The sequence below is a fragment of the Lycium barbarum genome, chromosome 3 (assembly GCF_019175385.1).
Source record: "Lycium barbarum isolate Lr01 chromosome 3, ASM1917538v2, whole genome shotgun sequence".
In the NCBI taxonomy this organism is placed as follows: Eukaryota; Viridiplantae; Streptophyta; class Magnoliopsida; order Solanales; family Solanaceae; genus Lycium; species Lycium barbarum.
The window spans coordinates 147,541,283-147,613,371 of NC_083339.1; the positions used below are offsets into that span (position 1 = coordinate 147,541,283).

At 34.9% G+C, this 72,089-nt stretch overlaps 3 protein-coding genes across 4 annotated transcripts; 1 reads left to right on the forward strand and 2 right to left on the reverse strand.

The window, feature by feature from the left end:
* Positions 1 to 1,459: 1,459 nt before the first annotated feature.
* Positions 1,460 to 14,379, reverse strand: LOC132633500 (polyadenylate-binding protein-interacting protein 4-like). 2 transcript variants are annotated; one of them, XM_060349967.1, is made up of 15 exons: positions 14,125 to 14,379; positions 11,029 to 11,206; positions 10,813 to 10,959; positions 10,551 to 10,684; positions 10,116 to 10,306; positions 8,884 to 9,061; positions 6,379 to 6,615; positions 5,269 to 5,381; positions 5,030 to 5,099; positions 4,877 to 4,910; positions 3,807 to 4,123; positions 3,533 to 3,679; positions 2,631 to 2,723; positions 2,424 to 2,486; positions 1,460 to 1,860 (listed from the first exon to the last, which is right to left on the reverse strand). In XM_060349967.1, exons 2-15 carry the CDS (start codon positions 11,159 to 11,161, stop codon positions 1,825 to 1,827), a joined length of 1,893 nt encoding a protein of 630 aa, XP_060205950.1. In that variant the 5' UTR covers positions 11,162 to 11,206; positions 14,125 to 14,379; the 3' UTR covers positions 1,460 to 1,824. The 2 variants fall into 2 exon arrangements, with proteins under 2 accessions (XP_060205950.1, XP_060205951.1); XM_060349968.1 differs by having other exon boundaries at positions 1,460 to 1,857; positions 14,125 to 14,378.
* A 3,722-nt stretch (positions 14,380 to 18,101) lies between these two features.
* On the reverse strand, positions 18,102 to 25,330 carry LOC132633501 (phospholipid:diacylglycerol acyltransferase 1-like). The gene is made up of 6 exons (XM_060349969.1): positions 24,713 to 25,330; positions 22,176 to 22,398; positions 21,774 to 22,057; positions 20,912 to 21,236; positions 19,214 to 19,473; positions 18,102 to 18,950 (listed from the first exon to the last, which is right to left on the reverse strand). Exons 1-6 carry the CDS (start codon positions 25,132 to 25,134, stop codon positions 18,467 to 18,469), a joined length of 1,998 nt encoding a protein of 665 aa, XP_060205952.1. The 5' UTR covers positions 25,135 to 25,330; the 3' UTR covers positions 18,102 to 18,466.
* Positions 25,331 to 61,830: 36,500 nt separating this feature from the next.
* LOC132633502 (protein BIG GRAIN 1-like A) lies at positions 61,831 to 63,484 on the forward strand. Its single transcript, XM_060349970.1, has one exon. The coding sequence runs from the start codon at positions 62,188 to 62,190 to the stop codon at positions 63,310 to 63,312; it is 1,125 nt and encodes a 374-aa protein (XP_060205953.1). The 5' UTR covers positions 61,831 to 62,187; the 3' UTR covers positions 63,313 to 63,484.
* The last annotated feature ends 8,605 nt before the right edge of the window (positions 63,485 to 72,089 follow it).

The following is a 72,089-nucleotide window of genomic DNA, read 5'->3' on the forward strand; positions in this document are numbered from 1 at the left end:
AAAAGAGTCAGATTTGCCCTTGTACTCTAAAAAATAAGCTATATTTGCCCTTGTCATCCAAATTTAGGGCTATATTTGCCCCTGTACTATATTTTTGGATCATATTTATCCTCCGACAGTTAAATCCCTTATCCCCAACTTTATGTTCATACGTGGGGCTTATGTGAAATTCTTTTCTCTTAATTTAAATCTGGTCCCATTTTTATTTATTTTTTATCTTCTTCTTCACCATTTTCCTTCCACTGCGTCCCACCATTTCCCCAAGCGAGGTCAGATTTTCCGACTCAAATTTGAGCTTCAGTGGTCTCCATTTCTGAGTCAAGCATTATATCAACTCGCTTATCTAAATATGAGTGTATATATGGAATTCCCTCTGTTTTTTGCTCTCTTTCTTTTTCTCTATATGTAGCTTTGCGTGATATCTATCCTCCTAAATCGCTTTACCCCATTCGTGAAAAAAATCTACTCACTGCCTAATCCCCTCAAAATGCTTTGTGAGACCAGATTTAAATTAAGAGAAAAAAAATTCTCATAATAAAAATTCACATAATTGCCACGTACGAAAATAAAAGTGGGGACAAGGGGATTTAATGGTCGGACGCTAAATATGACCCAAAAATATAATACAGGGGCAAATATAGCTTTAAAGTTGAATGATGAGGGCGAATATATCAAAAAAGTATAACAAAGGACAAATATAGCTTATTCTTGAGAGTACAAGGACAAATCTGACCCTTTCCCGTTCATATATTATAGAGAGTTGGTGGTGATGGCATAATGCACGCTGGAACCTCAAATTTGAGGTATAAACTATTACTAAAAACCTTATTTTTATTTTATTTGTGGAGAAACTAAATCTTTTAACCTTATCTGACCCCCTTTTTATGCTTCTATTGAGCCGAGGGTCTCTCGAAAACAGTCATCCTACCTTGGTACGAGTAAGGTCTGCGTACATTATACCCTCCCCAGACCCCAAGATGTGGGATTTCACTGGGCTGTTGTTGTTGTCGTTGTGGAGAAACTAATATCCGATCAAGCCTATAGCCAGATCCTCGTAGATCTATTAGTCAACCAGCCCCGGCCTTTTACACAGCATAGCAAATTTATACTCGATGCTTAGTGTGATTATTCTTTTAAAAAAAATGTATTGCACGAGTAATAGTTATGTTCGTTCATACCAAATACAGAGGTAAATTCATCTCGTGGTCTTGGATGAATTTAAGCAAAAACTACCTCCTTAAAGGAATTTTGACTTCTAAATTTAACGGATCATTTAGCCTGTCACCAGTGGACAATCAATGCCATATACCACCTCCTAAACTCAGAATTAACCAAGGAAGTGACACCAATACTAAAATCAGAATTAACCAAAACTGCAAATTCGTCCACAGAACTATCACTTTGCACCAGCAAACACTATCAAAGAGCAAAAAGATGAAACAACATGAACAAAAACGAATTTCACACACCACAACCATCATGTAATAAGACAATATAGGACAAGATTGGTTACATTTGTCCAAAAAAAAAAAAAAATGTTGAACAAAACCAAAGATGAGAAATAAACACCAATCTGCAAACGAACACCTATGAGCTTAACCGAAAAAAAAGATCTATGATTATGAAAAGCAGAATAACAAATTCGGCATTATACAGGAGTGCTAACAGAACCATTTCAGCCAGCAGGAGCAGATTGCAGCTATTTTATCAACTAGCAGGGCTTTATGCACCAATAAATGATCCATGCAATCTACTGTCAGAAATTTGTTCCCATATAAGCAAATGGGTTACGCCACCAAGCAATGCAGGTCACTAACCAACTGGTCAATACTCTCCTCTTCCCTTGTACGGCAATTCCTGCTGGCATCAAGATAGATAAATAAAGAAAGAAAGCTAAAGCTGCTAGTTTGTAATCATATTATCGATATTTTCTCCTTATATAAGCAGAAAAAAAAGGTTACATCACTATAGCTTTTGCGCTTGCTTATATGCTAGTCCCGACTCAGTATAAAAGGAGGAAAGTTGTGGTAGGTTGATAGCCAGTGTGGCCAATGTATCCTTAAAATACCAAACACATTGGACATACTCAACTAAGGTAAATAATTTTTAGTGCGATAAAAAAGAAATTTTGTTTTATCAAAATTGGGACGAGCTTAAATGGAGTGACATGGATAGTTAGGATTCATATAACCGACCCTAACTTGCTCGGTATTAAGGCATAGTTATTGTTGTATTTTCGTGTAAAATTCCTCTTTAGCATTACCTGCTTTTTGATAAGGACCATTATCATCAGAAATTCATCACAAGCAAGGTACCCAAAATTGACATTTATCACAATGAGAGAGCTACTAAAATGGCCAGAAGACTGTAACTGCGCAAGACTGAAAAAGTAAAAGTTACCAATGCCAAATAAAGGTTCTTACAGGGGGATAAGTTGGCATGTAGACAACTTGCCGAGGGTGACCAATCATCATCTGCTGTCCATACTGCAACAACGGGAGAGATTTTAAACATTATGCAATCCACTTCAAAATAACAGGCAGAACGATTAGCGCATCAACCAAATCTCTTCAATATTACAGCAGAACAACCAGCACATACTAAGGGCAATGCCCAAGATAATGATGAACCTGAGGTCCATTTGGATGAAAATACGGCTGCTGTGCAGGTGTAGCCTGTGGATTAAATACAACAGACTGATGTCCAGCAAACGATGGACCAACCTGCAAATATTATTCGAGCAACATTTAGCATCAGAACACGCCCACGCCCCAAAAGGAAAAAGAGAGAGAGAGAAGCCACAGTATGTCCAATCACAAACACGCAAATAGATTAAAAAAATTTGTGAACTTCACCAGCTATCTAAAAATTTGGAAACAGCTTGCAATTCAATCTCATATCTATGTTCCTGAAGAATATTCCAAAAATCTAGTCTAAAAAGGATCACAGTCATCAGTAGTCAACAGAATTGCAGCCATGATATATTCTCCGGTAAAAGATGGAAAAATAATCAATTAAGGGCACATAATAAAAGCAGGTGGCCGTTACTTGTCTCTTTTTATACCCCCTTTCCGTTAACTAGACATAAAACTCCCAAGTCATGCGTGCTTGGGCAAAGTATTAGAAGATTACCCCTCGGAAGTCCCTTCGGCCACATCGCCGGTCCTAAGCAAATAAAGGACGAGGTTGTAATAGATTCACTGTATTTTGTTTGTGCTCTTCCTTCAGTGTAACAATAAAATATTCATTTTTCACATAACTATGGTCAATATATTAGTAATATTTTGAATAACCTGTTAAAAAATTAAGTTTTCGTTATTCCACTAATAGAAACTACCATTCCTAGAATAATTTGCAACTCCATACTTACCCATTTCAAAAAAAGTAAGAGAATCATTTGCAAGTCCTACATGCCAGATCTTGTACAACCCAGATTATATAGACTCAACCGTGCTTGGCATCAAAAGTGCCCAGATAAGAAAAGCAGCATTCATAAAAACAACACAAGTAATAATAACACAAGCATCATTACCCCAACGCCCATAGGCATGCCATGCATGTGTGGCATAGCAGCCACCCCAGCTGGATAGTAGAAGGAATTTTCAGACACTGGAGATGCCGGCCTTAAAGTTGCCTGAGATGGAACGAAGCTCTTCGCGTTGGGATTAAAAATAAATTCCTGATAGAACATTCAACATAAGCACAACTGGACGGTTTAAACTAAGAGCCCATTAAAACTTCATGAAATGATTGCTTGCTGACAGTCATGGTTTGTTGAATAAAAAAAGGTATCAAAGAAGTCTTACCTTAGCATGTGGATTTAATGTGGACTTTGTGGATTTTTCTGAAGAAAATGAACTCACTGAAGAGCTACGCGATAATCCATTGCTAGACGCAGCACCTGCTCTATCAATGGAGGATAGAACAGAACTACTAGGTCTGACACAAGAATTAGCAGATCTGGCATTGTCTCGACTCTTGGAAGACGCAAAAGTCCCCTTTTCGCTAGAAGAACCTGTGATCTTATCCTGGCATTTAAGAGGGGGAGCCAATGCAGAGACATCCACAGAAGACCCACCTTTATCCAAGGTTTCCTTTTTCACTCTTAGTGATGACTTGGAATCTACATGTGAAAACCTTAAAATCAACAAAGATTCATGAAAGGGTAACTTTAATCCCAATAAAAATGAGACACAGAAACACATTTTGTAAACACAAAAAAAGGAAAAAAAAACAGACATAACACAAAGCACGTGGATCAGTAGACTGTAACAACTGACTAGAAGTAACTTTCATCACACAAGCGTGAGTGAAAAGGGGATGAACTATGATAAGAAGGGAGGCCACCCAGTTAAGCCTAAAACTATCCATTTAAAAATCGCGTTAAGGAGCCAATAGCATCCTTGATTCGCATGAACATCCATACAAGTAATGCTACCAAAGTTAATTCTAAAATCTACTTTGAATGCTCAGTATACAATTTGTTTAAATAGAACTTCAGAGATGTGCAAAAGCTGTCAAGAACTTCGCTTCATTAGAAGCTTACCTAGACCTGCACTACTCTCCCCTTCTTTTTAGCTGGTGGGCAGTGGATAAAAACAAAAACACAGCTTGTTTCTGTTTTACTGATGGAAAAAGACCAAAGTGACATGCTCAACATTCTTGAGGCAGACAACAACTTTTTTCCACTAGTATAACATCCTAAAATAAAAACATGAAGAGCCATTTTGAGGGGAAAAGAGGGAAGAGAAGATGATAGGCTACAAGTCAACTAGCAGCAATGTAGCAAGAAGAAGGGAAATATTTATCAAAACCCTATTCTTCGGAGTTGCGGACATGGATATTTGACTACTTGAGCACCTCAAGACAAACTCACCTTCAGGTATTGATGTCTGAGCCCCATCAGCTAACTACAAGAAACAAGGAGTACAAACCATCAGAGAGCTTTTCCAAGCAAGAAAAAAAGAAATAATAAAGATGTAGATTTTAATGAAAGCAATAAGATTTAAAGGAGTTTAAGTTCAGTTACCATTTGCATTCTCATCTCCTCTTCACTGCAACTAGCTCCATCATGTTCACTGCACGTGATCTTGTGCCCCCTAAAGGACTACTTGGTTAGAGCAGCAAAATTTGATAGCTAAAGGGGTAAGGATTCATTGTATTTACGTTGTCTCTTTTAACAGTAGTAAACATCCTACCAGAATGTAGACTTCTCAGACTAAGTAGAGAAGGATTATAAGAATGTCAGAAAGAAAAGACTGTAACTACCTGCTCTCGTCCATCATCGAGGCACTTTGACCAACATGTTCAGCTGATGACTGCTTGTTATGATCATCATAGACATCCCTGCTGGTACTCAACTGAGAAGATTGCAATTCATGCTACAGACAATATGGCAAGATTAACACCGGCAATATAATCTTAAGACATGAGAAGAAAATCAAAGGCATAGAACTACCACATGAACGCAGGCACTTTAAACCACCATTTTTATTTTATTATTTTCTTTTTTACAGCAGTGGTTTATGAGGCTAGATTGTGCGCACCTCGACTAATCCACTGTGAGGTACCGGAAACTCCATTACCGGAGAATGATAAAAAGAAATCACCTAAAGTTTCTTTGCCTCGGTTGGGATATGAAGCCGAGTCTCCAGAAGAAAGATGAAGATTCTGCTGAAGATGTAAAAGATTTACAAGAACCAACAACAACAACATACCCAGTGTAATCCCAGAAGTGGGGTCTGGGGAGGGTAGAGTGTACGCAGACCTTACCCCTACCTCGAGGAGGTAGAGAGGCTGTTTAATGTGGCATTGTCCAAGGAGAACCCACCCCACAGCCAAGTCACTATGGTATCTCCTACTGCGGGTATGGCGCTAGTTAATCTGGTAACTAATGTAGCTTCCCAAAAGCTCATATGATCCCACTAAACCTCAGTTCGGTGCCTAATTTCTTCCATAGCACCCTCTATTAGTTGGCAGATTGCTGTCTTAATCATGCGGTCTATTCCAACTTCCTTGACCACTAGGTCACATCCTTGAGTGCCACTTCAACCCACTTTATTCGATCAATGAAAAGCTAAGAAAAATTTCTAGCTGGTAGAAAATGTGTCTACAAGGCATGGATAGTACTCGTATTTGTCAGCACTTCCATAGCATTACTCGGCGACAAAGTTTCCAACTAGTTGAGACATTTGACTAGTTAGAAACACATCTCCTATATCTGGTATATCCCAATTAAATGCCTCGGTTTGTCAAAAATAAATTAAGCACAGACGTAAAACCGAAACTAGTAGTAGATCGACACGAAGGAATAAAGCTCCTATAGCACAAAGGAATAATTTATGCAAGACACAGTGAACCTAATGAGCATACGCATACCATAGAGGAAGATCTTGATGAGAATTCCACACCATCAACAACTTTCCCAACACTCATACCAGTGAATGGCTTCCCCATAGCAGAACTAGAGACACATTGAAATGTTTCATCATTATGTGAATCCAACAGTATGTCCTCACAATCACCATAGCCACTATCATCAACCCCTCTAACAACTGCTGAAAATCTGGTTTCTTCATCAACTTCAAGGTTCCCATGAAGTTGAATTCCTCTCTCCTGTGAAAATAAAATTCGAAGACAAGCGAACAAAATTAAAATCAAAAAGCAGAACAAAAACTATTAGAGGATGGCAAAAAAACCAAGGATTCACACGATTGGTGTTCTCAAAAGCAGAAAGCAAAAAAATAACGAGACTCCTGGGGTTTTAAGCGAGAAGTGCGAAGCACGCTTCTTCAAAGTCGATCGAGCAAAATTTACAGAAGATGCAAAACTTCCCTAGCATATGATAATTTAGTTCTTATAACATCAAAACAGCAATTAAAATTACTAATTTCAATATCTCATAAGCATAGTGAAATAATTAATTCAACAATTCAAATTCAATACCATTAAAATATACTTCAGGAAGCTCAAAAGAAGACAAATTCAATTACAAATTCAATTTTTAATTTTCAATTCGCAGTTATAAGGCCATAAAAAATTTATTTGCAACATCAATAACATATGTATAATTGTTTTAGTAATAGTAGTAACTAGTTTTAATACCAGACGGTGGTCATTTTATTTTATTCTTTTGACAAGGCAAAGGGTCGCTTTAGTATTGTCCTAGCATTCAGCCTACAAATCACGAATTGGAGAATAGTAAATGAAATAGAGAAAAAAGGAAAGACAAATGGAAGAATGGGTCATCTTAAAGAAGAAAACAATAACAAAGAAGCAAATCTGGAAAAGCAAAGAAGGGTTGTTGCTAATAACTAGTTTTAACACCAAAAAGCCATCATTTTATTTTATTCTTTTGGCAAGGCAAAGGGTCGTTCTAGCTTTAGAGATTGCTAGCTTTACTTCACAAGCAATGCGAGCCAATTGACAGACCCGATGCTTTGAGTTGGGAGTTGAGAAGTAACAAATTGTTCCCTGTCAAGTTCTATGAGAAGCTTTTGGTTAGGGCGGAGGATAGTTTCCCATTTGATTCAGTCTGGATACCTAAGGTGCCGAGGAAGGTGTGTTTCTTCACATGGTTGGCGACTAGAGGGGTGATATTGACGGCGGAGAACCTTAGAGAAAGAAAGGTTGTTTGTATAAGTTGGTGTTTCCTATGTAAGGAGACAGGGGAAGACGTGGATCATATTTTGTTACATTGTAAACTAGCCACGAGGTTATGGTGGGATATCTTTAAATGGCTTGGTGTTTCTTGGGTTATGCCAAAGTCCGTGAAGGAGTTGATGTTCAGTTGGAAGAGTGGAGCTAGGAGAAGAAGTCACGAGGCTTGGAATGTTACTCCTTTTGCTTTTTTGTGGGTCATTTGGAAAGAGAGGAATAGGAGAGGTTTTGAAGGGGTGGAGATGAGCTTTGCTCAATTGAGTAGCCGCCTCCGATCCCTTATTTTCTTTTGGTGCACCCATGTATTTCCTGTTTGTATAGAGGATTAGGTGTCTTTTGGAGAGAACTTTTTTTTTTTGATTAAGCACCGGGTGTCCGGGTCTCTTTGAGCCCCGACTAATCCCGGGGGTGCACAGGCCCTCGGCAAGGAGTTTCCCGCAAGTGCACCACGGTTAATTCAGGGTTTTACCCCAGTCCGATGGCCCTCAGAAATTGTTTGCACCCAGTGGGTTTCGAACTTGAGACCTTGAAGGGGAGTTGGAGAGAACTTTATTTCGTAGGTTTCTCCTTTTTTGGTATACCTCTTGTATACGGCCATTTATGGCCTTGTTAATATCAGTGAAATCTTTTCCTTGATCGAAAAAAAGGCAAAGGGTAGCTTTAGTATTGTCCTAGCATTCAGCCTACATCCAGCCTATAATTGTTTTAGTAATAACTAGTTTTAATACCAAACGGTCGTCATTTTATTATATTCTTTTGACAGGGCAAAGGGTCGCTTTAATATTGTCCTAGCATTCAGCCTACAAATCACGAATTGGAGAATAGTAAACGAAATAGAAAAAAAAAAAAAAAAGGAAAAACAAATGGAAGAATAGGTCATCTCAAAGAAGAAAACAATAATAAAGAAGCAAATCTGGAAAAGCAAAGAGGGGTTGTTACTAACCCTGCAACAAAGAAAAAAGACAAAGAGAGAACACTGAAGTGTATCTGGAAAGGAGTTAGTAAACAGCATTACTTTATTATTCTGTTTATCGTTTAAAGTTAAATCAAAGAAGCGCTTCTTGCTCGGACCGCTTACGCCTCACTGTCAGAAGCTCACGCTTCTTTAGAGCTGCTTTCCTTCGCCTGTGTGAAGCGAGGACCCCTTGCTTTCTTCGCTCATCATTTTAAGCAACTGACTTTTAAGAACACTCCACAAGAAAAAGGTAACTATGTAAATCTCACCTCTGCTAGATGAAGATCACGTGTTTCCTCACCCTCGATTTCCCTAGCTATTCTTAAAGCTTCTTTTTCCAACTCCCTCATTTGAGGACCTTTGTCAAGCTTTGTAGTATAAAGTTCCTCATTGAATGTGCTTTTTACTCCAAATAGTGTTTCATTGACCTCAAACTGATCCCAGCCCCTGCAACCACATATTCAGTGATATAGGAGATGAAACACATCGCCATGTTGGTAGATAGCCTGTAAGCACATGCTAAAGAAACATAATTCACAACTAGCAGAAATTTGACAACAGTAGGGAAAGAGATCTTATAGGCATGTAGCACTGATAAATTGAAGAATACAGCTGTTGAGCAAAATGCATTCATCTGGCACCACTATTGAACATTAAAGGAGCACCAAATCAAATTTGACTTCTGATAAACTTCTAAGAAGTAGAAGATATCTTTGAACATGGGGAAGGCGCTGCTCCCCTCTGTAATAGGCAGCTCAAAGGAAAAGCAGAACATAAGCATGAACTAACGATTTCCACCGAGAACCGTTCTACTTAAAAGGCATTAGAAAAGGATTTGAATGATTCTGGAAAGATTTAAAAAAACCATGAAATTTTTCCATGCCTAATATCCTGCATAATTCAACTCCCTACTCCAGAAAACATTGAATTCATATATGCTTAGATTTATGGATGTTTAGTTGATCGGAAGGGTGAGAAAGAAGGTGAGTAGAGGGATACCTAATATTTTACTTTCCTGTTGGATTTTTTGGCCAGGACGGGGGAGACGGATAGACTGGAGAGACGTGGCCAGGGATAAGGATATTTACCTCAACGGGCACCCATTACATTCCTTATCTCTTGGTCAACTGGAAAAAAAAAAAAAGAAAAAAAAAATCCTTTCCTCTCTCTCCACACATTCTATCTTCCAGCTTCCCTTTCTTTCATTCCAAAATATCTGTTAGAAAAAATTTCTAAAGAATGCAAAAAGTTTAACATTTTCAGCACGTTGAAGGGGTGATTAGGAATGGGTAAACAGCAAAAAAGATGGTAACTAGAGGCAGTCTTTTTTAAAAATATTTCATTGTAATAGTCAGTTTATCTCACAGAATATTTCGGTAACATGTTGACACCCGCCTTTTTTGGGGGTTTGCGGTGGGGGGATGTGATTCATATCACCATAGCTGAAAAGTTAACTTCTGAGACAAATATTGGATGAACCAAACTAGAGTGATCTAATAACCTGTTCCAGTGGCCATCAAATATGTTATCCAGTTCAGGACATTCAAGAGCATCATCGTCAGGTACCCAACGTTCCAACTGCCTCTCTACCTCACCATCCCGGGACTGTGATATGCATGAATCTGTCAACAGTTCCTGCTGTTTTTCCCGCAGCAACTCAGCTCTGAAGACATCTAAAGTTGCAGGCACACCCTATTCCAAAGCAATAGCCCCATTATTATAGCTTTAACTGTCTAACAGATAGACAGCCATAAATCTGATTCTAGCATCTGTCAAAAGTGATCTATAGCTTAGTCTTGCATGAAATGCCACCACAATCTTATATCAAAGCGTCAATTGTTTGGTTGATCATTTAAGAACTGTATTAAATTTAGATTTGAGAATAACAGAGTAATAAAACAATTGGAAGCAGACCTCCTAGAAGTAACACACAAACCTTTGCTACAACCTGCACAAGCTCTTTACCCTGTATTACCAAAGTCTTTGTTGGAGGTTTGATCAAAGATTCAGGATCATTCTTCCTCCCCTGGGAACCATCTTTTATCAAGTGGGCCATTTTCAGAATAATACCTGTGCAAAGATCAACGATAGAATAATGCTTCAAATACAAAATAGCTGAATATATGCCAGAACAATGTTCAAAGTCATCAATACCAGAAAAATAATCTAGAAATCTAATTTTAATTTTCCAGACATACCAAAATCTTTGTCAGCATTTGTTGCATGAAATATCCCTGAAAACACAGATCCATCCGTCATCTGTACTTCCACATGATGTCCAAGAAGACATGAACTAAAATAAACTAGTCGATCCTGTGAAGGGCTTTCGTATGCCCCCCTTTTACCTGAAATTCATAGCAGTTAGAATTAAGGATATGAAGAAATACAGAGAATTCTAAGTTAGCAGCTCTCACCTACAGCTGTCGACTTGCTGGAAGTCATTTTTGTAGACTGCATTCTACTCTCCAACCTAGTTCCCGTTTCTTTTTCGCCTTTCCGACGGCCAAATCCATTGGCGAAAGACCTTGGCTGAACAGCTGGCTGCATATTGTTCCCGAAAGATATCAGCAGGATGCAGTTCACCTCAGCACTCTGCAGAGGACAACACTCCAATAAATATATAGTCATTGCTCAAGAAATGAAAATGCTAGTGAAGGATATTCTTTCTCAGATATGGCATATTATCTATCTACACACCAAATTTGAGCAGAGAGCATGTACGAGTACACGAAAAAAAAAAGATACAAACGGCAGCTAGCTGCACTAAAGCTCCCGCTCTATTCATGCGGTCTAGATAAGGATCAGATCAAATCAGGTCTATCGTACAAAGCCTTACCTTGTGCTTCTGTAAGAGCCTTTTTCTGCGAAAAAATGATACCGAAATTGTGTCTCACGAACAATAATTAGGCACATTAGCAATTGCATATACTAGATAAGTTCAAATACCCTACAACACTGAGAACTTCAACCCCCTCCCCCCCCCCCCCCCCCCCCCACCCCTCACACACAACCAGACACACCCCACACCCCCAATATTCTGCTTAGGAAGAGATCAAAACAAAATCATCACCAAAATTTAAAATGGAACATAATATTTAAAAATAAAATAACATCTGAACAACAAAGAGACTACTGGGTGATTGTACAGACGAATAACAAATTACAGGTCAACGCTCTTCATTCTATATCTGATGTTCTTCCTGATAAATTCACTGCATTGTTAGGCTCATCAAATAATGTATCAACCCTGAGAGAGTCAAAGGAATATCAACACTTAAGCCACTATTAGAAGTATTGGAAACTTCACTAGCTTAGATTATAACATTGTCTCATGCAAACGGAAAGCTATGACTTTGAAGTATTCCCTAAGCAAATATCTCTACCTACTCCAGATGGAGACTTAGAAGCAAAAAACTAATGGCATATCCACAGTAACACATCAGAGCAAGAGAAGAACAGAGACAGAGACCATTCTGGCATCGATAGATTTAGGGATTAGTTGTTTAATGCTAAACAGGCAAATTTCTACACTATTCAAATCAATGACATTAGACATCGTAATGACACTGACAGAAGCATAACTGCTGACCAGATTTACTTGCTTGTTTAGTTCAAGTGATGGAGAATAAATTGACATATAACCACAGCTGTGGTATATCTCAAACAATTATGATCTAGGTCGAAGTTGCATGGACTAAGGATGCTATGAGTACTCCTAAGATATGGCCAAAAGGTAATTATGTTATAAAAACTCACCGAACCCCTTTCACTTGTTCCAGCCAGTTCAACTAAGTGACGGAAGGAAAACTTAAATAACAAAAATTTGACTTTCGGCAGGATAATCTTTTAAGTGCAATCGTGATTATCAGCATTTAGGGTAAAAAAAACTTGCAATTATAACAGCAATATAGATAGAGTTTTCAATGAAGCTTTCAATCATTTGTGTTTCACAATTTGAATAGGTTGACAATATTTTCAACTAAAAATTTTATAAGTTTATAGGCCAAATTACGTCAAATATAAAGTGAAATAGAGGATGTACTAGGTTCCTATAGCAAAACAAAACCCAGACCTTAGTAAATGGCTTCTCAAAAAAGTAAAAAACTTTCATCGGTCTTGGCACCTGCCTTGGAAAATTCATAGAAGAATCCAAAGACACTAAAGCAAGTAATTGCAACCAAAAGTTGATTATGGTCTTTGTTTAAGAATAAACCTATTGGCCAGTAGGAAGGTAGGATCTTCGCTAAGGTAGGATCTTCGCTAACCACCTGCAAGTACCTGAGGAAAACACCTGAGCTGGATACACGACAAATAATTTGAGACAGAGAGAGTATTAGGCAATTCCTGGAGTAGGACTCATTGTCCATTATAAATGCTTTAAGGTTTCCTAGAAGGGACTCCCTTTTATTCTTGATAGATCACTTGAACAACTTTACAGATAAAAATAGAATTCTGAACCGCTATAGAAGAGAAAGACTTGATCGCAAACTATAATCTTTGTTTTGTTCTATATGCTCGAGCTATATGCAGTGAGTTCTGTCGAACAAGCTGCATGTCTAGTCTTTATTTGCTACTAGTAAGGGTACGGGAAGTCAAGCCTTAGTTGTATCAACACGAGGCTGCAGTGTTAGAACAACATGGAGCTGGTTCTAAGGGGGGAAGATTGTCAACATAGGAGCAATGTCTAAGGGTAGAAACGGCAGAAAACCTTTCGGATCAAGCAAATTGGCAGTAGCTCTCAAATCCTGGACAAATCTTAATCCCTCAATCAACCTTTCCCTATTTGATATAAAAACCCTAACCCCCAAAGCCTTTAAACCAATCCCATTGGGTTTTCTTAGTAATTTACGCTAGATGCAGCTTATAGTTATCACATCAAGTTAACCCATGAAAAAACACACAGCAGCAACAAGAACAAGCAAGCAAAACTCAAGATATAATCAGTGTGGCATACCAAGCACACAAAAAACAAAAGAATCCATTGTCTTCTCTAAACCGCACAAATTTACCACAATGCAATCAATGAAGTTATATACGAAAACGAAAAACATTAGTAATCAAATAAAATTTCCAGCTAAGAAACAAGATAAGCAATTTCAATTCTGCCGATCCAAACCCTAACCCCAAAGTCTTTAAACTCGATACAAAAACCCTAACCCCAAAATCTTTAAACCAACCCCATTTGGTTTTCTTTTTCCCTGTAATTTACACTAGATGCAGCTTATACTTATCACATCAAGTTAACCCATAAAATAATACGCATAACCAACAAAAACAATCAAAAAGACTTAAGATATAATCAGTGTGGCATAGCAAGCACAAATAGGCACAACAAAAACAAAAGAACCCATAAACATATCTTCTCTAAACCGCACAAATTTATACGAAAACGAAAAACATTGGTGATCAAATGAAAATTTGCAGCTAAGAAACTTTAATTGTACCGATCCAAAACATATGATCCGACAAATTGACAAACAGATATACAAAGTAGAGATAAAGAGACTTACAGATAGATATATAGAGAGAGAGAAGGTGGCGATCCGGCGATAAAGAAACGGTATTGATCGGAGACGACACTTTCTAAAAATAGAAGGATTTTGTAAGAGGATAGTCTTTGCGGGTCTACCGGTACGGATAGCCCAACTTAATTAGTATTAGACTAGAGAGAGACTTAATGACCCGTTTTATATTATGGGTTCGGACAACACAACCCAAGACCCGTAATCCAAATTAGTTTCCTAATCTTGTAAGGAAAGTTACCGTTTAAAGTTTTAAACCACAGCTCAGATGGAAGGATGTACCACTTGCCTATTACTCACTCCGTCCAATTTATGTGGCACGATTTAATTTGAGAGGAAATTTAAGAGATAAAGAAAAAAATTTGAAATAAATAGTTGAAAATAAGCCTTGGATATTTATGTTATGTAAATCATCTCGTAAAATTAAATTATTTTTAAACACAGAAATGTGATATTCTTTTTTAAACGGATTAAAAAGAAAAGTGTGTCACATAAATTAGGACAGAAAGAGTGTTGTTTGTGTGTGTGTCTATATATATATATATATATATATATATATATAATTAAAAAAAAACTGTAATAAACTGTCAGTTTGTATACATCTAAATTAGTTTCACGAGATACTTATTGCTTCCCACGAACCTTCATATGAGAATTCTAAATTTCAAAGGGTTAAAGTTAAACTTTCTCACTTCCTCTTTTCCAATAAGGAAAGAAAACAATTCAATGCATAACGAATAATGATCCATGAATCATAATAAACATGGGTCTGATTTAAAGATATTAATAATAATAACGTTAGTAACGGCTTGTAACTTTTAGTAAAGCATAAACCTGTAGAGACTTTTGGACTCTTAATAATAGTTGTAACTTTTGACTGTGACTTTTGAATTTTGTAACCGATTGTTTCTTAAAAGTGGATTTTGGATTTGTTAAAAATAATTAAATAAAAAGAATTTTGTGAAAAATGCCAAAAAAAAAAAAAAAAAATATATATATATATGTATATATATATATATATATATATTGGTCATAGAAAGAGTACCATATCACCTTATCTATGTCCAACTATATATATATACACCAAAGTTTAACACGTCGACTTATAAAAAATGCATGATCTCATCTTGCTTAAAGGAGATTCAACTTCTATGAAGTATAGCAGCTTTACAGTTCTCTCAAGCACTTGAAAATTGATTTGTTTTTAGCACAAAAGGCTTGTGAAGCGGCTCTTAAGCATTTCAACTAAAGTTAATAACTTGTCTTGTAAAATAAAATCTCTATATGTCAAAAAAATTGAAGTCCAAAATAGATCAAGATATGCTGGGAAAAAAGTACTTGATATATATGAAGATAAACGATGCTAGTTAAATAAATTTACCAAAGTCTTATTCTTATATCTTTTTCCTGCATTTTGGAAATTGAATCCCACATACAATAACAATAAATCAACATCTCACAAAAGTGATAAATAACTCAGTTCTAAATTAAAACTATAGTAGTTAATCTGAAATATCTCAGTTACATCATTGTGAAACTTTAAAATATATTCTAATTACTGAAGACTAAAAAAGATAACCATAGCATGATAATGCAGGAAAGAAAGCAACAACTACTTCGTTTGAAATGAAAGACCTATGCTAAAGAATGAGATTCAAATAAAATTCAAGAACACAGGTGAATATGAAAAGGATCTAACACTGAGTCATCTGAACAGTTCTATGTCTGAAACATATACAACACAAAAACAGAGCAGCAATCATATAAACACTTAAAAGTGAAAAATTAGATACAATAACTTTAGAAAATTTTAAACGAATCAAAGGAAACATTGCTTTGAGAATTTGTACAAACCTATAATGGTTAGGGGAATAAGAGTCCCATAAAATTAGCAAACAATGGTAAATCTTAAAGGCAGAATTGTACCTTTTTGAAATATGAAACCTTCACTTATTATAGAAATCCATATAATTAAACAAAACCGGTAAGCATTATTTTATAAACAGATTAGGAATAGAGTATGGTCTAATTACCAACAAAAAAAATACGTGCTAGATTTTCTCTTGTAATAGATAGCTCCAACCATATTTTTTTAATAAGTCATTATCTTAATTAAGTTGCGATTCCTTTGGTGTGAAGGGTTAGGCGTGACTCCCACTATGTCAATTAATCCAAAAGAGTTACATATGTTAGAGGGACATGGATCAAACCTCTAACCATTCATCTCTACAAAGAAACTATACAAAAAGAGAGAGAGGATCAGCTTATACATCATCCTTTCCTACAAAGCATATGCACACATTAACTTATAATAAAAATTACATTTTTCATATCAAGACTTCTCATAGAAGGAAGTTGCCACTTGTCCAGTTGATTGTCACTTGTCCAGTTGAAGTAATCCTTTTACCTCTTCCAATCAAAAATTCACATGAGATGAATTCACACTCACATATCCATTAAATCTTGGACATAAAAATCAAGATTTGTAGGATTACTCTCCGATGTAATGATGTTTTCAATTGGAACAGCTCCTGATTGAAAATATACATATTTGTTTTGTTTAGATTTGTTTGTCTTCGACTCCAATGCTCTCTATGATAGCAACTTTGAAGATCTGGAAAAGAAAAAACTTGAAATGATGATTTGTGAACTCTTGGCTCTTGGGTGCATAATGATATACAATTGTAACAGCTGCATTTAAATCGGTCATTAGTAATAAGTGCCATTAGTGAAGAATATGAGTGGCATATATTGAATTTGTTATCAAAAAAATTAGACAAAAAGCAAAAAAAAAAGGAGAAAAAGGATAAATAGTCTTCTAGGCCATAGAGAGACGTCACATCACCTTATTTATGCCTAACTTTATATTATATATAGATATAGATTAATCAGGCATTTATTCTTTATTGGCATGGTTGAATTTGGTTTAATAATGTAAACAGCTTCTAATTTAAGAACAGGTCATGCGTTTTACTTGTGATACCTTGTGTTAATCTCGATTTAATCCAAATATGTATGTATTTTGATTATTCTTTTGTGTTATTGAGATTGAGTAATGTTGAGAGCTTTAAATTGAGGAACAAATCACATGGTTTAGTTGTGGCATCCTGTATTGATCTTATCGTAATAATGTAATCAGGTATTTTGATTATTCGTCTTTTGAGATAGACAAATTGCTACTTCTGCATATATTTCCTAGTTTATTGGAAGAGACATTTCGTACTTCTCATAGATATACGATGGACAATTTTCATCTTGCTTTTTAGCTTAGTAGTGATTGACAAACTATTGGAGTTACATAACTATTACGTACTCTACTAGTTTAAGCTCAATTGCTGACTTGGGATGTGATGTTTCCACAGCAGATCACGAGAGTTACTTTATCTATGTCATAATTCTACCTCTCGTATCTCAATAAAAATTGTCTAAATGACGTATCTCCTAAAATGCCACCATGAAAGAGAAACGTGTGATGCTCGTAAGTTGCACAAGTTTGAGCTCCTTGCTTTTTTATCCGCTTGAATCAAGGTCTTTCAAGACAAGAGGGAATTGCTTAGATGGTAAGCGCCCACTTTCAATCCGAAGATAGCAAATTCGAGTCAGCAAGGGAGCAAAAGAAGAAGCTCCTAGGGGGAGGGGTTAAAAAAAAATTTAAAAAAAAATCAAGGCCTTTCGAAAGGAATAGTATTTTCTTTACATTTTTTTCTCCTTTCAGAACGTCATCTTTAATATTAGGTTCAGAAAGAAAAAAGAATGTTGCCAGATCTGCAAAGAAATGAAAAAGTACAACAAATTAAGAAAAAAGGAAACCCATTACGTTTACAATCTATTGTATGGGAAAAGGAAAGGAGATATTGAGAATCAGATCCTAACACTATTACATGGAGAACTTCCACTAATACCACTAGACTAAGCTTTGGGGGTGTTTTTTGAATTATGTATTAAAGCACATCAAATAGCCCGAGTTGATCTTTGACTGAGCAATCATTTGAATACTATCAACAATCAACATTCAAAACTCCTTACCTTACAACAAATTCCCAAAGTCAAATTCCAAAGACTTTAATGGTACAACATCAACTCAATCCTTACAAGCCTACAACACACCTATTATTCTCTGTTATCGCATAGCGAGATGAGCTGCTAATGTTACAATTTACACCATCAGAAGCACGAAATCCTGCACTATATCTGGAAAATACCTGTTCAGTTCCAAATATTTGAATGGCATCCAGTGTAAAGGGTATATAAGTTTATGAATAAGACGTGAAGTGGTTTGTTGATGATATGATGAAACAAGTAATTAGTGACAGATTACCACAAGCATGAATCACAAACGTAAATTGATCTTCTCAGACCACTTGAAGATATCGGAGTAAACTCGATCACCTCCCAGGTCTTCACTTGTACCACCGGCAGCAACTCTCATTATATCCTCTATCAAAGCAAAATTTCCCATCATATCAACATGTGTACCACTCTGTGTCCCACGACCCTCAAGAAGGTTTGCAGGGGGAGCATGATAATACTCCCTTACATAAGTTTTCACACCAGAGGGATTAAATCTAGTTTTACCCCGCCATCCTTTTGCACACATGAATCCTGCGCTTAATGCAGGCACAGTCTCATCACCATCTACCGAGTAAACACCAGCTTTCAAGCAGCTACCTTCATCCCCTTCATCAGCTGAAGTATCAATCTGGAATGGAATATTGCATCCTGCTGTTGGTATCCGCTTGTAAACATATGCTCTTTCAGTTTCAACTCCAACTCCATACAATGAATAGATCTCCATGTCAGGAGCATTTGGTAACCTGCAGAACAAATCAGATCAAAACAAAATGTGAGTAAGAAAACAATAGCTAAGACTAGTTTTAACCAAAGAAGCTGCAGCAAATTTTAGCAAAGCCTCCTCACTGAATTTGCTTTTGAGCATATTGATAAAGCAAATTTAGTTTTGATTCTTGAATTTCAACCTATACAGGTAAAGACCTCTTTTTCATCTTATCTGAAAGGATTCAAGTAAGAACTACATTATAAGACACAAAAGCCAAAAAAAAAAAAAGAGAGGACTCACTTTGTCTCCAATGGATTTGACCAATATTTGTAGTGTGAAGAATACTTAGGATCATCCAAATCATCAGCTATCCCATATGAAAAGTGAGCACTACCACGGGCCATCATTTTCGGGGCAACAAAGTTGAGCAAATCCACAATCTCTCCAGCTGTATAAACCTTGTACTCTTCCACTGCTTTAGCACCACTAACACCAAAGTCAAGGTACTCGTTCCACACATCACAGGTGTTATTTGCAACATTACTGCCCTTTACAGCACCCTGCATGTAAATAAATGCTAGTTAGTTCCAGGCATCAGGAAGCAAGTGGGAAAGACAATTTTCTTTGAAAAGTACGGCCTGAGAGCATAAAAGGTTAAGACATAGCTTTGACAGACAAAAGATGTTTCAAATTTGCATAAATAGGAAGAAAGGCACACATATCATGGAAGGACAGTGAGACATCACACAGATCATCCATCTTTAATGTTATTCAGTTCAATACCCTCGTAACACTTGGTTGATGCACATTAAACATGTGCTGCTGCTGATGTAAGGCTCTTAAATATGAGTAATAATTAAAAGAAGAAAAGAAATAGGCATTTCTTCGCTCTATAAGAGGCACATTGTATAGCATAACCAGTACGGTCTCCAAATTCGAGATATTTGAGGGAACATGGTTGCATATTCCATTGGTTTTCCTGGCAGTTATGATGCTTTGCTTGTCTAGTTCTGCTTCTACTAGCAGCTTTTCATAAATTCAGATGAATTGGCATAATGAATGGAGTGCCTCATTCAAAAAAAAAAAAAAAAGGGGGGGTGGGGGGGGAAGTGACAAGCTTGAAGTATTAGTAAAAGAAACACTTTCCAGCAGGAAATTCAATATGACCTTAATTGTAACCACGTCCCATTTTCATTGGCAGGGGAGATTTTTCTTTTAAAGGAAATTTTGAACAGATTGTTGAGGTAACAAGTGTTAAAGAAATACCTCATGCAGTTATCTTATTTCTTTTTTAGGATAAGTCCTCATCTAGTGTGTTTATCACAAAAGGAAATGCCTTAATTGAGGATGTGTAGAAAAAATTGATATACAAACTACAAAGACATCATATGGTTAGACTTCATTTGTTTCAATTAATTTACACTGACATCACACCAAGCACATCACATTGGCTCTTAAACATGCAACCATGTTAGCCCACTGGTTTTTATTATGACCAGGTATCCAAATTATTCTTTGGCCCAAAAGCAGTAGTTTTTAGCAAGGCGACAGGTCATACCCCTGCTTGCCTATAGCATAAAAATATAAGTAAAAGAACTACAATAGTTCTAACTACTTTATAGATAATTTTATTTCTGCTATTTTTATGTGCCTCTAGCAGACGAATCTAGGATGTGACCTATATGGGTTCAGATTCGGAAATTCTATCACATCCCATATTAATTGGGTTCGAAATCTATTATACGCACTTATTTAGTTGGGCTTTTTAACACATATACATGGTCTAAGCTAAAGCTGCTGGGTTAAGATGACCGCATAGTTTATTCACTAGATCCACCCCTGGGCTTTAGCATTTCTGATCATACAAGTCCATAAACTGGTCATTCGGGATCACCCACACCAACCACAAATGAAATCAATGTTGCAAATTGAAATGAATAGAGGAAAATACGCATACGAGAGAAACAATAACAGAATTTGGTCTCTGATTAACATTACCCTAAAGTCAATCCTCTTAAGATCTGATGGATGCGCCTCTGCTGCATCCTTTCCAAAGGAAATAAATCTTCCATAACTGTAATATTTTGCTTTAGAATCCGTTCCGTTGTCGTGCTGGCCTGAAATCTGAGCAGCATCATCTCTGGACTTACTTTTGCAAGGAGAATCGCCTTCCTCGGGTGACCAGTCAAGACTGCCCCAGATCGTCTCCCCTCCTCTTGGGATCATTGATAAGGTTGCATCCCATGTTCGTGACATCTTCATTATGTGCTCTAATGTTTGAAAATGGAATAAATCCGTATCCAGAACACCTGGGGCTAGAGCCCTGAAATTGAGGAGAATTACTAAAGAAAGAAGAAGAAAACATACATTACATACACGACAAACGTAAAGATGTTGCTGCTCCGGAAAAGGACAATGAGGATGTTGGTGCTGAATTGAATGATAACAAAGGGAGGACAAAGAAGATGACTACTGAGTGAGGACATTATTGAGTAATATGTTTGTTTGGTGTTGCCTGGTTGAGGCACTATAGCAGTTTGTCTTTCCTTTTGTTGCCTACTCTAAAAAGAGTTATGCTGATATGAACAACAATGTTGCACATAGTTTTTAATAGTTCAATGATTGAAAGGATATTAAATAGAAAGATTTTCAGGACATCTGGTTAACATTTTGGAGATGCACGAAATTTTCAGAAAACAAACTTGAAAGACATAAAGCAAGGGATAATATGTGAAGGAAGTTACTGCATAGGTCACCAATTAGTTTCAGTAACCAAATAAAAGGATTTAGCTCTACATAATTCGCACCATTCTTTTTAAGTGGCTGGCGAAAAAGAAAGATTCACAGAGAGCAAGTTTACCTGGCAACAGCAATATCCCGTGCTTCAGCTGAGAAAACCCCAGCTACAGATTTTGGAACACCTAGGAATGGCCCACCAATATTCATCACTGCTTTAATATGCTTGGCGCACCAATCGGGTCCACCACCACCACCCATAGGAGCTGGTGCCTCCACCCACTTCATAAAATGCAAAAAGTAGACAACCCCCATGGAATGTGGAACAATTACTGCCTTCTTGCCCCCACTAGTTGCAACCATCAGTTCTATATTGCTTTTTATCCGGGTCAGGGTCTGGTCACGGACCTATTGAAGTAAATTGAGCATCACAGTTATAACATTTTAAAATGATTAACGAAACAGCTTTTAACATGATTTCATCAAATACAAACACAGACGATACCGCATAAGGAGACATTAGTACCTCAGTGTTCTGAAATGAAAGCCTCCAATCATATGCAGCCATATACATTGTTTTCTCCTCATATCCTATTCGGGCTAAGTTAGCAATCAAAACTGCCCAGACAAAGTATCCTGGAGCAAAGTAATCTGCAGCAACAAGTCCACTAACTGGCCTAACTCTAATACCAGGAGGATCCATCCCAGTTTCATTATCTAGTGTCATGTGGTCCAGCCAACACAGTGGTCTGCAATGAATCATACATAAAAGATAAGAAGTGAAAGAAAATGCTAGCAATGATTACAGAGATTTAATTCTTAAGGGGTGAGGTAGAGGTTAAGAGGTTGTTTTTCCTTTAGTATATCCTATCTAAAAGGGAAAAAAAAAAGTTATTGATTAAGAACCATCGCTTTGAATTAGAAAAATCCAAGAAAAGAAAGTAGATCTGGGATCCTCTCATTCCTAAACAGAAGTCTCTTACTAAATCAGAATAGCGCTGCCTAACTGAAAGATGTATTACACTATGTAGCTTATAATTCCTGGAGGGCAAAATTCAATAGTCAAACTTAATTGTGGTGGATTTCCTATTAGTTTTTTCAAACTAACAACCCTATTGCTAGATATTCGCTTGTTTAAAAACTTAAGTGAATTCAATGCCATAGATGTTCTATCCCAAAGCCAGATGATCGTTTAACAATTTCAGCAGTACGTCCTTTCCACACGTGAAATTTATTCACTCACTTCCTCTGCCTCGTTTTTTGGCCTTATTTGGGCATGTGAAGAGGAGAGGCACAGATGCCCCAGTGTGGAGGTGTGAGAGGTTAGCTATGGATGGTTTCAGAAGAGGTAAGGGTAGGCCGAAAAAGTATTGGGGAGAGGTGCTGCGACAGGACATGGCGCAGGTTCAGCTTACCGAGGACATGACCTTAGATAGAAGGTTTTGGAGGACTCAGATTAGGGTAGAAGGCTAGTAGGTAGTCGTTGTTTCGATCTATAGTCTATTGTCCTTTGTTTCTTGCTACTATATGTTGTTTCTTGTACTTCGATTATCTTATTTATCTATGGTAGCTACTCCTCCCTTTTTTCAGACTGCTCTATTTTGACTTATTCGCTTTCTTTAGTTTCATTTGCATTTTGTTTTGAACTGCTTGTGCTTATCTAACCTTTCTCGTTGTGTTTTCTCTTGAGCCGAGGGTCTTTCGGAAACAGCCTCCCTATCTTCCGAGATAGGGGTATGGTCTGCGTACACTTTACCCTCCTCAGACTCCACATTGTGGGATTTCGCTGGGTATGTTGTTGTTGTTGCTGTATATGAGGGAGAAATTTGAAATGAGTGGACTTCTTTGTTGGAAAGGCGTAATATGATGTTCTTCTTTTCCTCTTTTTGAAAGGATTATGTTGTTGTTGTTGTTGTTGTATCATATGACGTTCAAAATTTTCAATGTAGTGGATTATAGTTTGTGTGAGAAACTTTTCCAATCAACCAAAGGGTTATGTAAATCAAAACAGATTAAAATGGATTATCAGCTTATGAATTGAGACAGGTAGAATATCTAAGTAGTTCTTAAGGAAAACTATCCATGGCATTTGGATAAAATTGAGGTCATATATATGCTTGTCTTCTTAATAATTGAAATCTCTAGTTTGTTTCTCGGTCAATCTGGAAACAGCAGTCTATGATCTCCCTCTATTTCTTTTATAAGGGTCTATAGTCTCCCTATATTAAACCACTGAAGTTGTAAAGCTAGATCTTTTTTGAGCTTTGCATTAATCAACAACACGATTACCATATAAACTAACACCATAAGGAAGAGATACTAAATTACATCACATTAAAGAAACTGAACTAGTCCATAACTTATATAGAGATTGAAATTGCAAGGAAAATACTTTAGGACATCATAAAAGTATAAGGTTTTCAATGTCAAACTTTCCTTATTCAGAAATATTTATCCGAAAGAAGCATATCTCTAGAGATAAAATAAGTACAATTATTAGAGTAGAACATAGCAGTGTCAAGATCCCAGTTGAAACTCTAAGGTCCCATTTGTCCAGGGATGGTTTTTCACTTTTTTCCGGAATATTTATTCCAGAAAACTGTTTGGACATAGAATTGTTATAATTTTTTCAAAAAAACTCCAAACAGCTGTTTTCACAATTTTCAGTCCAAATCACTCGCAAAAATCCAAAAATAACTCCAATTCGTATTCATGTCCAAACACAGCCCTAATTTCTCATCATGCTTCTTGCAATCAAAACAGTACCTAAAATCTCAGGGAAACCAATAACCTCAAGCAGGAAGAGACAACAACAACAACATACCTAGCATAAAGAAGACAACAACCAACATACCTAGTATAATCCCACAAGTGGGGGTCAAATAGCACATTCACTAAGGGCTCAAATAGCTAAATCATAGTCTTCTTATTAAAAATTGGCTATTACCATAATGTTACTCTACCAAGGTATTGTGGTCTATCATGCTTCAAAAACAGTACATAACCTCGAACACAGGCTTCTTATTAAAAATTGGATTCAGACAAAGACACACAGAGACATACCTTTTGTAGACTTCTCCAAAAGTGCCGCCCCATAGCCGTTTCCTAAACAATCCTTCAGCACACTGATGTCCTTCCCACAGTTCAAGTCCACACGTTACAATTCCAGGAATAAATACCACCGGATGCTTAGCCTTCAACCCTTCTTTCATCAACTTAACGCCCGGTGGATCAGGTAACGGACCCGTTATCTTCTCCGTTACATATTGTGGAAACGAAGCCGGCATAGCATTGTATAAAAACAACAAAATCCACCAAACACAACATATGCATCCAACAAGCCAACAACAATTGTCAATACACGACCATTTCTGCTTGTTTTCCTTTACATTCTTCTTACTACTTTTCTTATCTTCTTCTTCAACATCAGGCTTTTGTGGCTCAATTTCATTTTCAGGTGCTTTTCTCCTTCGTAATAATGACATTTCTTAATCTTTTATTTAGCTTTAATTAACAATAGTAATAATGGCTCCTTAACATATATAGATTTCTAGGGTTGTGGTTGTGTGACCATGGAGATAACCGGAAGTTGCCGGCGTCAACGGCAAGGTGTTGGCGATAAGGGAAGATAATGGCGAAATGAGTGACTGAATTCAAAAAGCGTTAAATTAGAAGAGTGGTGCAGATAGCTGTGTGGGACCCGAAGAGGGAAAGCAATTAATTTACGTAACGTGGCGTGGAATGTTTATAGTATTAAATTACTCGTATTAGCAAGACAGTTGATAGTTGAACACAGTTATGTAAATTAACAGGCTCCATACGTTGGTACCATTTGAGTTTTAGAATCAAGTTTCTTAATTTTGATGTAGACAAAAATATTAAAGTTTTAGACTTTTACAATATATTTACATATTTAAAAATTATGAAAAAATAGTATTTTCATTTATTTCAATTTGTTTGTTTTAATTTGATTGGATATGGAGTTTAAGAAAAATAAAAAATAAAAATTGAATTTTGTGCTTGAAATCTAAATATATGTATACTGTATCAAAATCCTCTTTTAATCTTATGGTCTTAAACCTGACGTGAGAAAGTTGTCAAATTAGGAAATAGACATTCTTTTTTAAATAGATTAAAACAAAAAGTAAGACAAACAAATTGAAACTGAGTGGTATATAATTAATACAATATTTTAAAAAGCATATTTTTCAAAAAAATATATTTAAAAAAGCATATGAAAAGGCAGTGGTAAAAAAAATAATTATTTGGCTCTCAAAATCAAAAGATATTAAGATAAAAATTGGGACGGAGGAGTATATATATATATATATATTATCCGCCGGCCAGAACGGAAGTCCAAAGGGGGCTGCGCCGGGCTCTGCGATCAAATTAACAAGAGTCTGATTAAGGTAGATTTTTTAATTAAGGAAAGTTGAATGCATGTGATACAACATGTTAATTATAATAATCTAAAAAATCAGGTAATTATTCCCATGTAACACTAATTTAAAACGAAAATTATTAAAATATTTAGCCAAAATGACTTTACTGATGGCATGGCAGCCATTATTGTTGTACAGTATGGGTGTGGGGATTGGAGACACAGCTCAATAAATTAACAAGAGGTCAAACTTTGAGTAGGAACCATTTTCAGATCTAGTAGGTGAGTATGGGCGAAAAACAGTCAATGGTCAGCATGTCACTGCTCACTACTATGGAATCTTCTAATACAAGCTACTTGTTGATGATAATGGCAAATTCTATGTATAAGAATCTGAAAATCTTCATTAACATCAATACGCAATTTAATTGTCTAACTTAATGCATAAGATACTTGAATTGTACGACTTATCTTTCCATTAAATAGAATATGTAATGTCGATTCTATGTTGCCGATGAACAAAGAGTTGAAGCCTGAAGGATGGAACATGTAGAGTAAATCATTCACTTGTCCTGTGATTTGTTTGTCCCAACGATATATCTCCCTTTTAATATTAGTTGTGAGAGCAACTTAATCCAAAATCAAATAACAAGACGTACTAGAATAAGTTGCTTGATCCAAGACGAAACAATATGCCCAGTAGAAAGAAATTGCGAGCTAGAAAACACACATGGAATACTATGCAATGTTACGTTTTTTTGTCTATTTCGGTTTTTCGCTTTGGAATTTTGAAACCTCTTGCCAGCTTTCCCATCTGACTGGTTATTGAAATATTTTGTTTGATGTTTCTGTTAATTCTTTTACTCGACTCAGTCATTTTTTAATTGATTACCACATATGTCGGGATTTTTCCAGATTCCATTTGTAGTTATACACATAACACATTAATCTAAATTAATTAGATAGCACGTAAATCATAAAAGGAGAACTTACGTGTTCTTCGTGTAGCGGAAGCGGAAGTCGAAGCGCAGCTGGAATTACTGGCCGATGGTGGTTGTCACGATATATTGGAGCAACCCCCTAAATCACAGTCTAAACCCTAATATATTGTAGAGAAGAGAAGAGCAGAAAAATACTGCAGAATTTTCTTTTATTTTACACCGTAAGTGTTATTATATAGGAAATATTAGGCTAAGTTTAATTACCCTAATGGGCCTTAAGCACCCCTTATGGGTGGACCCAAATTTCCTACATCTCCCACTCACACATAATGGGAGTACTCATCTAATTTGAGAAACATTTTCTCAACTCATCTCCGCAATCATTCATACAGGGAAGTAGACCGTGCGACCAGCATACTATGAGAGCTAAGTGCTATACATCTGTTAGGAGTATATAGCCTCTCGTTGAGTGCAAACCTGCATGTAGATCATAAAGTATGCAGTACCCCAGATCATATGAATCACATTTGATATAATCTCCAAAATCTCATATATCATTATTTCTTGTATTCACAATTGTAACGCATAAGTTATAATTGGTGCACCAGTGGATACAAATTAATGAGATTCCATCAATGATCTTCCTCTTCTCACGATCCTCTTAACATTAGGTTAACTGTTTTTCTAGATATACTCTGCCAGACCGAATCTGTATGCATGGTCTTTTGGAAGCACACTAAGATAGCTAACATCAAACTAAGTCTCAAGTATCTGATCCGAGTCACAAAGGGCACAAATCTTGAGCCACCATAAAGGCTCTGGGTCTCACACAACAATAAGTTGAGAATGGACTTGTGTTAACCCAATTGGTCGACATTAGCACACATGGTATGAAACACATGCTACAACATTTTTTCCTTTCCCAGGGAGCGTATGTCTTTATCTCGTAAAGAATGTTGTACAGATGATATTTAGACACCATAAGTATCTAAATTTGAGTTCCTTATCTAATATATCATTTTTAACTCACATATGGCTCAGTAAGTAGACTAGGTGAACGTTTTTCACCTTAACGACCCTATGTCATTATTTATGCGACGCTCATGATTTTAAGTTGAAAGCTCTCAAATTATCCATTTGATAATTTTTCTTAAAATCGAGTCTCATCTCCACTCATCACTAAGATAAGGAGGCAGTTACCTGTGTGAGAAGGTCAACCTCTTGTCTACCCGACATACTTTAAAAAACAAATAAGTAACGAATGCACATGACATTCAACATGTAAAATATGTATGTATGTAAATCAACTTTATTGATAATTAAAGAACATCAGTCTTGTGAACATGGGGAAATTAAACAAAATGAAGTGTTTTAGAATCTACGCAAGCCTTGAGACCTAGTGTGTCTCACAAATGCATCTCTAGACAAAGGTTTGGTCAATGGATTTGCTAACATATCTTTTGTAGAGACATACTTCACGTTCACTACCTTGCGTTTAACCATGTCTCTCGCATAGTTATACTGGATATCTATGTGTTTGGTTTTGCAATGAAACTTAGGGTCCTTGGTAGAGGAAATTGCAGTCTCACTGTCACAGTAGACTAACACTGGTTCAGCATCTTCTGTGATATCCAATAAGTGTTCCAAGAACCTTTTCAACCAAACAACTTCTTGTGTTGCTGATGCGAGAGCCATATATTCGGCTTCCATAGTAGATAGTGATATACATGATTGTTTCTTACTACTCCATGATATGGCACCATCACTGAGTAAGAAAACATATCCTGAGGTAGACTTCCTCTCGTCTAGATCTCCTCCATGATCAACATCATTGTATCTAACTAATCGCAGATCTTTGTCGCCTTGGTAACAAAGTGCATAATCAGCAGTTCCCTTCAGATATCTCATGATTCTCTTTACTGCTTGCCAATGTGCTAAACCTGGGTCGGTTTGATATCTACTTACCAAGCCAACTGCTTGACAGATATCAGGTCTGGTACACACCATAGCATACATTAGACTTCCGACTGCGCTCCTATAAGGAACTCGGCTCATTTTTTCTTTCTCTTCAGGAGTCTTAGGACATATTTGACTACCCAAGGCATGGCCTTTACTGATAGGAGTATCAACAGGGCTACTATTTTGCATATTGAATCGTTCAAGAACTTTTCTAATGTAATTCTCTTGGGAGAGATATAATAGTTTCTTTGGACGATCTCTTGAAATCTTAACTCCAAGAATATATGCAGCTTCACCCATATCTTTCATCTCAAATTGGGATGATAACCATGACTTTATCTCAGTAATGAACTCCTTATCATTTCCAGCTATAAGTATGTCATCTACATACAATGTTAAAATCATAAACTTGTTTCTTGATCTTTTGGTATAAACGCAATGGTCTTCATCCATCATGGTAAAACCATTGGATACGACAACATTCTGAAAACGTATATACCACTGCCTTGAAGATTGTTTGAGGCTATAAATAGACTTCAAAAGTCTACAAACCTTTTGTTCGTGGCCCTTTTCAATGAAACATTCAGGTTGTTCCATATAAATTTCTTCATCTAATTCTCCATTGAGAAAGGCAGTCTTTACATCCATTTGATGTAACTCAAGATCCAAGCTTGCAACTATAGCTAGAACAAGACGAACAGAGGTAAACCTAACAGCAGGCGAGAAAGTCTTGTCGTAGTCTATTCCTTTCTGCTGTGTATACCCTTTTGCCACTAGTCGAGCCTTATATCTTTCAACTGTGCCATCAGCCTTGAGCTTTATTTTGAGAACCCATTTGCTCCCAATAGTTTTGCGTCCCTGAGGGAAGTCAACTAGTTCCCAAACTTTGTTGACTCTCATAGACTCCTACTCATCTTCCATTGCTTTTGTCCATTTGTCCTTAGAAGGGCATGATAGAGCCTCTTTTACATTTTTAGGCTCATTTTCATCTTGCAGGAGCATCATAAATAATTCACCGCCTTCAATGTCAAATCGTCGGTGGGGAGTCTTTTTACGAGAACCACGTCTAGTTTGTGATTCATCATTGTTCCCATTTGGATCAACGTTGCTCCCACTCGGATCAAGAACACTTAACCTGCTCCCACTCGGAACAAGATCGGTAACCATCTCGCTCTCACTTGGAACAAGATCCATTTGGTCACTTTCATTAAGTGTAGAATGACCATCTCGCTCCCACTTGGAACAAGATCCATTTGGTCACTTTCATTAAGTGTAGAAGGATTATTTTCATTCGCACCTGATGATGGAAGAGGTTGTTGATGAGAAACTAATTCATCATCTGCTAAAATACTCCCACTCGAATGAAGAGATCCTTGTACGTCTTGATCCCGTAGCTCAAACAATGATAGGTCTTGACCTACCTCTCCCTTCTTAGGAAACTCATTCTCTAATAATGTGACATCTTGTGATTCAAATTCAGTTACACTTCCACTGTTTTGCTAACCTATAAACACATAACCCTTTGAGGTTTCAGAGTACCTTATAAAGATACTTTTCTTTCCTCTCGGACCCAATTTGCCACATTTGTGAGAGGAATCATGTGTATATGCAACACAACCCCAAGGTCTTAATACACTCAGGTCAGGATGTCTTCCAGTCCATAACTCATATGGAGTGGTTGCAACTGATTTTGAAGGCACTCGGTTAAGTACATAGGTGGCAGTAAGCAAAGCATCACCCCAAAATTAATTGGGAGGTTGGCTTGTGCCATCATTGACCTAACCATTTCTCGGAGCGTTCTGTTTCTTCTCTCCGCAACACCATTTTGTTGTGGAGTATTTGGGATAGTCAACTGATGAACTATTCCCTTTTCATCACATAACCCATTAAATTGAATCGATAAGTATTCCCGGCCACGATCAGTTCGAAGAGCTTTTATCTTCTTGTCTAATTGATTTCCCATTAAGCTCATATAGCGTTTGAAACAACTTATTGCTTCAGATTTGTGGGAAATTAAATAGACATAACTGAAATGGGTAAAATCATCAATAAATGTAATGAAATAACTTGCTCCATGCCTAGCTCTAATATTCGTAGGCCCACAGATATCATAATGGACTAATTGCAAAGGATATTCAGCTCTAGTCGCTTTATCGAAAGGTTTTCATGTAGATTTTCCCACTAGACAAGTTTCACAAGTGGACAATTCCACATGTTCAATGCCGGCAAGCAAACCTTGTTTCGCTAGTCTTTGCATTCTTTGTTGGCCAATATGACCAAGTCTAGCATGTCATATGTTTACATCACTATCATATTTATTTGTAGAAGCAAACATAGAAAGACTAGCATTATTATTGAATGAACCATAACCCAAATCCATAATAAATAAACCTTCGGTCACATGACTAAAACCAACTAATGTTGAATCATAAGTCAACTTGAGATAAGTGTCATGAAAAAACAAGCTAAATCCTAGCCTAAGCAAAACAGAGACTGAAATAACATTCCGATGAATTGTTGGTGCATAGAGGACATCATGTAGAATTAGGTCTCGACCGCCATCAGGACTAACTTGCATGTACCGATCCCTTCAACATCAACTTTATTGTTGTTTCCCACATATATCCACTTTGCTCCACGTGAAAATCGCCGAAATTCAACAAAAGCATTGCGCTCCCAAGCTATGTGGTCCGTTGCTCCCGAGTCTACAATCCAAAAGGATTAGATTCAGTTAGTAAAACAGAACTAGAAACACAAAGTTCACTAATTCGAATTTTATGAAATACCTTTCTAGGAGGCTCAGAGCAATCCTTAGCATAGTGACCCTTCTTGTCACAATTATAGCACTTCACTTTAGCAACATTGACACGTTTGGGACGTCTATTATTTCCTTTTTCAGTCTTTGCTCGTTTAGCAGGCTGAGTTTGAGGTGGCCCTCTCTTCTTTCCCCAGTTCTTTCGCTTTGGATCACCTTTGTTTTTGGAGGTTGTTGCCATGTGCAACTCAGCTATTGGCTTTGCAGCCTCAAGTCGTTTCTCTTCTAACTCAAGATGCCTCCGGACATCTTCCAGAGTTGTGATTCTTTCATTATGAGTCAAGTGCATCTTCATATGATCCCACGAACTAGGCAAAGAGTGTATGACAGCTTGAATTTGTTGTTCATCGGTCAACACATGACCAACATCTTTTAACTCCCCGATCATGTTTGTCATTTGCCTCAGATGCGTTTTCATTCAATGCTCTGGGCGTTTCTTGTATGAGTCAAACTTGATCGTCAAGGATCTTAGCCTTGCAGTAGAACAAGTACCAAACCTATTCTTCAAAGCAATCCAAAGTTCCATAGCCCTTTGGTGATCCTTGAACTCCCTTAGGATGTCATCATCCAAGGTGCTTAGCAACGTAATGCGAGCAGTGGAGTCCTTTTCCTCCAAGCATAATACGCTTCACGGTCACGCCTATGTTGAACCGTGTTGCCATCCTCAGGCTCATTCATGACATTGTTAATGGCCTCCAGAGCCTCTTACTCTTCCAGCACATATTGAACTTTCAAACTCCAAGTTTCATAGTTGTCACCATTGAGTTTCAACCCTTTGTTAAGCTCAGCAACAATGTTTTTCGAAGCAGTAGTCATTCTTTAACACACAAAAAAATAATGAGAACCATTAAAATAATAAAACGCAAGGCACTATGTTCAACACACATACATATTATGAAACTAAGCATCAATTGACTAAAGTAATAAACACATATATTAATCATGGAGTCGAGAGTTCACTATGTTCCCAATCATCATCCAAAAATTAAAATATCATGAAAATTAGCCTAGTCAATTACCTAGCTTAGCATCTTAATCATATTTAGGCAACATAATTGTCTATCATGATTTTATAATTCCATATGGATTATCAGTTAAACAAATTAACTTTTATACGCATGCTAATAAATTCACATTAAATTTTAATGTCAAACTAATTAACATAGTACACATGTTAAACAAATTAACAAGCAAGATTAATGTTAAACCAAGTAACATATATTGCATGCTAAATTAACCTAAAATGTGTTAAACTAATTAACAGATTATACATGCTAAAAATGTTAACATAGACTTTACCATAATGATGTTAAACTAATTAGCATTTAGCACACATCAAACAAATTAACGTGAAATTAACGTTAAACTAATTAACATTTCCAAGCATAAAAAAAATAACAAATAACTTTATTGTCAAGCTAATTAGTATTTCAAGCATGTTGAGCACATCAACAAAAAAAAACTAATGTTAAACAAATTAACATTTTAAGCATGCTAAACAAAATAATCAAATAAGTCTAATGTTAAACTAATTAACATTTTAAACTTGCTAAACAAATTAGCAAATAAATCTCATGTTAAACAAATTAACATTTTGAAGCATGTTAAACATATTTGACAAACTAATTAACATTTTTTTTTAAATTGGGATAATAATTAATTTCATTAAAAAAAATACTAAATTTATTGTTACATCCCGTATTTTTGGACTAGAAAATTTAATCGTCCGACAGGAGCAAATCTACTCGAGCCCGGAGAATTCGATCATATCCAAGGATGAAAATCAAGAGCTCGGTGTATACAAAGAATGAAGTCCTAAAATTATTTAAGACAAAAAAAGGTGACGACAGTGATTGAGAATAATATTTGAAGTATGTGTAAAGAGGCTATGGACTAGAATTATACCGCATTATTATGATAATAAATATATGAAGTGTGTTAAAAGTGGTTCATGTTTAAGTAAACCATGATCAAGAAATTAATTATGATGGTTGCTCATTTTACTAGGATGGTGGATATTTATTAATAATGAGATATGGTCCAATTTGGTAGAAATATTTTAGTCACCAATTAAGAGATAATAATTAAGGGGGACAAACCCAAGTAGTGGATTAATGAGGTGGAGGCATATCCTTGTTCCTATATAAAATAAAGGATATAATTCATTTGGATTTTCTTTGAGTGGAAGACAACAAAATGTTTCAGGTAGTACTTCTAGGTCCATTTATTATAAAAAAAAAAAAAAAAAAAAAAAAGTTTTTGAGAGGAAAGGAAATTTGATCTTTTGCTAAGTGTCCAGCACCATAATTATTTTTTGAAATTAAATGGATAAGTGGGAAAGACCCCTTTCCACTGGGAGACATTGAATAAAGGTAGAAATGACTCATTCTTCATATACATATTTGGTGGCAGTGTTAAAATAGTTTTATGATTTATAATCATTAAGGGTGGGCCCCACATTCCAATAAATAAAAGAAACATAGTTTGTTGAGTTTTCAACTTGCAAAGTCTATTCCTTTAAGCTAGCAGCAAGCATGTTCAACGTAATGGCAATACAATTACTTTTAAACTTATACCTTTACTTTATCAATTCTCGTTGAAGATGAATAAACGTACAACAACTCTTTTAAGGCAGCTCATCTTGAATTTAAGCTATTCATCAAATGGAGTGGAGGCAGCAATGAAACCTATATGTATCAATGCAGCTACCACAAAGGGCAGCAAGCAATGTCATTTTCAGATTCTATAATAGCAGTATAGGTATTAGAAGAAGAAACGTAATATTTTCTGTTTGGGGGCAGCAACGTTCTATCAACTCTTATAATCCTTGAATAAACCCCTTAGTAGCAGCTGCTCATGGATGTAGTGCATTTGGAGCTCTTAGGAACTTCATCCTATATAAAGAAAAGTTGTAATTTCCAGCAAGAATTTTAAGAGGTCAAGCTTGCTAGTAAGGCTTTCCTTCCAATTATTGAGGTAAGATTTCATTCCTCCTACATGTTCTTGAGATTGTTTGGTCTTTATACAACTCGATGGATGTTGAATTTTTGAAAGAAGAGCTTAAGTCATGCTAGAACTTGTATTGATCTTATGGCATGTTTTAAAACTTGTGATATTAGATAGTTTTCTTGTACATGGATATTAGATGATGTTGTTGTCGTGTATTGATATGCCTTAAGAATTTGGAAGAAGGAAGTATATAAGTTAGTACACAAAGCATATATTGGGCTATCTTGGTGTATATTCTTTGGTATTGATGTTTGAGTTCAAAAAGGGCTAAAGGAGATGGTAATTGTTGTTGTTGCTTATGATCATGTGGAATAATTTAGAAAGTTGTTGTGGATGGAATTTTTGGAATACAGCTCGTGAATATTGTTGTTGTTGTTGACGACATTGTATATATATTGTGAGCTGTTTGGGAGTTGGATTGGAGTACGAATTATAGGAGAAGTGCTGCCGGATTTTCGCTAGATTTTTAGATAATAGAAAACCCTAAACGAGGATATATAAACTAAAATATAGGTTAAATAAGAAATGGGTTATAGAATTGTGGACTAGAAAATATAGTTACTAACGATAACGTTACTTTTATAAATAGGCTAAAAGGGCGACGAGGCGAAAAGGATTCATGAATAGTCGCTGACAGGTATGTAAGGCAACCTTGTTTCTTTTGGCATGCCTTAGTTTGTATAGGCTAGATTATAAGCCTTAAGGAAATTCTAAATTCGAAATCCGAGCATCTTACGATCCGTATATGTCCCTTGGCACTCTTATGTATGATTTGATGAAATATAAACCTTTATGTATTTGAAATAATCGCTTTCCGAACTTTGCGCAAAAAGGTTCGCTTTAAGTAACTTCGAAATTTTTGAAGGTCATACCTTTCACATAAATGCTCGGATTGCTCCAATATATTTTTATAAAAGTTTACATTACGTATAACGAGTACATTTTCCATGAGCGGGCCCGACTTGGGTAAATTCCTGTCCGCGGGTCCCGCGACTTTCCTTTATGTAATTCGGGAACTTTTCAAGGAATTTGTTAAGACTATTATTTCGATTTTCAAGTATGATCATTTTACTTATGTTTGAATTTATGATAATGATTTTATGCATATGACTACTCATGACTCTATTCGTGCACTTTGTTATTCCCTTCGCCGAGTCCCGGGCCGGTTCTGTTATCGTGCGCATTTTGATATACTCCGGAGTTATGCTGTGTTTATGGTTCACCGAGCTACTCGCAAAAGAGGGTCGGGTTCCACTTATATTTGGTGTTATGCTGTGTATGGCGTTATGTTGTGAGGTGATATATGACGGGGATACGGAGATTTGAAACTTTCTGGTGTTATGCTGTGTTATGGCGCCATCGACGGGCGGGCGACCATATTCTTCTGTACCCTATGCATGACTTACATATTTGAAACTAAACATTTTGATATGATTGGATTTGCACTTATGTTCGGCACTTCTGTTTCGTTTATGTCTCAGGTTTGTTTTCTGTATATTCTGCTTTGCATACTCAGTACATATTTCGTACTGACCCCCTTTCTTCGGGGGCTGCGTTTCATGCCCGCAGGTACAGACGCACAGTTTGGTGATCCTTCCGTTTAGGACATCCCCTTCTGCTGTTTGGAGTGCTCTTCTCATTTCAGAGCATACATTTTGGTATATAATTGTTCGCTATGTGTATATTTATTTGTTCAGGGGTACGGCGGGGCCCTGTCCCGCCATATGATTCGTTTGGTCTGTTTAGAGGTCTGTAGACTTATTTGTGGGTGTGTGTGCCTACTTCTGCTCAGTTGTGTTTATATGACTCTATTCGTTATGGCAGCCTTGTCGGCGTGCGTTTGTATATGTGTTTTGGGTCATTGTGCCATTTGACAGCCTTGTCGGCTTTTGATATATTTGACAGCCTTGTCGGCTTTTGACGTATTTGATAGCCTTGCCGGCTCTTCGGTATATGTATATGTATATGTATATATTGTGTCTGATACAGTATGATATAGTTTGAGACGGCATATAGCAGGTATAGCCATATATGCTATTTGTATGTGATTCGATATGGATAAGTACGTTTGGGTGCCCAACTAGGGCGCCAGTCACGGCCTACGGGGTTGGGTCGTGACATTTATATTCTGAAAATTAAGTCCTTATAGTCAATTGTCTTAATCTGGATTTAAATTATAAAATCAAAACCTTTTAAATCAGGCCATTAGCCCAAACAAATGCAGCAATGTGTAAACTGGGTCTTTAGCCCATTCACTAGTTCTGTAGCAAAAACGAAAAAAAACCAAAAAATTGATATGGGCTCTAAGCCCAAGTCTTCTAATGCTACCAAGAAAAAAAAACTACTCAAACCCATTAAAAAATATCTTTTCTTTAAAAAATATGAAGCTAGGGTTAGAGAAACAAGTTTCTTTGCTTTCTAATTATCTGTTGTTGCTGGGCACTTTACAAAAAAAACATAATTTTCATCTCTTCTTCTCTATGTTTCCCCGCCTCCGATGGAGCACCAAGCTCCATATCAGTTCAGCCATCAGAGAAGGGAAACCTTTGCTTCTCTCTTCTCTTCTTAGTCCTTGTGGCTAGAAAAAAAATGAAGCCTCTGCTCCTATATTTTTATTATTTTTATTTTTTAATACAGAAAGAGAGAAAAAAAAACTTGATCTTTTCTTCCTCTTTGTTTAATACCGCCATGTTAGAGCACAAAGCTCCGTTTTCTTTTTCTTTTTGTTTTTTTTTATTTTGCTTCTGCCATTAGAGAAGAGGGAAGGAAGAAGCCAATGCATCTTTTACCTTCTTATCTCCGGCACAGCCACCGTCCGTTTGACAGTGGTAGGCAGCGATCTCAGGCGGTGACGGAGCGGGTACTGATTGAGAAAACAACCCAAAAAAAACTTTTTTTTTTCTTTTGAAAATTGATTTCAGAATCTATTATCGGTTAAAATCTAAATATTTAACAGATTTTAAAACTTTAGTTCATATCGGTAGAAAAAAATTGATAAAGGTTCTAAGTGTAAATATATCCAGATATAAGAAAACATTAACCTGACTTAAAACGTAATTTTAAATCAGTATACTACAAAGTTTTATTATTTCCAATTGCACGGTGCAAAAAATAATAATTACTCAGTTCTAGATACACACAGTAAATCAGAACAGATCTATAATTATTTGTCAGACCAGAAAACCAACCCTCTGGCTCTGATACCAATGTAATTATGCACATAACATATTAATCTAAATTAATTAGATAGCGCGTAAACCATAAAAGGAGAACTTACGTGTTCTTCATGTAGCGGAAGCGGAAGTCGAAGCGCGGCTGGAATTACTGGCCGATGGTGGTTGTCACGATATATTGGAGCAACCCCCTAAATCACAGTCTATACCTTAATATATTGTAGAGAGGAGAAGAGCAGAAAAATACTGCAGAATTTTCTTTTATTTTACACCGTAAGTGTTATTATATAGGAAATATTAGGCTAAGTTTAATTACCCTAATGGGCCTTAAGCACCCCTTATGGGTGGACCCAAATTTCCTACACCATTTGTGTCATTATACTTGATATGTTGTTGTTGTTGTTTGTACTACATATGTCGGGATGTCCAATAGAAAGAATCACGAGCTAGAAAACTCACAAGCTTGAAATAATTTATAATATTTAATTTTTTAATCTATTCTTTTTTGGTACACTGGATTCTTTTTTATCTATTACCATTGTTCACTCTTGAATTTGAAAACAAAAATGTAAGAGATGAATATTAGGTGAAACCTCTTGCCCCTTTTCCCGTCTGACGAGTTACTAAATTATTTGTTTGACATTTTTTTTTAATTTTACTTTGCTCGTTTCTTTATTATTAATGTAAGCATGTCGCACAAAAGAAATGATCCTATTTATAGTTTTCCCAACTCTAATATTTCATTTTACTTACCCAATTATACAAATAGGAATCGAAAAAAAAACCTTGCTGAAGTAAACGGTGGAATCGAATTTCTTTCTAATAGTAAATATTTAAGTGTCTATTATGTTTCAGCACGCGGCCAAAATTCTTTGTTTAATGTGTCTAGCCTGAATGTCTAATGTGTGTAGCCTAAAAAGTTATTGAGTATCAGAAGAATTAATACTGGTGTCCCCGTTGCTGAAAAACTAAGTTTAAATAAACTAAAATCAATACTCGAGACAGTGACCAAATGGTATCAGAGTCATAACAGGAGATTAGACTGGTTTAGGATAATCTCGTGTAATCTTGTTAACGTAATAAGAATTAGTGGTTGCAAGTCCTATCCACATTGGTGCATTTTTTTTAGTTTATTTTGTGTTCTAATTAAATTTATTAAATTTAGAATATGAATCGAATTGGCTGAAGTCGTCAACATATGCTTCTCACTATGTCCCAATTTATGTGGCACTGTCTGGATTTCGAAACTCAAACTTTTAATTTTAACTGTAAATTCAGATAGGAAATCTTTAAATTTTGAAATAAAATGTACATATTTAAAAATTATGTTTAATATTAGTCACAATAATTGACTAATAGTGCATGTGCTACCTTAATTTCTTTAGCACGTGGTCCCTAAATAACGCAAAAATAGAAATAAGCATAACTTGCAAGACCAAGAAGAAAAGACCTATTTATAGCTTTCCCAACTCTAATACTTAGTTTTACTTATCCAACTATACAAACAGGAAATGGGGAAAAAGGAAACAAAGTGAAAAAGTCGCAACTTTCATCTTCTGAACGTGGGAGTTCTTTGTTGGCCAACTCTACGCCCCATACAACATAGTTGGTCTAACCACCACTTTATAAAACTTGCCTTTAAGTTTTGGTGGTACCTTCTTGTCACATAAGACTCCGGATGCAAGCCTCCATTTCATCCACCCCGCACCAATACGACGTATGACATCATCGTTAATCTCTCAATTTCCTGAATAATTGACCCAAGATACTTGAAACTTCTTTTCTTTTGAATGGTCTGGGTACCAAGCCTCACTTCCACGTCAACCTCTTGTGTTACGCTACTGAACTTGTACTCCAAGTATTCTGTACTCAGCCTGAACCCTTTAGACTCCAGGGTCAAACCTCCAACTTAGTGGTAGAAAGAAATCTTTGCTGAAGTAAACAATGAAAACAAATCCTTTCCAACAATAAATATTTAAGTGCCTACTATATTTGTCACGACCCAACCGGAGGGCCATGACGGGTACCCCGTGCTAACCCACCCGGGCACCTCTTATCGTACATTCACATTTTCATCTTGGTGAGCCACATAGCTTAATCATACTTTCTATCCAGCATTCATGCTAAACTCATTGGGCAACAATACATTTATATCACCATCAACAACTATGCCCATATCAATGTACATAAGCCGACGAGGCTATTAAAATGATATACAAAATATGAGCCGACAAAGCTAAAGACATCTAACCATATACACATGTCTACGAGCCTCTAAGAAGGGTATGTCATATCATATAGGCGGGACAGGACCTCGCCATGCCCATAAGTATGTACACAAAAGAATAGATACCAAAAGTTGTAGCTCCGAATGAAATGGAGCTCCGCTACGTAGTCCCTGAGTAATAAAGGTATGGATCAAGCCTGTCTCCCTGGCCATCTGCGGGCATGACGCAACGTCCACAAACAAAAGGACATCAGTACGAAGAATGTACTAATTATGTAAAGCATAATCAACATCATTATAGAAGTATAATAGACAACATAAGAAATAGCATAAGATGAGAGGTAGTAGAACCATCATCATAAACACTTACTTGCTTTTCATAGGGACCTTTCATTTCTAATGCGTGATTGTGTACATACACATGTACATATACATACATTCGTATCTGTATTCGTATTCGTATTCATATTCGGATTCGTATTTATATCCATATTCATATTCGTATTCATAGCATACCCGACCATGAAGGTTCGGTGTTTCACATACCCGGCCATGACAAGGCTCGGTGAATATACATACCTGGCCCTACCAAGGCTCAGGGTTATCCGTACCCAACTGCAGTAATGTGCACGCAATACATATCATACCCGGCCATATAAGCTCGATGTTACATAATAGTCATACATAGACACATATACATAAGAGCCCATAAGCATCTTCGATATCATTACTATCGTCGTTTCATTACATCTATCCTTAGAGGATCACCCATCATATAAGGAATTTAGTAGAATCGTAAACATAACGAAAATCATGAGCTTTAGTAGCTTTAAAGATAGAATCATTTGGAGGACATTATCGACTCATGAAAGAATAGATATATAGCCAAGGAACCATGCCCTCACATACCTTTTCGTTTAGCTATTCTATCGCTTGAACGTTCTCCTTCAATGCTCGCGTTCTACCTCCATTAGAGTTTATACTAACATTAAATAATCGATAGCTTAGCATACTTGACTAAAGCAAGAGAAAATTGAGTAACATCTCCTTTGTTTATACAACTTTCTCCATATCATATATCAACTCCCAAACGTCTATAATAACACTTACAACATCATAAGCAATAACCTTTATTCACCTACATTATCCAAATTTCCCAATTCACTTCAAATCATCCATATCCATGGTCATAGCACACTATTACATTCACTCATATACAATGTCTATCCCATGTTCTTAATGTCATTTATAACATAATTATAATCACAACATATCAAGAATCATGACTCATTCCAAGCTACTACTCAAAAATGATACTATTCTCACATTCATGACCCATTTTCTATCTCCTTCTACAATCCAAGTCTTTTGACCTCTCAATACTTTAAATAACATGGAATGACCATAAAACTTACCTTAGATAGTGTAGGAATGGAATTTAGGTGGAAACACTTCACTTGACCAAAATCCTAGCTTCCATTTGGATTTCTTGTCTTGGATGAACCTTAATGAGTTTCTTGCACTTGGTTCTCCTGGTTTAATGAAGTTGAGCATCAATTTCTCTTGAGTCCTTGTGGAAGAAGTGTGGAGAAATATTCTAGAGAGCTCTTGAGAGAAGGGAAGTGAGAATGAAATGAAATGAAATGAACTTGGGTCCCTTCTTTAATAACTCACAATCTGTCCCGACTCAGTTCTACGGACCAACATACGGTCCGTATAATTTATATGGACCGTATGTGTGGCTGTAGATTTGGTCCAGTAAGGGCTGCTATTCTAGGCAGAATATACGGCCTAACATATGGCCAGTATATTTTATACGGCCAGTATGTTGGACCGTATAATGCCCAGCTTTTTCGAAACTCGTTCTCGTCGACTCGTTTGATCTCCAATCCTTATGGAACCTTCTTAACACTTGTTTAACACCTCATTAAAAATCTAAGGGACATTATAACTCTTCCCCAAGACATCATTAAGTCATCATTAACTTGTTACTCGTAAATCCTTTCCGATACATAACGTATACTGACAAACTTTCTTCTCTTACCTCGAATGTCTTTGAAATCTCAATTAGGATCATCAAATGCTATTTTTTACTTATTGAAACATAGTATACTTCGTGCCCTTCGTTAGTCTATTCACTGTGCATCAACGAAAAATTTTCCGAGGTGTAACAATATTCCAGCACGTGATTGAAATTATTTGTCTAATGCGTTTAGCCTGCAAAGTTATTGAATATCAGAATAATCAATACTGGTGTTCCCGTTGCTCAAAAAATCAGAATAATCAATATTGGTGTTTCCGTTGCTCAAAAATCAAGTTTAAGTAAAATAAAATCAATAATCGAGATAGTGACCAAATGGTATTAGAGTCTTGACGGGAGAGTAGATTAGCCTAGGATAATCTAGTGTAAGCTTATTAACGTAATAAGAATTTGTGGCTGCAAATTTTATTCACACTGGTGCATTTTTTTTAGTTTATGTTGTGTTCTAATTAAGTTTAGTACTCACTCTATCCCAAATTATGTGGCAATGTCTGGATTTCGAGAGTCAAACTTTTAATTTTGATTGTAAATTAGAACATAAAATCTCTAAATTTTTTGAAATAAGATTTCCATATTTGAAAATAAAAAGTACTATTAGTCGCATTAATTGACTAATAGTATAGGTGTTAACACAAAAATAGAAGGAAAAAAAACAGAACTTACAAGACCAAAAAAAAAGGGACCTTTTTTTTAAGTCAAATATATGTGTCTATATTGATTATATGCCGATTGGTGGAAAAACACTACATCCGTGAAAATTAGAAAGTGTAAAAACAATACGACAGATTACATCCATAATTGAAAAAGTAGACGTAAACTATAAAAAGAAAATACAGTGATAAAACCAAAAAGCTGCTGGAAAAAATAGAGTAGTCTTCCTCTTCTACTACTTTCTTCAGTGATCTTCATCGATGTGAGCTTGTCTGTCCTGAGCTGTGTAAAACGGAGTGAAGCATTGAACACACTTATAGAAAATTTTGCGACGAATGTCCTTGTTATGCCTGCATTTGCCTTTGAGATGCTGATAAGTAAGATGACCTTAGCATAAGTAACAACGAAGACCAACGGCTGGAGTTGGGGCTTGAGCAATTTTATTAGTAGGGGGAGGGGAGGGGATCACCATTTCTGAGAACTTGAGAGTGAAAAGTGAAGACTACTCAATTCTAATTCCTACATGGAAGGACCTTATTATAGGTTTCTCAACTCTGATTGTTTAGTTTTACTTACCCAACTATATAAACAGGAACCTGAGAAAGAAAAGAAAGTGAAAAACTTAGAAAGAATTCTTTGCTGAAGTAAACAATGGAATCGAATTCCTTTCCCACAGTAAACATTTAAATGCATATTATATTCCAACATGCGGTCAAAATTCTTTGTCTAGCATGTGTAGCCTGCAAAGTTATTGAATATCAGAAGAATTAATACTGGTGTTCCTGTTGCTGATAAACTAAGTTTAAGTAAAATAAAATAAATATTCGAGATAGTGATTACATGGTATCAGAGCCATAACGGGATAAGTACTGATCTAGAATAACCTCATGTAATCTTGTTAGAGTTAATAGTACTTTGAATCACTCAACCTTTCTCTTTTTTTCTCTTTTTTTTTTTTTTATAAAAAAAAGACGGCTTTTCAAGACAACATTATAAGCATTATCAAAATGATTGTCATAGAACAAAAACAACCTACCTTTGTTCTTTTTTCACCCAAGTGTTGACAAGGATTTGTCAACCACTAAATTAAGCTGCAACACTCACATTCTATTTCATTTTTTGTTTGACAGGTAAACTAACAAATGGAGACTCAATAATACTAACATGTTGAGAGAACACTACCAATGTGCGAAGAACCGAAAATTAACATAAGAGTAGAATAGCATCCAATCATGACATGCGCTTTAACTAGCAATAGAGTTATATAACTGAGGAACAATAAGTTGTAGAAAAAGTTGCTAATACTTTTGAGGTGGTTTATGTGTTGGAAGCAAGCCAAATCGCTTCTTAAGAAGCACACTCTGACTTGAATATTTATCATCTAGTTAAAATCACGGTCGGTGAGCAGATTTTGTGGCCAATCCTAGTGGTGATTCTTTCTTAATTGTGTAAACTTTGTCGCCATTTTTGTTAATGTAAATCTGGAGATACATATTTGCTTATGTCTTTACCAGTGTTTAGCAGGTGTTAGGAGCAGAGGTGCAAGACTGTGACAGAGATGACTCAATCTTCCTCTCCTAAAAATAATTAGATAGAATCTATGCAACCTAACAACCTGAACTTTGATCCTTTCATGCACGAGGTTTCTCCTAGATATTGGAAAGTTAGATTATAAATAGCTACTCACAAGTGTTCAAAATTTAGTATTAGATAACGAGATATTGCCTCCACTTAATCATGAGTTTAGAGAGTTAGCAAAAGACTTAGGGTGTGTTCGGTATGAAGAAATGTTTTCCAATTTTCTCATGTTCGTTTGGTCAAAAATTTTGGAAAACATTTTATTTAGGAAAACAAGTTCTTTAAAAATAGGGAAAATGACTTCCCTAATAAAAGTAGGGAAAACAAGTTCACAATGCATTCCACCAACCACCCGCAACCACAAAACCCCAACTGCTGCCACCAACCCACCCCCACTGCACCCCCCGCCCCACCCAATCCCAAAAAAAAAAAAAAAAATGTTTTGAAAAAAAAGTTTTGATTTTTTTTTTGATTTTTTGCACCACCCACCCCCATCTCCACCCTTACCCCCAACTACCACACCCCATCCACTCCCACCACCCCCTACACCCCTGCCCCACCGCACCCCCCCTTAAAAAAAATTAATTTTGTTTTGAAAAAAAAGTTTGATTTTTTTTATTTTTTGCACCACCCACCCCCAACTACCAAACCCAACCACTTCCGCAACCATGCACCACCCCACCCCCCAACCACTCCCACAACCCATGCACCACTCCCTCATGTCGTACCCTATCCCCACCCCTCACCCTACCCCACTGCCCCACCCCCACCCCTCTCCCCCAATTTTTTTTTAAACAAAAAAATTCTTTTGGGTTTCTACACCACCACATCCCTCCCCCCTCCCCCTCCCACCCAGCACCCCCACCGTCCCACCCCACCCCTAATTTTTTTTTAAAAAAGTTTTCTTTTTCTCTACCCCCACCCCCCGACACGCACCCCTATCCCTACCCCTTCCTCCCTCCCCCCGAATTTTCTACTTCCTATTTAATTTTACCTTTATTAAAAAATTATAAAAATTGAAAGTTTGCGTGGTTATTGGAGGGGGTGGGTGTTGTAAAAATCAGAAAAAAGTAACTTTTAAAACTTTTTTTAAGATTTTTTTTTGGTTGGGGGGGGGGGGGGGGATGTGGTGGTTTAGAAAATCCAGAAAAGAAAATTTAAAACTTCAAAAAAAAAAATTGAGGGTGGGGGTTAGTGTGGTATGGGCCCACGCGGGGGGGGGGGGGGGGTGAGATGTGGTGGTTTAGAAAATTCAGAAAAAAAATTTGGGGGTGGGGGTTGGTGTGGTATGGGTCCACGCGGGGGTTGGGGGGGGGGGTTGGGGGGGGGTTGGGGTGGAGTTATGGGGCTTGAGTGGGTATTTTCCTGAAAATATTTTCTACCAACTAAATGAACATGAGAAAATAAGTAAGAAATTTATTTATTTTTCGCTACCAAAACAAGCATGAGAAAATAAGTAGAAATTCACTTATTTTCCAAAAACACATTTTCCTTGGAAAACATTTTCCTCCATACCGAACACACCCTTAGAAGAAAATTTACAAAGTACAGTATACTATATTTTTTTTAATTATAGTAAAAATAAATTCTAAGTTGAAACTTGGTGTATAGAAAGACAACGTATGAGCAGGTGTATTAGTGATTGTCACTAGCAAATGATTTTTTTTTCTAATCTTTCAAAATATGCATTTTTAGCCGCAAAATATAAAAGATATGTACTTATATGCTGATTAACTTGCTTATAAACTGGTTAACTTATTTATGTGTTTTGAAGACATAAAAAAATCTTTATAAACCAAAATCAACAAAAACTACAAGTCGATCATTCCAACTTTTTTAATTTTTAAAGTATCTATTTCAAAATAAAATTTCTTAACTTCCTTTTCCGTCCAATATCCATATTTCCTCCTCCTCCTTTTTTATTTTTTTATTCTTATATATATAATAAATATAATTTTAAATTTATATTTGTTTAGTAAAAACGTAAGACTATTTTAATCTTTAAGAAAAAGAAACTCCATTTCCAGGCTCGGCCAATAAAAGAGTCCTAACAGTGCCAATTCGCCCTTCCCAGATTCTACTCCAAAATTGTCTGATTTTAGGTTATTCTTTGACCTATCTATTGACATTCTTTATTATTTTGATTTATGAGGATAATATATATTAAGTAATTGAAAATTTCGAATTCCCGCTGATTTTGCAATTTTCTTTATTGAGGAACATGTCTACATTTTTGTATGTTGCCTATGAAAGGATTATCATTTTTTACTTCTTTCATGGTTCGCATCTATACAGTTTGATCAATTTCATCTGAAAGTTTGACCTTTTTTCGCTTTCAAAATCAGAATTGCATGTTGTTGCCTTTATGTCATAATTTTTTTTTTTTTTTTTGTGGTGTAACTTTGTAGGTGACTGAATAAAAAACGTTAATTTACGCTTCCTTGAGGGTATTGAGAGCATAAACTGAACGGGAGGTTATGTGGTCCTTTACAAAAAAATTAAGTTTTATGACCCTTTCGAAGAAATCTTTAATTTTTACACATATGATATCTGAAAAAAATACATAAAAGATCTCATTTTACTTGATTTCCTCTAAACTATATCAGTAAACTGAATATAAGAGCCCTTAAATTAATATTTGAGGCCCGTTGTTGATACAGCAACCAAGTATGCTATTTTCGGGGTAAGGCTCAATTTTGTCTAAGATTTCACTCCTTCCTCGAGGGTTGCACAACCTTCTGTTTTTCTTATACCACACATTGAAAGATAAGTATTTTCAGCATGGTTAAAATTTAAACTAGAAAGTGTTGGATAAAATTGAGATTTCTAAGTCACATAACATAAATTAGATTCATTAGTCTTTCCTGGAACAACTATTTTGTTTGGGCAAAAGTTTAACCAATTTATCTGCTAAAAGACTTGTTCGATATCCAGTTATACGAATGAATAAAAAGAGCAAGCCCTTTGGGAGATTTTGTGTTGGTTGGATGTTTTGAGTTATTTGGAGGTTTTTGGGTTTAAAGTTCTTCCTTATGACTGACGTAATAGGTATTAGTGGCTGCAAGTTTCATCCACATTGATGTATTTTTAGTCTATTTTGTGCTTTAATTAAGTTAAGTAAAAAGAATAAAGAAGCCAGAGATGTCAAGTGGGAGAAAACCTTTGAGGTAGAATAATCAGAGGCTAACACAATTTGCCCTTTTGAGCACTTCATTTCTCTTGATTTCTTGATTCAGTGATATGAGATTTGAAGTAGAAGTGGTAAACTAGAAAGCCAAATTTGATACAGTTATTTTGGCACAAAGGGGTGCGACAATTACAAACAGATTTCATGCGATGCACAATAATGCATTACAAACAGATTTCATACGAAAATGCATGATATTACATTACAAATAGATTTTACAAGAATAATGATCACCCATGGCGTGTTGCTTCACTCCCTCTATTGTAGGGGCAAAGACGCCGGTCATGTCATGTCTGGTGGCATACTGTGCAAGCTCTTATATACGCTTGACGGTCTCGATCCATTTCGTTTCTAATTCGAGTTGATCTAAGACGTCCTGGTCGTTTCAGACGTTCATACATCTCGTTTCTTATCACGTTAAAGTTTGGAGGTGGCCAATATGCCTTTTGTCCAACTCGAACAAATTTCCACGGTTTTTTGCACTGTTCCCTCACTGTTGTTTTAGCAACATTTTGGCTCCGTTTAATTACCTTTATTACATGAGAACAAGGCATGTGGTAAATAGTCCATTTGCCAGTCACGCTTCTGTTCGTTGAGATCCAAAGTATAAGCATTTCTGCACGTTGGCGATTCCTGAATGACAGAACTTCTTTAATCTGTCCTCTCAAGTCTTAACAAACAAAATGATGCGTTTTAGACTTTGCGACGTTCTTCTCCCACAAAAGTGTGATCCTTTTGGGCCAAAGTTCATTTTCATCCATGAGATGTTGAGCTTTTCCCAACTTACCGGATTATCTGTCAATACTTTGATCAAATGTAAGTCTTACCATTGCGGTCACAGATCAACCCCAAGCCTTTTTCAACACACCATTGAATAACTCAGACATGTTTGTTGTCAAGACTCCCTATCTTTTGCCACAATCTTGGCATAGTGTCCACTTATCAAGTGAAATATTCATGAAGTGTGCATGAGCTTTAGGCTTGATTGACTTACTTTGTTCCATAACAATCTCAAACTTCCTTACTTGAAACAGAGGTACGCTCGATCATCCTGCCATTCAACCAATTCATTTATACTCTGAAGAATTCCAGCAGCTCGATCAGAAATCAAGCATATTCCACGTCGTCTCCCAACTTACATAAAAAAAAGGGCAGCCCGGTGCACTAAGCTCCCGCTATGCGCGGGGTCCGGGGAAGGACCGGACCACAAGGGTCTATTGTACGCAGTCTTACCTTGCATTTCTGCAAGAGGCTGTTTCCACGGCTCGAACCCGTGACCTCCTGGTCACATGGCAACAACTTTACCAGTTACGCCAAGGCTCCCCTTCAACTTACATGCCTACTCAAATTTCGCAGCAACCACTTCCATGCATGCAACTTTATTTCCTTGTCAGCAATGGAAAACGCAGGGGGTGATATTTGTTCAAGTACATCTGATGTAACAGAAACAGATAATTTCATATCATACTTGCCATACAAATGAGTGCCATCTACTGATATGACAGGTCGGCAGTGTGTGAAGTTGGATTGGTGGATGCTCGATGCAAGTCTGCTGAAAGATCTACCAAGTCTTCATCTTCACAAAGCAGCTCATCTTCAAATCACACGTGGAGCAGGTCCGACAGAACAGTGTTAACTCTAAAGGATCACTTCAACCTTTGAGTTCTAACTCTAGAAGAGATCAGAGTGCTGTGTCTGAGTCTCTTAATCCAGCTTGCCTGTTAACAGAATCCAGCTTGCCTGTTAGCAGATCTTTCTCGAGCAATCAACATATTAAACTAGACTCAGCAAAAGGGTATTCACCTTTACTTCTACTACCTGGCTTTGTCTTGTTCGTTGTTTTGACTTTATTTTTGCTTGATTGGTTTCTGACTTGCTGCTATTATTTTAAGGTTTCAGGACATCTTATCTCATAAAATAAAGAAACTGTATAATTTGTTTTCATATTTGACGAAGAAAAGGGAGGACACTTCAATGCCATCACATTATTTTGTGCATAAAATGGTGGTTGTATTGTGCTCTACTCTGCTCTTTTTCTAGTTTCGTCCTTCGTGGGGTGAAGTTCACTACATTTTTATGGACATGTAACTGTTCCGTGAAAGCCTAAATAGAACTGGGAATCAATTGTCAATTTTCCTGGGGTTGTTGTAACACCTTCAAAAGTTGTATGATACAGCCTGTATCATTAGCCGGCAGATCAGAGGACTTGGAAAAGGAAGCATCTCAGTTGCAAGATAAAGTATCAAGCCTGAACATCTCAGAAAATGTGATCATAGCCAAACATATTCGTGCTTCTGACACTGCGCAGTTGGCTGATCTTTAGCTGCTTGGATGCTGATTTAATATCTTCCGATTTGGGCAGAGAACACACTGAACCACTGAGGTTGTTGCCTCCTACTTCGGACAATATGTCCGACTTGCATATGAATCAGAGAGTTTATTATGATAAATTAGTTTACTCATGGAATTATTTTTATGTCATGAGGAACTTTCATCTCCACAGATCTCCCCATCCCCAGGAAAAAGGAGAAGAAAAAAATGATTTTCTTAGCGTTTCAGTTACAATCTATATATAATATAAAGTTAGGCATACACAAGGTGATGTGGCACCTCTCTATGACCATCATTGATATTTATCTTTTTTGTCAATTTTTTGACCATTTTACCTCATTTTTCTAATTAAAAATGAAATATAATCATGAAAAAAAAAACCTAATTCAATACAAGCATTAAAAGGTTACTTATTGCAATTAGATGATGCTCAATGTTCAATTCTTTAATCATGGACAAAAAGTAACGCATACCGTCTCCATTTTGGGCAATACTGAAGGAATTGATAAGGCCTTTTCTTCCAATTTTTTAGTATAATAACTCTCATTAATTACCGCCTTAACTTGACCAACTCAACACTATTCTAATATGCATAATTAACCTGATGAATATAAAGGAAAGAAACGGCAAATATCAAAACATAAGCTTTTAATTACAATAATTATAATAAATCCATCAAACTTATGGCAGAGATTATGGAGGAGAAGAAGAGTTGTGCAAGTTATGGAGGTTGGCTGTATATCAGCTTGTGAAATTGTTGTGTCTCGGCTGTAGCATCTAAGGAAATTCTCAACACCCAGCAACAACGACTTCAAGCTTTCTTTTGTTTTCGTATGTTGATTTAATTAAATATATATCTTATGATCTTACTCCAAAGATCCAACACCATCTTCTCCATATTTTTGCTGCTTCATTGGTGATTTTTTTGCAGCCATGAAAACAGAACAAAAATTATCGGGTATATTTTTTTTTCCTTCATATTTATTTCCTTCTTAGGGTTAAATCGGATAGTATTTAAGTTATATATTACGTTAGAATAAGAAATTTTGCATATTCGATTATTTTTACATGTTATTTCGTGTAATTTATTTTATTTTCAAGATTACCATATCTTATATGATCACGACTAAAAACAGGTCGAAAATCGAAGGTCAAAACCAACAAAGCAAAACCAAATTTGACAATATCGGAAAAGAATGGTTTGGAAAATAAACCGACGGATTCCGTCAAAAAACCCTGAACTCCAATGTAACTTCCGTCTTTGGTCGGTTTCTTTTTCAAGACCGGAGGGGATCCTTGGGAGTGGACGTGGTTTAAACCGAGGGAAGCCATCGGTTGTTTAAATATATAAATTCCGGTTTGTATGATAAAAAATATATATATTTATAATACAATATTTTTTAATATAATATGTTTATATAGGCAAGGGTTGTGTAACTGTATGTTCTTGAATGAATACTAATAAGTTGATGTTGACTTCTTTCCTGCAAAGTGGTAGTACGAAGACGATTGAATATGAGGAATAAATGGGAGGAACTTCATTCAATTCAGATCGCATATTCGATGGTATGATTTTCACATTCATTTGAAACTTTTGACGTCAATTCTGTAATTTCTTTTCTTGATTTGAATTTAATGAAATAAACATTAACTTTAGGTTTGTTGATTTTTATAGATGAAATAAAATCAATAGTAACGGGCAAAGGAGAAAGAGTTGGTTTATGTATATGGGGTTATAATGTTTTTTTGGTTTATGTATATGGGGTTATAATATTTTTTTATATTAGTTATACCAGGAGCTAGGCCAAACAAAATAAATATCACATGGAATAAAAAATTGTATAATGACATGGGTAATTAGTCGAAAATTTTAAAAAATATAATAAATGAGATTGATAATGATGAAGGCAAAATAAACATATCATAGAATAGGAGGAGAAAATGTCAATTCTTCAAAATTAGGAAAGGTATTTGATTTTAAAGAAAAATTAGAGAGGAAAAATAATTTTTACCCATAATTTAAGGGATTTGTTTTTCTTTTTGGATAGATCTAATTATGTAAGGTGATAAAGTGTCAAAGTATTTTTTTTTTTTAGAAAACAGTGATAATAATAAAACGGATTAAGACTTAAAAAGACTATTTTACAGTATATTCAATTTTCGAATATAGTAAATTAGTTTGTAAAGGTAATGAGATATTTCATGACCGCGCGAAGCGTGGTTACATTTACTAGTGCAATATAATAGCTTAGTAGTCAGTTGAATACCCCTAACTATTTAGACAGTATTAAGTGGTCATACAAATACTCAAGTTAATGGCCCAGTTTTTTTTGAACTGATTAATATATTTGTTACATGTTCGTCATTTTCTTGTGGTATGAGAATGAACTTTTCCAAAATCAAGGCATCCGATGTTAATAATGTTGGGCTAAACGGCTCAAAGATACTCTTAACATGATGTGATATTGTCCGCTTTGGGCCAAGCTCTCACGGTTTTCCCCAAAAGGCCTTACATCAGCTCTTTTTTATTTCCATTTTTCTTTCCAGCTACCAATGTGATACTTTGTTCGCACACCCAATAAAGATACTCTTAACACGATATGATATTGTCCGCTTTAGGCCAAACCCTCACGGTTTTCCCCAAAAGGCCTCACATTATTAAGAGTATCCAACTCCTTATAAGTAACTCTTTTTTCTTTGCAGCTACCAATGTGGTACTTTGTTCGCTCACCTAACAAATAATTCTCCCTCTCAACTAATCAGCTTTCTCGTGATAACGAGCTATATTGGTTTCCATTTTTTAGTTTTTTCTTGAGGGTTAATGATGGGTGGTTTTAGCATAGTTTTATAAAACAGAGAATGTTTGCTTTGTTTAATCAAGTTCTTTGAGTTTGATGCGTTGATGCTAATTGACTAGCAGTTTCCTATTTCTTTTGTGGATCCTGAGATTAGTAATTGGGCCAGTAAAATGGGTAGCAGAGAGCCTGTTAGACAAATGGGTAACAGAGAGCCTGTTAGACAACAGGGAGAAAGGAAAGAGGGAAAATGAAAAGAGGAAAAAGGTGGCAAATTAATTAAGATTGATGAGATTAAGAAAATAGCCACCAATCTAACCGCTTAAACTTAAATTAGCCAAACATATGTATAATATATGTATAATTCATATATAGTATATGTATAATCATGTATAATGTATGTATACTGAGTAAGAAAAGTAAATAGTAAATCCGCCAGTTATTTGAGTAAAGATCCCGATTATTAATCTGCTCGACAAAGAAAACAATATTTCACAGGGAGAGTAGAATAGTCGAGATGTGCGCAAGATAGCTTGGACACCATCCCGTCACAGAAAAGATATTGCAGGAAGATAAGGCAAGTGAGCTTTGTTGATTTAGGATTTTTCCACCTGTGCTCAGCTTTGGTTGTTAGAGCCCGTTTGGATTGGCTTATAAGTTAGCTTATAAGCTGTTTTCAGCTTTTTTGAGTGTTTGGCTGGCCAGCTTAAAGTCATTTTATGCTTAAAATAAGCTCAAAAAAATAATTGGACCCATTTGACTTAGTTTATCTAAAGCAGCTTATAAGCTGAAAACAGCTTATAAGCCAAAAAAAATAAGTTGGACTACCCCAACTTATTTTTTTCAGCTTATAAGCTGCAAACAGCTTTAAGCTGTAAGCCAATCCAAACGGGCTCTTAATCGTTTAAAGTAACTTGTACGTGTGAACAGCCAGAATAAAAGTCCCCTTGATCTCACTTTAGCTTTGGTTTAATTCCTCACTTTTTGCTTTTTTGCTTGACAGAGAAGCTGACGGGCTTTATATGGTTCAGATCTAAACCTCTAAGATGATCCAGTTACTACTGCTGCTTTTTTCTTCAATTGTTTTTTAGTGCAAGCGTGCAGCAGGTACGAGCATCTTGGGATCGCCAAAATATTACTACTTTATACCTTCTTCTTTTTCATCTTTAAAGAGAATAAAGCAAAGAAAAAACTTTGACAGTTTGGAGTATGGAACAATACATAACAACAATCTTAGGTCTTTTCCTTTGTTAAACTTGAATAAAAGCCCTCTTCTTTTCCTGCTCACTTTGGTCATATATATGGTTTAATCCAATATTTTATGTAGGTTCTAAATACTGTTACATCGGGGTATCGTAGAAGAGAAAGGCAAACAATGAAAATTGAAATCACATTTACTTTGTGGTGGAGTCTCACAAATACTACTAGATTGTAAGTCATGGTGGCGTGTCTAATATGAACCTTGAGCCATCAAAGCCTTTCTGATTCAGTTTGGTCTGGTTGTCTTATGTGACTGGCGTTGGGGCGGATCTAGAGTGTATGTGCAAACCCTGTATATGTATTAAAATATTCACTAAATAATTGACCGTGATATATTAATTTAAGATCGTTATAGGAATATATGTACTTTGAACCCTGGTCAGCCTCTGGATTGAGAATTCTAAAGGTGAAACTCTCCGTCATAATTTGGTGACCTATCTTCCTTAGGGGCCGGCCTTTAGCCTTTTAATTAGAGTAAGGGTCGCTTGTCATTGGTTTTGGTATTTCAGTTTTTTACAGATATTTTCCAAGTTCCAGGAATTTGACTGGAGGGAGTTGTTAAAGGCCTCTTAAACCATGCAGAAAATGAATGAGGAAATGGACTGAGCTCTCAGCACGTAAATTGAATGAAATGCGTGCTCAACTTTGATAGTGGGCGCTGGATTTTGAACAGTTATTGCGAAATAGAGCCGTTTTCTTTTAATTTTTGGCCAAATAACCTAAAAAAGGTTCTACTTGTTCGGATTTGACATTTCACCCCTTCAACTCTACAGGGTTTAAAACCTTTATTTTAAAAAGAGAAAATTACACGGCTTGTCATGCTTTTAAATCCTATACGAAAAGGATATCCTCTAAATTAGGGATTCACACACATTTTCCTTATTTCTCTCTCTTCTTTAACTAACACCCCCCCTATTTTCCTCACTTCTCTCTCTTCTTCAACCAGTAAACCCCATTATTTTCTAGCTCCTAGGACTTATAGAAGGAGAAGAAGGCAGATATTTCAATTCTCACGCCCGCAATTTGATGTCTAATTTGGATCTCAATTAGACCTTATTCTTTTCTTCCGTTGGTTTACTGCTAACACTTGACGTATTATAATTTGTTGTTGTTTAGTTTAAATATAAAAATTACATTATACCTTTATTATTCAATGTATATAACATGTATTTTTAATTTATACTCTTTAAAAACAGTCTTAAATACACATTATATTGGGTATAATTCATTTTCAGAGGTATAATATGTATACTAATGTGTTAATATACATAGTATAATTCAAATATATTTTAATAGTATTGAGGTATAAAAATATATACTTGGTATAATATTTTCTTGAGAAATACGTGTCATGATGCTAATGCTGTTGACCCCTTGAAATCAAAACGGAAAGGCTGAAGAGTATCTAATGGAAAACTGTGTAGGGAGGAAATGTTTGGAATATATGGAGAAAGTGTAAAATGAAAAATATCGTAAAGAAAAGCAGTTATAGAGTCCACGAAAAATGGGAGCAATTTCCTTATACAAAGCAATTTATTTTATTATAAAACTCTTAACCTGTCATGAAATGTTGATTACATTTACCTGCTATGAATATGTAAATATTTTTAAATTTTTGTCTTCTTATGTTTTTATCCCGCTTCTGCTACTCTCCAAAAACATTTATTTTCTCCCAAAAGCTTGGCCAAACACTTTATTTTTAAAAAAATAAGCACTTATTGAAAAAATAAGTACTTTTGAGGGAAAAATAAATTTGGCCAAACGGGCTATTAATTATCTGTACTCTCTAAGTAACTCTTCTTAATTATCTGGTCCCCACCAAATCCCAATTGCATCAGCCCAATGAAAGCTGAAGTGAATCTGCAAATTCTACTAAAAAAGTGAAAAAGGAAAAATTGATGCTACTATTCATTGGAATAATAGCATAGTGAGCTTCAATATTCCCACTAGCTCAACCCAAAGAGCTATAAGCGCGGTGAGGAGACAAGACTGAACGTGCTGAGTTTTCCCCCATATGGCTCAAGTGGTTATTGTTTACTAAAACTTGTGTATGGAGATGGAGATTTTTTTAAGGTAAAAGATAGATAGAGGCGGATTCTAAATTTTAAATCAAAGGATTGATAGTCTTATAATACCTGTGCATATGCCTGATATTTTTGCTAGATATACATGTCTCTAAGAATCTTGATATACACACATATGTATAATTCAAATATGATAATGTATGCTGTTTGCATCATGTCACCCTCCACTTAGAAGTGGGATGTGGCTTGTGAATTGTGATATAACACACACAATCGTATCGTCGTATGCCGTGTTTAATTTGATAATTAAAGCTTTTCTTTTTCTGGCTAAGCATATAGAAATATTGATTAGAAGGTAGTTTCTCCTTGTCAGCATAATAATTGCAGTGCGGATTAGCTCGCACACAATGATAAAAATTGCATACAATTAGCACAGCTGATTTAGAATTTAAAGTTTATTCCATGGGTTCCTAATTTCTTACCATAACTTCAAGCTAATACTATAATAATAATAACTACATTTGTAGTCAAATATTTATATATAGTAGATTTTAATATACATACATGATCTCGACAGAAGTTACTAGATTCACGTGAACTCGTAACTATGCTTCTAATTACACCCATGCATATAGAGATATACATGGAACTGTCAAACTAAGGGGTAGTGTAATGGATGAATCCTTCCATTCTTAACCAAATATTTCACGTCCGAGCTTCAAAAACGGAGAAAAACAACGCTTCCCCTTCTTACCAACGCTCCGAGAATTCGAATTAATTACATCCGTGTGTTACGAACCCCATATGGTTGAGGAAAAGATATAGATGGCTTTAATGCAAGCGGACAAATTTTATTGCGATGAGCACTAACGCTTTGATTGATAAGACAAGTGTAATAGGTGCATTGGTGAATGGCAAAGAGAGTGTCTCCATTGGTGAATGGCAAAGAGAGTGTCTCAATTGGTGAATGACAAAGTAAGTGTCTCATGAACTTTAGTTTACATCTAACATGACACCAACGTACAATGTTTTTCTATTTATTCCCATGCATGGGCATAGAATCGAAGATGGATTGACACTTTTTCCCCTTCTTTAATTTGTTTCCTCACTTTCCTGAATTGTACATTCACAATAGCAAATAGGTCATTTCAAGATTTAAAACTAAATGAATCTGGCCTCCTTTTATTTCCTTAAAGAATCTTTTGTTTTAGTCTTCTCCTCTTTCATTTCCTCACGCATATCACTTGGACTTTCACGTTTGCACCCTTTTTTTTTCTTCCGAAATCTAAAATAATCTTTTTAATAATCCTGATGTTCGGACCAATTTATGCGTAAAACTCGATTAATTTCACGAGATATCTGTTAACTTTCACCAACATAAATTTCGGGTGACTCTATCCACCAAAATTTGGATAGATGGGAAGAAATTACCTAGTGCTTTTTTGCCTCCGTTGATATTTGAACCTAATTTTCAATCACTTCATTGACTACTAGACCACACTTATAAATGGATAATTTTTATAGTGTCAAATATCAAGAAGATTACAAGTAATCGTCTATTAATAATGAAATTAGTACGTAGTTTGAAAAATAAAATAAATTACTTTTCTATATTAACAGATTGTGTAGTTTTTTTACCGTTGGATATTAAATTTGGGTTGTGGGTCGCCCATGTGGACAAACCCGGCCCAGTTAAAAGAGAACCACATAAGAAGTTACTTCAAAGGAAGTTATTACGCAATAGAGAAACTTCCCACACTCTACGTGGATAGAAGTTGCAAAAACAGTTTTCCTTTTCCTACGTAGTAACTTCCGATTTTTTCCTCTTCTCTTCTCTTCAAATAGAGGAAACCCAGTATTTTTGAAGACAAGAAAAATTGAGTTCCTCAATACACACAAAAGTAAGACATTTAGTTCGTGAAAGAATACTTTATTTCCAAGTGATTCAAAGTTCGACTTGGGCAATGATTCTTTGTTAGCAAGTTCAACGATTAATCTTTTTTTGTTTTAAGGTACACAATTACGTTGTCCGCTTTGTATCCTTTTGCTAACATTTACGCTATTAGGAAATATATAAATTAAATTTGTTCATTATTAATCTTGTAGGCCATCCCACTCTAAAAATAGCTAACCAAATTAAAAGATCAGTCTCAATATATTTAAGAATTTTAATATATAGTCATATTGATCCGTTATTCCATAAAGATTGACAGCCACGAGTGCAATGATTAATTTAGCATTATGTAAATCATGTTAGGACCAAGCGCCCACTTTTGGGGTCTCTTTCTCAATCTAAGACATATCCTTCTGTATACAAATAATAATAATGAACGACTTGGAAGTATGCACTTATGCACATCATTAAGATTTCTACCATCTTTCTGTTATGATGAATCCTTTTTCCGACCTCAAATATTAGTCGTTTTCATAATCGCATCATGAGGTCTCCCAAGTGAACATTATCGAGTCGATGAAATACTATAAACACGGAAAGTCGGTAAATTGGATCAGTAATTTTGGAAAAGGAATTGGCTCTGAGAACTGGGCGTGACTAGTCCAAAAAAAAAAAAGTAAATGAAAAAAACTTGTTTTAGCAAATTAAAATTGTTTTAAATAAATGTTACTTATTACTCCTACTTCTTTTGGATCTATTTTTATTGCTCCAATTAAATGGAGTATTAGTTGAGATGTTTAAGAGATTAATAAAAAGATAATTTGGACAAAACTCTAATATAAAGTAATTAAATGCTTTTATTAATGTGTGCGCAACAACAAAGATATGGACCAGATGGAGTACTATTTAAAGATAATTTTAATGCTAAAAGTTCCCAATTTTTCAATCAACGTTTCTTGAAATTGATTAATTTCAGAAAAAAAAAAAGGAGGCAGCATAGTCAGAAATTAATTATTTTTACATCTAACTCAACTAATTATAAGTCTTAATTCAATTTTAGTCGCATAATTTTGGATGAGTGCAAAATCGTATTAGTATAATAGGCGAGGACAATAAAAAAAAGACTAGAAAATTAAATTAGTGATCTTATGAGTTTAACAGGAAATTTAAATAAAAAGACTCTGAAATATCTTGATTACCTTTTCCTTTTTCTCTTTTCTTAATGTCAAAGATAAAAACTGAGATTATCTTCAATATTTCTATCCTTTTTTTCCCTCTCCCCCCCCCCCCCCCCCCCCGCCCCCACCTTTCAAAACAGTAATTTATTTAACAAAATTTAAAAGGAGGTAGTGTTTGCCTGTTTGGGAAAAAGAAAAAGAAAGATAATATTGGAGATTAAGGTAACATAATTAAAATAGTATGTAGACTGTTATCTCCAAAAGGAATGTCTTGCTTATTATGGCACGCTGCTTCATCTTTAAGTGTCATTTTTTGCACACTATTTTCACACTCACCATTCTTTAATGTATGCTTTATTTATTTATACAACATTTAAATATATTTAAGATATGATAAATAAGAGAAATATATCTTATTTTTTTGGTAATTATGTGAGGATACCCCTTCATTTTAGTTAATTGATTTGCAATTAAAAATTATATATATTTAATAGATTTCTCTACACAGTTATAGAATTTAAGTAAAAAATACGGGGTCGTCAAAATCAGTACGTGATACTGTAGCCCACCCCTAATTATGACTCATTGTAAATGTTATTTTAATTATATATGATTTATTAAAAGAATATAGGCAAAACATTTGCCGAACATCAACAAATAAAACACATGCAAATCTTGCAGTATCATTTTCTTCTATTTAAATTATAATTGGAATAGAAGATCATTTCCTTTCCGTGCAACAAATAAAAAGCAAATATCAATTTTTTTTGGCGAGTCAACTAAAAGACCTATTTTTTATAGGAATAACCGTGTATAGTTCATCCATCATAACTCATAGGATAAATTATTACGAATAAGACATAATACCACTGCACACTAGTCTTTTCTTAGGTACTCGCCTGCAAAATCAATAGATTAATCTACTCTAGCTGGAATTATTGAATCACGTGAATATTTACCTTAATATTTCTATTCTTTTTTCGGTTAGTTACCATATTATACATGTTTGTATCAAGTATCAACATCCTGTAAATAGTAATGAGAGTTTTAGCTTCATAGGGAAAAAATCCCTTCCAAACTGCAAATTGCATTTGCCCAACATTTCGTTCGCATAAAGGAGCTAATGGTTATACTAGTAGTATCTCTTACTAAAATATAACGCTAATCATGCTATAGGAGTATATATTAGTCAAAGAATCACACACTAAAAAATTAAACAATAAATTGGCGAGGAAGGAATCACACCTCTTTCTGTGAGATTGTTATTGTAAGTAAATTTAGCAGCCCAAGAATATTGCGTAGATTAAGAATATCATAAAAAATTAGATTAAATACGTATTTGTTAAGCTGTTTTTTCATCAATGAAGCGCTCCACCTCGACATCAAATGGAACACTTGTCTAATAGTAGGTCTTTCCATAATATGCCTTCTTAGATCTTCAACGGGCTTACTTTACTTCCAATCACACTAATACCATCAATTGATTCAAGCACAAAAAGAAATTTAACTAACGAACGGCTCAAGTAGTGTCCCCTAAGGCGCTATCTTTATTTAACTGGTTTTATAAACCACAATATTCAAATTAATATTTTTTTTTTGGTAAACTGTGAAAAATACCATAACAAACAAAACAAATACAAACTAAAGAGCACCCAACTCCCAGTACCACCTTCTAGGAAGAGTGCACAGGAGAGAAAGGCCTCAAACAAAAACATCAGAATCTATATTACATAGTGCTTGTATGTATCTTTGACACCTATGGGGTCTCCTACTAGTTTGAATAAGGGTTAGCCTCTCTACAAATTAATATTACGCCACAGTTAATAAAAATTCCTATATATATGTCCTTTTCAATATAGTTATTCACCAGTGGGAGTAAGAATGAAAAGTAATATTATTTGGTTGAATCGTGATCTCTTGATATTGAGTTGTTTACTTTCGAGAGTAAATGTTAGAAGAGCTTCCTTCAAATAATGGAAGGTATCAACAAAAGTTAGGAGAAGTAGGAAAATGTAGATAATTTTTATAATATTATAATTTTTAAGAGATTTCGAATTTTGAAATTTAAAAACATTGTAGAGAAAAATACTAATTGAAATACACTGCAAGAGAAAAAGACTATTCAATTAATTTCTCTCGTATCAATTACTACGAATTACTTCTAATCTGGCAAGACAGATTCTGTAGGGCAAGTATTACTATTATTATTATATTGTATTAACTTATTAAGCTAATGTACGTATTGCTCGTAATAAAAAATAAATATGTATTGCCATGTCATCACTGCCAAGTTGGTGTTACACCCTTGTTGGACCACCCCACCATCGTTCTCTCCATCCCCCAACACACCTCATCTTCACTTTCATATTTGTAGTTTCAATCCTCACCTCACCTTTTATATTATTTATCTAAATTATATATAAATGCTTTTAAGATGATGTTTTTTGCTTACGTGTCAAATACAATAAAATAAATAAGAAATCCATGTTTTTCTGGAAAAACATTTTTGATTTTTTTTTTGTTTTGTGGAAAACGTTTTCCTTCCTACCAAACACACCCTAAGTCAATGTACGTATTCCTCGTGAAGAAATGAATCCGTATTGCCATGTCATCAGTGCCAAGTTGGCATTGCGTCCTCATTGGACCACCCCACCCCATACTCCACCCCCCCCACCTTCAAGTTTTGATACTATCATATAAAGGCCAAAGTGGAACAGAACGCAGAATAAAAACACACACACACACAGTGTTCTCTATCTCTTCTCTTCTCTTCTTTTTTGTTTCTCTCTTATTATTGTCTCTCTCTCTCTCTTCCTCAGGCGTGTCATCCAAATTACAGTCTCTCATCATCAATATCCATAATTCTTTGTCTCCATTGTTCCCTGTTACACTCATTTTCTCTTATCACTCTTCAATATTTTTGTGTGTATGATTATCAATGGCATGAATTCTCTGTTTTCCATCAGCTTTTGACTCTTCTTAAACAGACAATAAAGACATTCCTTTAATCATTTTTCACCCCACTCCTTCATTTTACTCTCTTTTTCTTCCTGTTGCTCTGTTTTCGTCGTCTTCTTCTATAAAAATAGTACATATGGATAGATATAACTATCAAAAAGAGAGAGAAATCTCACATTCTTCAAACCCATCATTCTCCTCTACACTTCTTGACGCAATTTACCGTTCAATTGATCAAGGAGAAGAAGAAATTGTTCATTACAAAGAAACAATGCGCAAGAAACACAGTACCAACAACATGGAGAATTTCCAAAAAGCTTGTATGATTGAGAAATGGATGGAACATAAAGTGAGTGAAAAAGTTGTTCGAAGAAACTCTCTTGCAGATATCGAAAGGAAATCAAGAAATTTGATGAATTCAAGCTCGAGTTCTTCAGATTCTAGTTATTCAGAAACCGAAGCTGTTTATAATAACGGAGTTATTTCATCTAGGTCTTCTTCTTGTTATGGTTTGAATAGGCCTAAACCAATTAGAACTTCCATTTCAGCTCCGAACCCTGAAAAAATCACCAAAAACCAAGCTAAATCACTCAATAGTTATGCCGATTTTGTTCCTAAAACCAAAAATGAAACAGGGTTTGTGAAAACAAAATCAAAAGCTTTGAAGATTTACGGAGATTTAAAGAAAGTGAAGCAACCAATATCACCAGGTGGTCGATTAGCAAGTTTTTTAAACTCAATTTTCACTACAAATGCGAAAAAACCAAAAGTTTCATCAAATTCAGCAAATGCATCTACTTGTTCTTCTGCTTCTTCATTTTCCAGGTCATGTTTAAGTAAAAGCACTCCAAAATCTAACGGAACTAAACGTTCCGTTAGATTTTATCCAGTCAGTGTAATTGTAGACGAAGATTGTCAACCATGTGGACACAAAAATATATACGAGGAACAAAACCCCAACAATATCAGAAACGCCATTAATGAAGAGCTTAAATTCCATGCTATGGAGAACAATCGTCGAGTTGATCAAGCTGCTAAGGATTTGTTGAGGAATTATCAGAGAAATTCACAAATCAAGAAAATGGAGATTTTTGATGATGAAGATGATGATGTGGCAAGTTGTGCTAGTTCAGATTTATTTGAACTTGATAATCTTTCTGCAATTGGAATTGATAGTAATAGGTATCGTGAAGAATTACCGGTTTATGAAACTACTCATCTTGGTACTAATCGTGCTATTGTTAATGGTTTGATTTTGTAATTCCTTAATAATAAATTTGGAAGAAAAAAAAAAAAAAAGGAGGAAAAAACTGTTAGTAGAGGTTGTATTATTGTTAACTAATGTAATTTATGTAATTGGTTTGATTGGGGGTTTACATTGAGAGAAATGAAATTTCTCCTCGAAATTAATTCTAATATCTACCTTGTGTAAATGTTTTCTTAGTTCTTACCTCTTTTCCATTTGTTACTTCTGGTTTACCAATTTGCCAAGGAGATTAATAAAATAGAGGTAACCTTATCACTTGTGCATAGGCCTAGGCATTGAGTTCGATTGAATTACTACAATATCGAACTGAGCCAAAACTTGACCGAGCTTAGTACTGTATCAAGCCGAATTCAATCAAGTGTTGTTAAAGTATAATCGAGCTTGAATTAGGTTCAACCGAAATTATTACAACATTGAACAGAGCTGAACACGACCGAACTTGTTACATTACCGAGCCAAATTTGGTCGAGCTTTGTCAAAGTATAATCGAGCTTGAGCGGAGTTAGACAAGCAAGCCTGAGTCGGCTTTTTAATATTTAATTTTGCATAGTGCTATGCTTTTATAAAAAAAAAATCATAATAAATTGTTGTTTAAGAAAAGTATAAACATTAGTAGTATAAATTGGTATTTATATTCAAATATGATTGAATTATATGCATTATTAGTATAAATTTAAACATAAATAAAGGCTAACTTAATGTTGTTTTTTTAAATATCAGTATAATAATAGTTAAATTCCAAAAATAAAAAAGAGGGCTTGAGAGATCATGTTCACACGAGAAGAATATGAGGTAAAAGCAATTCAAGAAAAGGCAGATCGTCGCATTCATCAAAGAGAGAGTTTAGGCCTTTTTTTTCATTCAATTGCTTTTTTATTGGTTATTGTGGGTCCTTTTTTGCTTCAAGATGGCGCTAGCATCACCACCATAAATATCCCTTTGAATTATCAAGTCAAAAAGCTACTTCTTTTATCATCTATATGTTCACTGCTAGTAAATGCTACTTCTACGACTAGATACCTTTATTTATCAACTATTGACTGCTACTAGTAAATACTACTTCTATTACCAGTTGTAATTATTTTAAGTTTCCATCGAAACATTTATGAATATCAAGTTCATTTATTTTGAAACGTTTGACGTTAAAAAAGTTAGTATTTTTTTTTTTTTTTAAATTACTCATACTGTTCCATTAGAGTGTTAATTAAGAAAGACATTGAGATAAATAGACGACAATTTAGACTGACATAATTATAATTAAACTTATTTATTATCTTAAGAGGTGGACGAATATTTTAAAGGACGAACAATAAGGACAAAAAATACCAACCATGATGGTAGTTACTAAAGCAAAGTAAAAATGAGGATGATGAAAATGATAATTGAAGGAAGAAAAAGATGAAAGGATCAACGAGGGATTGCTCATGGTCTCCAAAAGTTTAGGACAAAAAATCTAAGGTCAGATTTTTGTTGGCCGGGGGAACTAGTCATCCTTTACCCATTCTATTTCTTTTAAGTTTCTCGTGCGATGTTTGATGTATGCTTTGATCTCAATTAATTTAAAATTGAAGCGAATTTTTTTGCTTTGGGAATAAACCGTTTACCAAAGACAATTTTATTCTTAATGTTCAAACTTAGACCTTCTAAAGATGAAAGGATCAGAAACAAAATCAGTATACAGGTAGGCCAAACACCCAATGTCATACTTTTGTTGGGTGGGGGAACCAGCTATTTTTTCGGTTTCTGCTTTTTCTTTTGAGAATTTCTAACTCGATATCTGATACATGTCTTAAGACTGAATTAATACTTGTAGGAAAGTTCTACTCTAACGGCAAAATATTTCTTATCAAGGTAGGTGATTCTATTTTTATAATTCAAAGCCGGAATATTTGATTGACGATAAAGGAATACTTACTATCCAATCACGACCATGGGTGATCCCATTTTCACTTGGTTACTACCACCAACTTATGTAGAAAATGACAGTAGGTTGCTATTCCAAGAAATTAATAACTATACTGACTGTACCGTTTTGTTTGTGTACACAAAGGTCAAACAAAGTGGTCTTCATTTTCAAAGGGCATATGCCGAGAAAAGGACCAAAATCATACATTATGTTTGGGTTTGGATCAAAATCATACATATTCTTTCACATGGAGCACTAATAGTACATTATGTTTGCATAAGTGGTGCACTTTTAGTCAAACTCCCAAATAAATTTAACGGAAAAGAACAAAAATGCCCCTGAACTTTTAGAAAAGGTATCAAAATACCCTTTATTCATTTATTTTGCTAAAACTACCCCTCAATTCAACTTTTTGGCTCATTTATTCCCCTTGACTAACGGACAACACTAATTTTTTTTAAAAAAAATTAAATTGCACATGACATTTTATTACTGAAAAAATGATTTATTCTTTTAAAAAGAAATCTGAAACCTTGGAATTTTTTTAAATTTGGAAAACTTTTTTTTAACGAGTAAAACCTTGACTAATGGACAACACTATTTTTTTTTCTTTTCAAAATGTGAAAAATTGGATTTTTTATGGAAAAATTGTGTTTAAAAAAAAAAACCAGAAAACTATCTTTTTTTAAATCTAGAAGAAAATTATGGAGTATTAATTTTGCACATTTTACTTAAAAAAAAATCAGTTTTTCAGATTTAAAAATTGAATTTTCTAAAAAAAAAATGGGGTTTCCACCCGTTAAAAAAAAGTTTTCCAAACTTAAAAAAATTCCACATGTTTTAATGAAAATCCAATTCTATTTTTTTTTTTATATATATATATATAAAAGGCTTACTACATTTGTTTTTTAAAGAAACGGATGTTGAAAAATTATTTTTCCTTATTCTACAAACAACGATTTTTCAGATTTCTTTTTAAAAGAATAAATCATTTTTTCAGTAATAAAATGTCATGTGCAATTTAAATTTTTAAAAAAAAATTAGTGTTGTCCGTTAGTCAAGGGGAATAAATGAGCCAAAAAGTTGAATTGAGGGGTAGTTTTAGCAAAATAAATGAATAAAGGGTATTTTGATATCTTTTCTAAAAGTTCAGGGGCATTTTTGTTCTTTTCCGTTAAATTTATTTGGGAGTTTGACTAAAAGTGCACCACTTATGCAAACATAATGTACTATTAGTGCTCCATGTGAAAGAATATGTATGATTTTGATCCAAACCCAAACATAATGTATGATTTTAATCCTTTTCTCGGCATATGCCACTAAGAATAAAAAGTTAATTTCAGAGTTAGAAACTGTTTTTCTTCTCACCCCAATATGCCAACAACATAGAATTTTGTTCCTGCTGGAACCTCACTGATATGATGACCTCCAGTGGAACTCTCAAGAAATTATATGAAATTTATCATATAATACTTATATTAAAATGATTAACGGAAAAGGGCCAAATATACCCTTGTACTATTGGAAAAGGGTCAAATATATCCTTGGTTATACTTTGGGTCCAAATATACCCTTATTGTTATACTATTGGTTCAAATATACCCTTCTTCCATTAAAGTTGTCCAAGGTGGACATACCATCTTACGTGGCACTGACATTAGATGAGGTGGATGTCACGTGGTATTGCCACCCCAACACCCCTAACCCATTTTACACCTCCCCTCTTCCCCTACTAAATTTCCTTCCCTCCACCACCATGGCCGCCATTACCGCCATAATTATCTTGCTTTCTTTGTACTGACTTATGTTACGTTTTCATTGTTCAATTTTAAATAACACCGTTCAACCATTTGAGTCTTTTCTATCTGGTGATTTATTTGATCTTTTTTGTTTCTGGAATTCCTTTCTGATGATCTAATCACTGAGAAAAATTGGATCTTTCGCTGGTTTTCTTCTTCAATTGGAAAAGTTTGCATCTATTTTAGTAAGTTTTGGTGTTATATGGAATATCATATTAGTAATTCTTGTTCTTGTTCCTCTTGTATGTGTACTTTAATTCCAGTTTGCATCTGTAAAAGCTTTAGACAGAAGCAAAGCTTTTCATTTCCTTTTCTTCGCGGTTAGCTATACAGTTGCGGGGAGATGGATGAAGAGTAAAGCCCATCAAATGCTTTATTTTGGAATAGATTGGAGTCGTGTGCTTCCTTTACTTTTCACTTGTGATGCACTCACACTATGCGCTTGAATTCTTAGCAATTGATAAATACTATTCATCGTGCTTATGGACTAGTTGATGGGCGGTAATGGCGGCAATGGTGGAGGAGGGAATTTTAGTGGTGTAAGAGGGGAGGTGTAAAATGAGTTAGGGGTGCTGAGGTGATAATGCCACGTGGCATCCACCTCATTTAATGTCAGTGCCACGTAAGATGGTATGTCCATCTTGGACAACTTTAACGGAGCAAGGGTATATTTGAACTAATAATATAACAGTAGGGATATATTTAGACCCAAAGTATAACGAGGAGTATATTTGGCCCTTTTTTAATAGTACAGGGGTATATTTGGCCCTTTTCCAAATTATTAATAATGCGTGGTTGTCCACAGATAGAGATGAAGCATTAATAGGTTGAGCAGTTGAGGACCCTCATTTTGGAATCCTAGGTTGCTTGAAAACTCGGAAGTCTTTCATGTAAATATACAGTAGTAAATATGCATTTTGGTCTGTTTAGTTTAGAGACAATATATATATATAGAAATTAAAAATACATGAATATATATATATATATATATATATAAAAGCAGAAGTTTTGAATTCGAATCTCACTGTCGCCATTTGTTATGCTTTCCCTAACACATTTAGTAATAATGTATGGATTGTTATGCATGAATCATTTTTTATTAGGTATTGTGTATAAATATTATGTAAAAGTTGAGTAGTATATAATGTAAAATTTAAAATACTTGTTTATTATTATTCAAATAAAATGAGAGTATGTTTACTCATAAGAGGATTAGTTTTTTCCATTATAACATTTTTAATCCAGGTATTATTAATACTCATTATTATTTAATTTCACATTTTATATATCTTGCGTAGAATAATATATGAATTTCCATATAATTTATGAGGATATTATTTATCAGAAAAAAGAAATACCAATCCATAATTGTATTAATAACATTGCATTCATGAGTAGATTAAATTTCCTTACTACACCAACTAAACGACCCGTACATTTAAAGGACACACACAAATTTAATACTAATAAAAAATGCACATTTTCTTTTCATGCTTTTACTATTTGTTTGATGATTAGGTTTAGTTCATTTATTGGTCATCCTACTGTTAACTTTAATTAATTTATTGCTCGTTTGCTGCTAAATGTACAATTTCTACAGCTAAAAGTATGCCTTGTGAGCTGTGATACGTACTGAAGCATTGACAACTTGAGATTAGCTTAGATAGAGAGAAAATGTGTAAACAGTAGTATATTAAAGAAATTTAATACACGTGATGACCACAATCAAAAGTTCAAATTAAAGTAAGTAGCAAATATAAGAATTATGTTGTGATCATTACTATAAAGATATGTGAAATCTAAGAAAAAGGAACGCTTAGAAGCAAATGTTGATTCAAGATTTTAAATTTACTGGTTTTTTGTTTTGAGAGAGAATAATCGGGTTCAGAATAAAATATAGATGGGTTAATAGCACTTTTGGTTCGGTTATTGGTAAAATATGATTTTGATATTTTGACGTCTAAGCACATTTAACATTCAATTACTTGAAATGTACGTTTTTTATTCCTTTTGCCTGGAGTTAATTTCTTGAATGGTCATTCAAGTTTAGAGAATTTCCTATAAAAGTCACTTTTGTTTCATTTAGGACAATAAGGTCACTCATGTATCACCACTTTCCCTAAAAAGTACCTAAACACCTCAAAAGTCTTCTTCTCTCCTAATTAGCATGTCATGTCATTAAAGCCCCAATTTTTTTATTTTAATAATAGACATATTTAACTCATCAAACTCATTTAATTAAATTCATATTTTATACCCAATTAAATATGACCTGATTAAAAAGAGGCAAAAGAATCAAACCATACTTTCTATTAAGCCACTTTTTCAAATCTAAATTTTCTTTAAATACCGATACAAATATATTTCAATTTAAATTAAATTCAAGTAATTTAATTTTTCTATTCAAATTCAAGAAATTTAATTTTTCTAGATCAAATTCAAGTTTTTTTTAAATAGCATATTTTTTCCACATTAAACAACATATTCTTTCAACATTAAAATAGAATTACACAGATAACACAAAGATTACACTCGTATCGGTTTAACTTTTAAAAAATCTAATAAAATATTATATTTTAAAAAATAAAGCCAGTGAAAATTTTTCCTCTTTATTTTTAGTTATTTATTTTTATGTATGTAGTGTATAATTTTTGGCATCTCCATTCCATACCATCGAGATCTTTTTATTTCTCAGAATTTTCATTACTATAATACTTGTTTAAAATATTATATTATTATTCTTATTTTTTATTTTAAAATATTATATTATTATTCTTATATGAAATATACTACATTCTTAATTTATTTCATGTAATGATATAGATATTCCGACTTGTCATGTTAATGTCTAGCAATATATAAACTAAAGCTCTAAAGTAACTCAAATTCAATTTTTTTATTTTAATATTTATAGCTTTAAATAATTCATCTTTTAATTCTAATTCATTTAGATTACATGCTAGTTTGTTCCTTTGCCGTTTTTAAACCGGTTCATATTTGATTGGATATAAAATATGAATATAATTAAATGGGTTTGATGGGTTAAACAAGTCTATTATTTAAAAAATATGAGGCTCTAATGACGTGGCATACCAACTTGGAGACAAGGAAACTTTGAGGTGTTTAGATACTTTTAGAGGAAAGTAGTGATACTTCAGTGATTTTAATTTCCTAAATGAAACAAAAGTGACTTTTGTAGGAAATTCTCTAAACTTGAGTGACCATCCAGGGAATTAACTCCTTTTGCCTGTGAATGATCATAAATTGTATGAAGTATATATTGACCGTTTATAATTTAATTACTCATGTGTTATGTTAAGCTAGTGTTAATATTGCATATTTTAGGGTAATATACTTTTAAAAATAGTCCAAATATAATATATTTCCTGCATAAAAAGATGAAAGCACACATTTTAATTGATTAAAGGCTAAATGTGTCGAGTCATATATTATATAGACAAAAATCTGAATTTAAATGAAGAACCAAAAATGTTGTTATCCCAATAATTTATACTTATTAAGTGAATTTCTTAACATAAATATAATTAATTTGGACCAATATTACTAGTTCTGCAGAACTCGAAACTTGTGGCGTGGATCCCCTCCTCCCCTCCCCCCCCCCCCCCCCCACCAACCCACAAGCTTAGAAGTACCCTACAATCAGGGGCAGATCTACGTGTTGTCGAGGGTGACAAAAATTACAGTGTATATATTGTCATACCCTATTTTAACCTCGTCGATTAAAATTTAGAAGTATGACGTATTGGAGATTCCTGTTTTTGTTGGTTTTAAAGGAGTCGCCACCTAATTATTTATGGTGAATTAGGACACCTAAAGTTTATTAAAGTTATATTTAAAGTTAACTCTGTTTAAGGTCTGCGAAATTTAAGATTCTAGGTAAGGGTTCAATTAGTCTAAAGGGAAGGTATTAGGCACCCTTTAAGACCCATTAACAATGGTTAACCGACCGGACTTATAATTAATTAGGCTAAGTGTAAATATAGTATTATAGAAAAAAGAAAATAACTTTGTAAGTATGACTAAAGTTATAGATAATTATGTAAGAATGCTATTTAAAATAAAACTTATAAAAGGTAATAATAATTCGTATGAGAGAGTGCTTTTAATGCTATTTTGAAATACGACTTATAAATGTTGTTAAAGTTTTAAGACAGAAGTATAATAACGTTGTTTAAAATAATATTTGTAGAAAATACCAATTGCGTAAAAGAGTTTAGTTAAAAATAAACTAAAAGAAAGCGGGACAGGTAATGTTTATATGTGGAGGAAATGACTAAAATTTAAAGAGTTATTTAGTAAAATTTTAAAAGTTGTTCTAGATAAATATGTATTTCAATATGTATTTCTGAATGTTGCAAAAAAAAGAACTTAAAAATGAAAAGGTTGTTTTTGTTGAATTAGCTTGCCTTTTTATTTCTCAAATGAGTTAGCATTAGTGTCAAAATATGTAATGCTTTAAATTTCTTAACTAAAATATGTGGTCATGTTATTTGAAAATCTATTATTCTAATAAAGTAGATATTGTAGATATCATGAATAATCTAACAAAAAAGAGGATGCAATCTTAAGGAATTAACCATTGGTATTCTTTGAATTAACCACCCGTTATTCCCGAAACTATCTATACTAATTTTCTTATAATTCATCTAAGCTAAATAGAAACAAGAGTAAGATAAAGTGTTAGTCAAAACAATACAAGTTAAGCATAAAATAAAACTAAAGCACGAAATAAAATTAAATGGGATTAATCCATTTTTCATGGACTGCTGCTACAGTCTGTTTTGCTGGTGGGCTTTAGCCCAAATTTCATTCTTCTATTGGTGCTGCAGGCTGGGCTGACACAGGAGGGGATTTTGTTGGGCTTTTTAGCCCAACGCCAAATGCGGAGAAAAGACGACGAGCCGCTTGGACTCGTATGCGATGTTCATGCGTAAGAACAAAGGGAAATAATTAGTGTATTATCAATGAACAAGGATGAATATAAAGGATGTAAACTAAAACAAAACCAATCGCCTGAGTATATGATGTATATGCTGTGTATATTC

Excerpts from the sequence above, each read along its gene's own strand:
- LOC132633500 (XM_060349967.1), bottom strand. The coding sequence starts at position 11,161 with ATGCAGCCAGCTGTTCAGCCAAGGTCTTTCGCCAATGGATTTGGCCGT. Across the intron at positions 10,960-11,028 it reads CAGCAAGTCGACAGCTGTAG|GTAAAAGGGGGGCATACGAA; the intron begins GTGAGAGCTGCT and ends TATGAATTTCAG. Across the intron at positions 5,100-5,268 it reads TCGATGATGGACGAGAGCAG|GGGGCACAAGATCACGTGCA; the intron begins GTAGTTACAGTC and ends GTAGTCCTTTAG.
- LOC132633501 (XM_060349969.1), bottom strand. The coding sequence starts at position 25,134 with ATGTCATTATTACGAAGGAGAAAAGCACCTGAAAATGAAATTGAGCCA. Across the intron at positions 22,399-24,712 it reads TTTGGAGAAGTCTACAAAAG|ACCACTGTGTTGGCTGGACC; the intron begins GTATGTCTCTGT and ends GATTCATTGCAG. Across the intron at positions 18,951-19,213 it reads TCAAATCCATTGGAGACAAA|GTTACCAAATGCTCCTGACA; the intron begins GTGAGTCCTCTC and ends TTTGTTCTGCAG.
- LOC132633502 (XM_060349970.1), top strand. The coding sequence starts at position 62,188 with ATGGATAGATATAACTATCAAAAAGAGAGAGAAATCTCACATTCTTCA.